The sequence below is a fragment of the Diadema antillarum genome, unplaced genomic scaffold, assembly GCF_040938485.1.
Source record: "Diadema antillarum isolate AM-2024a unplaced genomic scaffold, OU_Dant_1.0 seq00001698_RagTag, whole genome shotgun sequence".
Taxonomy (NCBI): domain Eukaryota; kingdom Metazoa; phylum Echinodermata; class Echinoidea; order Diadematoida; family Diadematidae; genus Diadema; species Diadema antillarum.
Genome location: NW_027272389.1, coordinates 812584 through 884672, shown reverse-complemented (window position 1 = coordinate 884672; position 72089 = coordinate 812584). Strand labels below are relative to the sequence as shown.

General features: G+C 38.2%; 1 protein-coding gene across 1 annotated transcript; it reads left to right on the top strand.

The window, feature by feature from the left end:
* The first annotated feature begins 42886 nt into the window (after positions 1-42886).
* Positions 42887-64447, top strand: LOC139711758 (aspartate--tRNA ligase, cytoplasmic-like). Its single transcript, XM_071623613.1, has 15 exons — positions 42887-42957; positions 44748-45226; positions 48742-48829; positions 49633-49720; positions 50220-50312; positions 51221-51323; positions 51868-51970; positions 52633-52776; positions 55098-55209; positions 56192-56326; positions 60275-60366; positions 61902-62104; positions 62843-62966; positions 63538-63649; positions 64263-64447. The coding sequence occupies exons 2-15, from the start codon at positions 44763-44765 to the stop codon at positions 64424-64426; spliced, it is 2025 nt and encodes a 674-aa protein (XP_071479714.1). The 5' UTR covers positions 42887-42957; positions 44748-44762; the 3' UTR covers positions 64427-64447.
* The last annotated feature ends 7642 nt before the right edge of the window (positions 64448-72089 follow it).

Genomic DNA, 72089 nt, shown 5'->3' with positions numbered 1-72089 from the left:
GTTCATACCTTCGATTAAAGACTACATTTACGTCATATCCGTTGGATTTTCCCCAAGGGAAGCGAATACATTACCGATACGTTACGGTCGATCCGTCATGATTTCTGTAAGGTCTGTATCTCTTTGTTTATATCGAGGTCGTTACGGCAGCTATTGTATACTGACCAAAGCACCAGAGAAAATTCAAGGAACAAGAGCAGTGGAACCCATCTCTGACAATGTATACGTTACGTAAGGCGTGCAAGAAGTAACCCTGTTTGTTTTCTGTGTTTACCTGTTGTTTTGTTGCGTTTTGTTTCTGTCCCAGTATAAGGTACTGTTTTCATTTGTGTGTGTGTTTGCGTGTGTATGTGTGTGTAACCATTCAAAAATTGTCAAACTACAGGTTAGTATTTTTAAATTGAATTTAACGAAGAAGTAACTCAAGTTAGAGGCATCATTTCATATTATAGATGTAATAACAAAAAGCACCAGTGGAGTCGGAGCAGATTAGTTGTAAAGTATATTATAGTTTATGGTATCAAAAGTAGGTAGTCGACTAGTAGTAGCTGGGACAGTCATTAGCAGTAATGGTCACCGTTGTTATTGTTTGTTGTTGTTGTTGTTTTTGTTGGTATTGTTATTTTTATTGTTATTATTGTTATTGTTATTATCATAGCCATGTGGCAGTGAAAGTATAGTGGGAAAAAGAAGTGGAGTCAAAAGGGGACAGGGGAAAAGAAAATAATGATGGTAAATAATTATGTTCACATACTAAAGTCGTTAAATAGTCAATCATAACTTGGAGACTGAACTGGTTATTTGGAGATTCTCTATCCATTATTCACTTTTAACGTGTTAACGAAAGCCTGATGTCGGCATAGCCCCATAAACTGGACAAATCCTGAACATCTCTGCGACTAATATCCTGACAAAATCGATGACAATGAAACAATTATTTTTCTGTCATGATAGTATAAACGGCCACAACAATAAGAGATTAGAGGGTATTATATTTCTCGTGAAATTTGTAACTCGTGTAGGTTGTTTCTTGTTTTTGTGAACGCCAAACGGAAAAAAAAGTTCCAATCAAATCATTTGAAATCATACAACTTTTGAAAGAAAGCGATAGAACGAACTTATTTTGTTGTTCTTTATGTTATGCATCCTCTGATAAAAAAAAGTTGTTTCTGACTGTTTTTTTTTTTACCTTAGGCTTAGGTCATTTTTACTGACTCTGATCAACATATCCAGCCTGTCATGATCTTTCTCTTTGCAGAAACAATTAAAGTCATATGTTCTTTGTTGTTGGTGAAGCTGTTAAAAAAAGCATTTTGAATGAACTCTGACGTAATGGTTATTGTTATGACCATGGCCTTCGCAATTTCAATGTTTTGCACAGAGGATGCTTTTCTAAGATTTGACGGATCCAAGCTTTGAGTACGTTCTCAACATCCTATGAATATCATATATTTTGATATTTCCATGTTAAAATTCATTGCAAATGAATATGTTGTGTGTTTTTGTGTCTTATTTGTGTGTTTTGTTTGTTGGTTGGTTGGTTGCGTGGTTTGCTTAGGATAAGATGTGAAAGGGGAATATTGCATCAGTGAACACAGATTTTTCACATGCGTAATTGTAAAAGGATTGTGTATATATATACTATATCGAAAGAAACAAAGGAAGAAAGAAAGAAAGAAAGAGGGACTGCAAGATATAATGGTATTCATTTCATCTTTCTTTCCCTGGAGAGCAGAGGTAAAATTTCTTGCAGTGATTCACAGCTTTGAACAGCGGGAGGACAAACACGATCATCAAACTTCATCGGGGTGTGACCGCCAGCGGAAAGTGGTGAATAAAACCTATATAGCAGTAAAAGTTATTCCGGTCCGGCAGCTCGTTACCAAACAAAATATACAAGAGCAATCACATTCTTTCACCTTTTTTATACGTTCGAATGAAAGAAATAGCCTACGAATTGTCCTTTGTTATAGTCTGTAAGGAATTCGGAATAAGAAGATTTCAGTATTTATCGGATTTAAACTTTCTAAATATAGTCGTTGCTCGTTCTTTGTACGTTAGTTGTGTTAAAGGTCGCTCACCTTGTATACTATATAGTATACTTTTAATTCCATAATAAATAAGCAACAGCTGTTGCCATTTTTCCAACCACGACATTTTGTCATTTCAATTTAGAATCAATTGCAATTCTATATGGACACCTCATGCAAGACAAAATTGGATCTGCCAACAAAATATTTCGCATAAACTCTGAGTTTAGTATATGCTGAGGAATGATCGTTTGTTTGTTTGTTTATTTGTTTGTTTGTTTGTTTGTTTGTTTTTTCATCTAGCTGTATACTGCACGTCTATGGAGACACATTAGGACGATAAAGTTGGGGATTGAGAGATACAAAAAACTATTGATTTTTGGTCTGTCATTTTTTAGAGTGGAAAACAGAAATTGTTTTCCTATGGAAATGACATGGAAGCTTCAAGCAATGTTAACATGACTGCGTGGACATCACTATATGAGTAAGGACATTAAGCACATGTAATCTAAACTATAGAAAATAACATTATTCATAATAAGGTAATCGGATAATACTTTGGATGAAAGCATCCAAAATTTGACAACTTATTTGTTTCTCGTTAACTGTCTTCTGACCGAAATCTGTTCAGTGGCGCTGCACAGCAGTGGAACATGGACAGGAACAATTACTACGACTCTTCTGATTAATTCTATCTTTTCTTGAGGCCCATAATTTCCTTAAACTGAATTTGAATCTGCTTAGAGCTGTACCGTCTACTACGGTGGAGGATATGACGTTCCATTCATTAATGTTTCTCCGTGAAAGGGAGCCATGTGTGAGTTATGGCTAAACCTGCTTCTTTGGCATTGTGCACCGATGACCACAGGGTCTGTTCTCAGTAAAATTGGACATGAAGTGTAATATCAATGGAGTGTGATACCTTAAGTTCATTTATAGTCCATTCATGAAAAGTGATCACAACACACAAACATGACAAAGAAGTTGTTACTCTTGATAATAATCATGGTATGATATGAACTCATTAGACTGAAGATTTCACTTGATATTGTTATCAAAGATTGATGAAAAAGTAAAGAATCATCACGAATCAAGTTTACAGTTTGTGTTCATGTACTTTATATATGTTTTAATCTTATTTTAGATCAATGTGGAAAATCATTGGAGAACCATTCTCGACTCGGACTGTCCTTGTATGCTGACCTTTGGTTTCCCTTTTAACAACGTTTTTCCTAAACAATCAATGTTAATGTGACATGCATGTAATGCGTTTATGTATACCTGTATCTAAACCTGTACATACAAATCTTTGTTTATAGTGTTCATATTCTCATACTCCCAAGTGAATGCAAAATATGTGCCATATCCAAATTCTGACGCAAACATGTTCAGTTATTCGTAAACTCAAACTCAAACAAACAAAGGTAACAGCTGTATGTGAGGGAGTAATGAGAGAGTCCGGGGAACAGCGCTTATATTTTGTTCACACGACAGACACTCCACAATCAATGCATAAATGCACGCAAACACACACGCACACACACACACACACACACACACACACACACACACACACACACACACACACATCTATAAAATTACGTTCGTATCACATGTACTCTGTCTATGATAATCATTATTCAATTTCCCACAAGTTTCTTGTTGTTATCAGGACCAAATTTTGCATTTTCAAGTAAAAGTATGATAGCACAAATTATATAATTTAACGTTTAGAAGTTGTCCTGTCGTGTTGTTTTTAGTTGCTATCGTCTTTTTCATTTACCATTGTGAAACAATTCACCTTTTTGAGAGGTCTCTTCGACAGATTATAAAGATGTATTCTTTGTTGTACCTCTTGAGTGCTTTAAGTTGTGATGATAACCTGCATGAGCTGATGAGCTGTCATTCGATGTTATACTGGACCACAACTGAGATTATGGTGTGAAGTATAGCAAGCATTTATAAGCTTCGTAATCAGGTAAATTATCAAAACCTATGTCACAATTATTGATAATTTTCAATTGAATTTGGGTTTTCTTTATTGAAAAAAAAATGTTATCAAATAAAATATTTGGTTGATGCTGGATCGGATGAGAATTTACAAAGCATGCACTTAGAGAGTGCTATTGAGGGGGGGGGGACCCTTGCTACGGAACTGTTATCTTTATTTTGTTCAACCACAACTTGAGAAAATACATGGCAAGTCACGACAATGTCCACGTGAGCTCTTTTGATACACAAAAATGGGGCTTATCATACTGTTTTAAAGCCTGCACACGCTCAATACATTGAATTCTCGGAGATTAACGTGGACACAAGAGAGGGAAAGAGGTGGAGAGACTCTATGGAGTTCAAACTCAAGCCTAGCAAAAGACCTAGGGCCTATACACGCCTGAATGGTGTACGGAACTGTTATATTTATTTTCTTCAACAACAACTTCAGAAACCACATGGCAAGTCATGACAATGTCCGCGTGAGCTCTTTTAACGCACAAAAAGGGGGCTTATAAAGCCTGCCATGCGTTTTACAATCCATAACCAGCCTTCACAGTTCAAATGAGCTTCCCATTCATCACACCTATACAAGCATGTAATGGATTATTACGCAACTCCAACGCAGCCCGGTTCTCTTGAACTTGATTGTCCCGGCTGCGCGTCCCGGCTACGTATAAGGAACACGCTGTCAACAAACGAAGAACTATAAGTTTGTGGTTCTGTTTCCGCACACACTCAATATATCGAATTCACGAAGATTAACATGGACACAAGAGAGGGAGAGAGGTTAAGAGAATGGAGTTCAAACTCAAGCCTTGAAGAAGACTTAGGGCATATACACCTGAATGGTAACTCTATGGGAAGAGGAGGTTCAAGTTCTTTGACTGAAAGTCGATGCTTAGACAACCCTCCCCCCCCAAAAAAAAAGCAACAACAACAACAATTGTTCCAATATTGTGTACTATACGAAGTCTTTTGTTAGAGCGAACTGAGAGACCAGGAGGTTCCGTTGTATGATTAAGCCTCCATATTTCCGTTGAACGAAAAAAACACCCCACCAAAAACAATATCTCACCAGAAAGCAAAAGAGGGGGAAAAAAACCAAGAAAGGAAAATAACGTAAGGTAATATACGCCATTACTTATTTCATCGTCAACAATCCTAATAGAGAGCTCTAGATCGGCAATGGGAACGCTAAGAAGACGCAGCCTCCCGGGTTGGACAATAGAAACAACTGTTTTGCGCACATCCAGAACACCATTTTTTGCCTAATAGCAATACCTCAATTTCACCTCAAGTTCACCTATAGTTCATCTATAGTCCAATTATGGAAAGTGATCAAAATACACAAACATGACAAAGAAGTTGTTACTCTTGATAATAATCATGGTATGATATGAACCCAATAGATTTAAGATTTCACTTATTGTTATCAAAGATTGATGATAGATTTAAACAAAATCATGAATCAAATTTACAGTTTGTGTTCATGTACTTCATGTATGTTTTGATTTTTTTCCAATTGAGAACCATTCTCGACTTGAACTGTATTTTGATAAATTTAGGTTTCCCTTTAAACAACGTTTTTCCTGAACAATCAAGGTAATTATGCATGTACTATGATTAATATGCATTTAGACCTGTACATACAAATCGTTGTTTATTGTGTTCATATTCGCATACTCCCAAACTCATGCAAAATATATTCCATATTCAAATTCAGGCGTAAATATATTTAGTTGTTAATAAACTCAAACTCAAACAAACAAAGGTAACAGCTGTGAGGGAGTCGAGAGAGTCCGGGGAACAGCGCTTACATTTTGTTCACACGATAAAAACTACACAATCATTAAAGGCATAATTTACCATTTGCTGAAGAAATAAACACCCAGCATTAGTGTTTTAAAATAGTTCTAAAATGTGAGTTAGGGATAGAAAAACCCACTGTTAAAATTTGAATCCATACAATCAATGTTAAGTATTGTTAAATTCATTAAATGTAAACAATCGTTATAATAAAATGTTTCCAGACTAAACCATCAACAGTTACGGTTTAACAAGCAAAATACTGATATCCCCTTATATTCTAGGCTTTATTGCAAAAAAAAAAATATATATATATATATATATGCATATGGTAGGATGTTTTGTGATACAACAGAGCTACACATTTCAACAAAATGTGATACATGTATCTTGAATTTTTTTTTAAAATCACTGCTCCCAAATGTGAACAGGAGATTTAGATGCACAGACAGACACACACACACACACACACACACACACACACACTCATCTATAAATTTACGTGCGTATCACATGTATATGATAATCGTTATTCAATTTTCCACAAGCTTCTGGTTGCCATCAGGACCAAATTTTGTATATTTTTAAGTAATAACACACTTAGAATTTTACGTTTGGAAATTGTCCTGTCGTTCTGTTATCTTAACAATCCGAAAGCTTCTTTCGTCTTATTCATTTACCATTGTGAAACGATTCACCTTTATGAAAGGTCTCTTCGACAGATTAGAAAGATATTTTCTCTGTTGTACCTCTTGAGTGTTATCACAGGCTATAATGATAACCTGCATGAGTAGATGAGCTGTCATTCCATGAACTGGACGACAACTGAGACTATGGTGTGAAGTATAGAAAGCATTTAGCTAAGCTTCATAATCAGGTAAATTATTAAAACCTCTGTCACAATCAATTTTATTGATAACTTTCAATTGAATTTGTGTTTTCTTTATTAAAAAAAATGTTACATCAAACAAAATATTTGGCTGATGCTGGATCGGACAAGAATTTACCAAGCGTGCACTGAGCGATCATTGTTTTGGGGCAACCCTTGCTACGGAACTGTTATATTTATTTTGTTCAACAACAACTTGAGAAAACACATGGCAAGGCACGACAATGTCCACGTGAGCTCTTTTAACGCACAAAAAGGGGGATTATAAAGCCTGCCATGCGTTTTACAATCCATAACCAGGCTTCACAGTTCAAATGAGCTTCCCATTCATCACACCTATACAAGCATGTAATGGATTACTACGCAACTCCAACGCATCCCGGTTCTCTTGAACTTGATTGTCCCGGCTACGAATAAGGAACACGCTGTCAATCAACAAACGAAGAACTATTAATTAAGTTTGTGGTTGCGTTTCCGCACACACTCAATATATTTAATTCACGAAGATTAGCATGGACACAAGAAAAAGAGAGACTGGAGTTCAAAGTCAAGCCTCGCAGAAGACTTAGGGCATATACACCTGAATGGTAACTCTATGGGAAGAGGAGGTTCAAGTTCTCTGACTGAAAGTCGATGCTTAGACACCCCCTCCCCCCCCCAAAAAAAAAAACACAATTGTTCCAATGTTGTGTACTATACGAAGTCTTTTGAGAGAGCGAACAGAGAGACCAGGAGGTTCCGTTATATGATTAAGCCTCCATATTTCCGTTGAACGAAAAAAAAAAAAAAAACCCACCAAAAACAATATCTCACCAGAAAGCAAAAGAGGGGGGGGGGGGGGGGGAATAAAGAAAAGATAACGTAAGGTAATATACGCCATTACTTATTTCATCGTCAACAATCCTAATAGAGAGCTCTAGATCGGCAATGGGAACGCTAAGAAGACGCAGCCTCCCGGGTTGGACAATAGAAACAACTGTTTTGCGCACATCCAGAACACCATTTTTTTGCCTAATAGCAATACCTCAATTTCACCTCAAGTTCACCTATAGTTCATCTATAGTCCAATTATGGAAAGTGATCAAAACACACAAACATGGCAAAGAAGTTGTTACTCTTGAAAATAATCATGGTATGATATGAACCCAATATAGATTTAAGATTTCACTTATTGTTATCAAAGATTGATGATAAATGTAAAAAAAAAGATCATGAATCAAATTTACAGTTTGTGTTCATGTACTTCATGTATGTTTTGATGTTTTTTCTTTATCTTATTGTAGAAAATCAATTGAGAACCATTCTCGACTTGGAATGTCTTCTCTTAACTTTAAGTTTCCCTTTAAACAACACTTTTCCTGAACAATCAAGGTAATTATGCATGTACTATGATTGATATGCATTTAGACCTGTACATACAAATCGTTGCTTATTGTGTTCATATTCGCATACTCCCAAACTCATGCAAAATATATTCCATATTCAAATTCAGGAGTAAATATATTTAGTTGTTAATAAACTCAAACTCAAACAAACAAAGGTAACAGCTGTGAGGGAGTCGAGAGAGTCCGGGGAACAGCGCTTACATTTTGTTCACACGATAAAAACTACACAATCATTAAAGGCATAATTTACCATTTGCTGAAGAAATAAACAACCAGCATTAGTGTTTTAAAATAGTTCTAAAATGTGAGTTAGGGATAGAAAAACCCACTGTTAAAATTTGAATCCATACAATCAATGTTAAGTTATTGTTAAATTCATTAAATGTAAACAATCGTTATAATAAAATGTTTCCAGACTAAACCATCAACAGTTACGGTTTAACAAGCAAAATACTGATATCCCCTTATATTCTAGGCTTTATTGCAAAAACAAATTTATATGGTAGGATGTTTTGTGATACAACAGAGCTACACATATGCAACAAAATGTGATATCTTGAAATTTATTTAAATCACTGCTCCCAAATGTAAACAGGAGATTTAGATGCACACACACACACACAGACACAGACACAGACACAGACACACACAGACACACAGACACAGACACACACACATCTATATATTTGTGGGAAATTAAATAACGATTATCACATGTATATGATAATCGTTATTCAATTTCCCACAAGCTTCTGGTTGCCATCAGGACCAAATTTTGTATATTTTTAAGTAATAGCACACTTAGAATTTAACGTTTGGAAATTGTCCTGTTGTTCTGTTACCATAACAATCCGATTATTATTATTATTATTTACCACTGTGAAACGATTCACCTTTTTGAGAGGTCTCTTCGACAGGATTAGAAAGATATTTTCTTTGTTGTACCTCTTGAGAGTTATCACAAGTTATAATGATAACCTGCATGAGTAGATGAGCTGTCATTCCATGAACTGGACGACAACTGAGACTATGGTGTGAAGCATAGAGAGCATTTAGCTAAGCTTCATAATCAGGTAAATTATTAAAACCTCTGTCACAATCAATTTTATTGATAATTTTCAATTGAATTTGTGTTTTCTTTATTTAAAAAAAACATGTTATATCAAACAAAATATTTGGCTGATGCTGGATCGGACAAGAATTTACCAAGCGTGCACTGAGCGATCATTGTTATGGGGTAACCCTTCATACGGAACTGTTATATTTATTTTGTTCAACAACAACTTGAGAAAACACATGGCGAGGCACGACAATGTCCACGTGAGCTCTTTTAACGCACAAAAAGGGGGATTATAAAGCCTGCCATGCGTTTTATAATCCATAACCAGGCTTCACAGTTCAAATGAGCTTCCCATTCATCACACCTATACAAGCATATAATGGATTAATGCGCAACTCCAACGCAACCCGGTTCTCTTGAACTTGATTGTCCCGGCTACGAATAAGGAACACGCTGTCAATTAACAAACGAAGAACTTAAAGTTTGTGGTTTTGTTTCCGCACACACTCAATATATTGAATTCACGAAGATTAACGTGGACACAAGAGAGGGAAAGAGGTAGAGAGACTGGAGTTCAAACTCAAGCCTTGCAGAAGACTTAGGGCATATACACCTGAATGACAACTCAATGGGAAGAGGAGGTTCAAGTTCTCTGACTGAAAGTCGATGCTTATAGACAACCCTCCCCCAAAAAAACCCCAACTTGTGTATATATATATATATATATATATATATATATATATATATATATACAAGGATACATACATACCAGGGCTTGACACTAACGGTGGTCCGGTGGCCCAGGGCCACCAAAAACGCACGTCGGGCCACCCAAAAAAAGAAGGATTTTGCCTTTCTTTTAGACATGGTACCTGCATCACTTCAGCAATACTTAGTTTTTATTTTTCTATGTTTAGTAGGACCGATTTAATTTTTTCTTATGTTTTTCTTTATTTTTTTTCGGGCCACCACATTTTACTTTCGGGCCACCAAAAATTAAAAATCAATGATTTTGGTGGCCTGATCGGGCCACCAAAAATAGAGCTAAGATGTTACATTTTAAGATCCTGAAGTAGCATTTAGACAGATTAATCATATTATTGGGTGTTATCAATGCAAAAATTTGATTTTGATTTTTTTCTTGCACATACTGTATAGTGTCGTGCTCGGGGGCTGTATGACTCATGGACTTTTTTTTTTAAAGGGAAAGAAAACCCAAAGAGAAATGTGGATTGAGTGAAAGCAGCAACATTAGTATAGAACACATAAATGAAAGTTTGAGCAAAATCGGACAATCGATGCAAAAGTTATGAATTTTTAAAGTTTTGGTGTTGGAACCGCTGGATGAGGAGACTAGAGGATATGACGTATGAGTGGACAACAATACAAAGAAAATATAAAGGAAATTCAACAAAAATTCACTTTTCTAGAATTATGAAAGAGCAGTTGACCAACCGCTTTCAGAAAGCAGGGGGAATAATTGCTACCCTTAACATATGTCAATATCAAATTGATGGAATTTGTATATACTTTTCATGAAAAATGGATTTTTGTAGTATTTTCTTTATATTTTCTTGGTATTGTTGTCCACTCATACGTCATAACCTCTAGTAGTCTCCTCATCCAGCGGTTCCAACACCAAAACTTTAAAAATTCATAACATTTGCATCGAGTGTCCGATTTTCTTCAAACTTTCACTGATGTGTTCTACTAATGTTGCTGCTTTCACTCAATCCACATTGTTCTTGGGGTTTATCTTCCCTTTAATGTCGAGCTCGTGGGCTGCACGAATTTTGGGTGTCGGCCTCTGGGATGATTTCGATTTGTTCTACTGAAAGCTGTGGACATTAGTGATATGAATTCATATATATATATATATATATATATATATATATATATATATATACATATATAAGAAGAATGAGTCTCAAATACGCCATCGGTAGATACAACAAGAAGGTTTTTATTCACAAAATTTTCAGCCTGACTCATTCTTCTTATTATAACATTCGAAGTCCAACACGTGGAAAATCCCAAAATGAACACACACACACACACACACACACACACACACACACACACACACACACACATTTATATACATGTAAATTATTTCCCATTCAAATGACTTATCGATGATCATGATTCGACAAAGAGCGTTCCAGAGACTCCAACCCCAAGCACCTTCCTTGCTGCCGGGGTCCAACTCTAGTGTCCTAGATGTTACCTCGTGCTATCTAAGGCATATTTTACAACATACGATGACACAGAGTAAGAAATCATTTCAAGCGGGAGAAATTAAATCTCAAGCGGGAGAACAGAAGATTTTGCCAAAATGGGCTTCGGCGGGAGATCTTCCGTTGAAAGAGGGAGAGTTGGAGTTTCTGGCGTTCGTCCAGTGACCCCCCCCCCCCTTCTTTACGAGCCCTGAGTATTGACCGATGGGCATCGACTGCGTTATGTCGATATCCGGAATTAAATCCTCGAATTTGCTCTGTTTGTGAGAAGACTTTTCCTTGAATCAGTGTGGCCAAATGAATGGCCATTATCATGCCTTGTTGCCCACCATTTTTACAAACCATATGGACCTATAGTATAGGTCCATTGACAAACCAAGAGTTTATATAGTACATCCCCCCCCCCCGATAAAAAAAAGAAAGTACAGCAGTTATAGATTCACTTGTTTACTTTCACACGATCAAAGCCAAAGGCTCATTCTCTATAATTGAATTGGTTGAAGTTGAAAAAGTACTTCTATTATGAAGCCGGCTTAGGTAGCCCCTCCCCCCCCCCCCCCACCCCCACCCCCCAAAAAAATACTAGCTACAACAAAACAAAACAGAGAAAGAAAAGGCAAAATAAGGCAAGAAAATGAAAAGTCATACACCTGAGGGTCTAATTAGTCAACAACACTGTGCAATCGGAAAATGGACGTATGACTAGAAATATCTACTTCATCTCTTTTTACTCTAACATACGATCATAATAATGTGGAAGATATGTTTTTGATGTATGTAGTAGACATGAACAAACATTAACCACCATTTTTGTATGTGTTTGCACCTGTGTGTGTGTGTGGAGGGGGGTGGGGTATTGAGGTGGGGCGGGGCTACTTTCACTCTTCTTTTTTTACGATGCAATGAAAGAGAAAGGGATGGCCCAGACACCTTAATCAGCTTGATCTGTCACGGGATGTTCCTCGTCTTTTAAACGCGAACTTGATTGGCACTATTGACAGGTATTGGTTTCTTGACAATGAACCTGAAGTCGGACGCTACCACAGGAGGGGTCTCCCATTGTTGGCTAATAGAAGAAAAATCAAGAAAGTTCCAGGGAAGCACACCACCAGGGACGCCAATCGACCGCGAATGATCCCCGCTGCTTTCATGACAGCCCAGAGTCTATTTTTAGTGGGGCTTACTGATGAACTTCAACTCGCAGAATTCGAAATAATTTCATTTGCGACGTCGAGTGCGATACTTCCAGACATGGAAAGACAAAGCTTACAAACATATTATACCACGATGTTGTCTCTAAAAAAACAAAACAAAAAAAAAAAACCAACAACAACACATAATTCATTTTTGTCTCAAAGTCCTCGCACCCCTTTTGCATCCCCTCTATCACTCTCATCTTCGTTCTTGAGGAGCCATTTTATAATCATATTTTATGATTCATTCCGACTGTCAAATTTGAATTATATCATTATTTTTTATAATGTACTTCATATGACTGTGCTTCAATCGGTAATGTTCTTTCGTAATATTAACATATACTTGTAGTCTCGCACGATACCTCGTTTCGCTTTGTTTGGTTTGTGTTTATCTATGCTTATTTGTTTTATGCCTGTTTTAGTATGTTTCATTCTCTCCATGTTCCTTTGATGTTATCTGTAACTTTTATCAATTTTAAGTGCCTGTTTAAGTACGTTTTATTCTCTCTGTGCTCCTTTCATATTGTCGGTAACTTTTATCAAGTTATCAAGTTATGCTAGTACCAGGCATAACTTGCATGTTCCCTCGCCATGTCTTTTATGTCGTTATGCTGAGACGAGAGGAAGGTGCATTCCGATGTCTTTTGTTAAACATTTCAGTGCTTTAGCAATGATTGACAGATGATGTCATCTTAAGAATATTGGTTTGGAAGGATTTTTTTTTTTTTGTGGGCGTTCCCAAGTAATCTGAAGAAAAATAGAAGAAAAAAAATCATTAAAAATATATGGAATACTTCTAGATAATTCGTTTTACCGCAAAAGTGATGTTGAGGGTACTTCAACGCAAATCTATATGCATTTGGATTTCAGGGTCCCTTTAAGATGTTAGCCATGTTCGAGCTGGAGGAAATTCAGATATGATTGACATGAAAATGATATCATCACGATAGATTATATTACAATAAATGACGATTGGAATAATAAGAAAATATTCAGGTACCATGCATGTACTTCAAAAAAGACCAAATAGGAGAAAAAACGGACGGGTTAGATTTACTCAGTAGTGAAGATTGATAAAGGCATCATCAGCTTTCATTTATGATCATAAATCTCTCACTCTGTCCGCAACTGACTGCCTACCTCTCCTTCTCTTTCTCTTCCATATACGTCCTTATAGATAGGCCTACACACGCATGCGCATACACACAAAAAACCAACAACATACATACACAAAAACACAAAAACTAACAACATACATACACGAAAACACAAGCACATATTCATACACAATGTGACGCTCGCCTGCTAAAAAGCGACGTAGGGATGACGTTGACTAAGTCTCATGGGAAAAGACATCTTGATAATAAACCACATGAACCGCGTCGGCTCCGCTTTCAACGATGGCGTCAAGTTTCCTTCGTAGTGCGTAAGTGGACGAACATCGATTCGAATCGCAGAGGAGCGTCGTCAAAATAAGTTCTCTTCTGTCGTTCCGCTAGCCTTACATGTCGGCGTATTTCATTTCTTTGCAAGAATGTTGTATTTTCCTTCCTCTCTTGACGAACCATATTGACCTAGGATTCACTATGAAAGTCTCACCCCCTCCCCCCGCCCACCTTCCTTCTCTTTCTCTTTCCATGATGTCTCTGTCCCTTCAAATCGGCTATTTTTAGCTAGGTAGCAGCTGGCAAATATTTGATTGAAACATGATTTGAGAGCAGCATTAGTGCGACACGACCTACATGACCTTTCACCCCACACGAAGCTCCCATGTTTTCTCCCTGTCAGGAGGTCTAGTACGAGAGGGCTAAACATGGAGGTAGAAAAGAAGAATAAGCTATGGGTAAATCGACGTACGAAAAGTACCCAAAGCCTCAACGGTATTTGCTCTCTGTATGTTTAATGTATATTTTCGATGTGTTTTTAAGAATAATTGATAAGACTTGCGATGGCTGTATTTTTTTTTTTTGATGATGAAGCAACCCAGATTCTACTATACTATAAAGTAATTGAGAAACTTGAGGACAAATTATGCACAAAACATGCCAAAAAACCCCACAAAAAACTGCTCGAATGTTTGAAAGGAATGAGGCATAAAAAATACGGTCCCGTGTAGGCAGCAATCTATTTTTATCTCATTTCATGTTAATTCAATTTTTTTATGTTCATCAATGGACCAATGCATCAGATAATAAGTGAAATGAATTATACATGATATCAAGTTCGGATGGGCTATCAAATAATCATTCCAGCCTATAGGTGGTCAATACATGAACATTTATATAATTATGTGTGAATATGTTGCAGAAAAGATGGAACCTGCTTCAAAAAGCCCAAACTTGTCAGTCGTAAGGGGTCCCAGAGGAAATTCAGAGTGAAGGAGATAAGGAGCACACACAGATATATACCACTTTGACTTTGAACAATCTATTACACACTCATATGGCGACGACTATGATCTGTGATAGTCGTCAGTCAGTTATGCCATCATCCAATTTTGAATCAAATCCAACAAACCCAAATGAAATTATCCTTTATTTTCGGCGTAGGCCTACATGAACGTACAACGTATTATGAACGGTTGATTAAACATTGGTAACCATTGTATATTGATCAAGTTTCTAGGTAGGTCCATAAATATCTTGTTACAATGACAGAATTTCAATAGAACTCAAAGTCAGTTTCTGGTAAGGCTATCCAGAGGTTGTACTCTTTGAGGAAACTTACAGAATTTCGCGTTGATTGTAGTATTCTCATCCTAATATCACTAGTCTCTCATATAGAGCCTGGTTACTTTCAGTTTGCTGTGTAGGCCTAATCATGACAACATTGCAGAAGATAACACACCGACGACATAATAGAAGAACTCCACAAAAATGGATTTTTCATGAAAATTACGCATTCCATCAACTTGTTACTGACATAAAGGATAATATCATCCCCCCTGCTTTCTGAAAGAGGTTAGTCAAGTGCTCTTTCATTAAGCTGGAAAAGTGAAAGTGTGATGAATTTTCGTATTTTCTTGATAATGTGGTCAACACATTATAAAAATGACATAGATGTCATAAACTGGAGTATAGTCTCCTTATCCAGTCATATCAACACAAAAACTTTTACAATTCTTAACTTTTGCATCGATAGTCCGATTTTTTAAACTTTCACTATGTGTTCTAGTAATGTTGCTGCTTTCACTCAATCCACATTTTGGTTTCCTTTAGTCTCTAGTATTTGTCTTTGCGCAGTCCACTAGCAATCGTTTCAGGTTGCCTTTTGTTCCAATTAAACACAACTCACTTTTTCAGTAATTTTGTCACTCACTATAGATATTAACTAGTTTTCACTTCCTCTGAGCGATATTCCTTGGACGATATACTCGTACACATGCCATATTAACCATGCATAGTTTTGCCCGAAATTGTCTTATTTGGTTTCTAAGTCCTCCTCTCCTGCGTTTTTGTGGTATCATAATTGCATGTCCTGTTCTTTTCTCTTTCCCTATTCTTACTAATTTATTCATGATTTCTCATTTCTCATTTTGATTGCTATGTAAGTGTCCCAGGAGTTGACATTTCGTTTGGAAGACTTAAATTGTAAACATTCAATGTAATCATGTAGCATGATGCACCTACTTTCTTATTCTAAACGTTTCACCTGTACATGTGTGGTATATTTTGTTTTCAATTATTCCCAGGAAGTGGACGCTATTTCTTTTTTGTAATAGACGAAAAAATGAATAATATATATATATATATATATATATATATATATATATATATATATACAGTCAAACCTGTCTATAGCGGCCACCCAAGGGATACGGAAAAAGTGGTCGTTATAGACAGGTGGCCGCTATAGACAGGTAATCCAACTTTGTGTGCATTGCCTACATGTACATGTATCATTGTTGTATATACATGTACATTTATGTGTGTACGTATGCACACGTGTGTATCATGCATAGAACAATGCCGGTGTTTATGAAATTGTTGCACAGTACACTATAGTAGCATGTGCACAGTCATGAATTAGTGCATTATTGTGACTGAATAAGTGATGAATGCAACGGTGGCGATCACTGAATGTTGCCCAGAAATGACTGGCACGGCTAAAAAGCAGAAAAACACCCTGAATTATCAGCTCGGCTACGGCTCCATCGGGTTTTTGGCCACTATAGACAGGTTAAAATCTACCGCGGGAAACAACATTTGTGGCCGCTGGCCGCGTTAGACAGGTGGCCGCTATAGACAGGGTCTTTAACATGGCTTTTCTCTCGGGGGATTTTTCAGTGGCCGCTATAGACAGGTGGCCGCTATAGAGAGGTGGCCGCTAGGTTTGACTGTATATATATGTAAGTATATATAATATATGTTTATATATATATATATATATATATATATATATATATATAATTCCTGTTCGTATGAGAGAAAAATACATCTTGTGAAAACTTGCTTCATATCGCCTCAGATGGTTCGAAATGCTGGGGTATTTCAAAGAGTACGACAGTTATACCGGAAACCAAATATTTCAGAGTTGAGTAAGAATCACTGAACTGGGTATTCTCCTTTATTTCCCAAGAAGAAGTCAAAAAAGTTACTGACTCGTAGGATTATAACGTTCCTCAAAAGGGGTCTAAGAAGAAGGGAAAAAAGAACACTTGCCCGGCATCGAAGGTAAAGAATCAGTATTTATAAGATTTCGGAGTTTATTGTGTTAGCAGTGACAGTAGGTGTTACTAGTTAGAAGTAGGCGTGTTTGCATACGCCCTCCCTTCACATGGAATGTCGGCTTCAACAAATGAAAATATGATGTAATTGCATGGTGGCATTCTATGCATTATTTCATGCATCGTGATTAAAGTGGTCAGCATGCTGAATTAATTCTTTAAACCCCTTTGCTATCAGTCAAGACATTGCAAGATAAAGCGTTATTATTGACTATTCCCATTTTTACCCAAATGCTCGTCTTCGTTAGATTGAAGTCATTAGTAGATCTTCAATTCCGCACACCGACCATTCAAGAAGCCACAGAACGAAGCCGGGCTACTTATTACAGCAAAATGATGACATTATTAATACATGTAGTTGAAAGAGAGGGATAGAAATAGATAGAGAGAGATAGATGAAGAGAGATAATTTATAGGGAGAGAGATTCGCATTATTATATAAGATCCTTTGATGGTATGTAAGAACGTTGTCAAGAAAATGATGCCACACCGACTCGATCTTTCCTATATAACCTGCAATCCCAAGCCTTGTCCAGCCTTCAAGGATTAGTAAGATCGATAAATCGTGACATAAAGGGTTTGCAGTGCAGGACTTCAGGGAGATAGATACCCAAGCAAAACCAGATTGAACTCCCCAATTAGACTTACAGACCAGACTTTTATTAACGATGAATGGCTATCAAATCGCTTCACAATATTACACATAAATATATTTGTCTCTGTTCAGCTACGGTTGGGCTACAATCAACAATTAGAAATCTTACACGTTACCAGGAGGGGGAATCGATTCTGATCACATTTCGGACTCTCGACTTTTTGATGCTTTGTTTTGATGTATTTTACGCAGTAACGCTAACGAGTAAACGACTCGCTGTGAGGCCATTCAGAGGCGAGTGCACTTCAGTTGAGCGTCGGAAGCGATTACGCATCACAACATATGCGAAACCTCGGTAGAGAAAGACGTGCTACCTGCATTCCGCTTGATTGACGCAATACTATGCAGTGACTTTACTTTTAAGACGCTTTTTGTGTGCAGCAGCGGACGGATAGAAGCTCCACTGCTTTTTGAATTATATTTGGTCTACGCTACTAACAATGATGTGATATTTTGTGCGTGAAACCAAAGTGCCTTCAATCGGAATTACACACTTCTCAACATTGTTCTCATGTAACTAAAGTGCTGACTCGAGAGGTGATAAGTGCGTCCGCTAAGTGCACATTAATTCATACGTAACATCGGGCGTTGGATCATTCTACGAATAGATGTGACACTTTCGTAGGATGCCTGGGGTTCGAGCCCCACAGCCGCCGTCGTCTGGCCCTCCAGCTAACTACAATCGTAGAAGGCGCCACTCACTGCCCGCTCTGTCGTCTGCTCAACTCAACAGACTCTCAGCGAATGCTTCCAAGAATGAGAACAACTTGAGTAAGTCGCTGCCTGAGAAAACAGCATCGCGAAAAGACGAAAAGAACGCTGAAGAGGGTAGCACGGTAAAAGGTGACAAAAGTGGGAAATCGGCGATCAAACCCACTAATTCAATCGATTCAAAATCATCAAGGGAAAGTAATAACAACGAAAAGGATGTTAAACTAAACAGTGACTCTATCGACATTGCAGACAATTTAAATCGTTTGTCTGTCTGCAATGGCTCCTCTACATTGCAGAGTAAAATTCAGTCGAGCAAATCTAATGCAGTCTTTGTATTTCGCTTCGAAGAGGAAGACGATAAGTCCCCATCGCCCGACTCGAAGACGGATGCACCCGAGAAGCCGTCGTCAGTGTTTGCATCCACTCCTTCCGTGCATCCGACATCGCGGAAGGACGAGTCCTGGTCGGCGGATGCAGTTGAATGCAGGAATGCTTATAACGTCCTGCTGCGCTCCTCCGAATTCGACGCGATGGGATTTTGCGGGGTCAAACACAAGCGATTTCGAGAGAGCGGAAAGTTGTACATGACAATGTCGCCAGTGTTGGAGCTCAAGACTCCCACGGACGAGACGGAATACGAGTCGGAAGATGAATGGTTGTCCGTTAGCAGCTCAGACTACTGGACGGATGCTCGCTCGTCGACGAGTACGAACTCCCCTAAGCTTTCTCGCGAGAAGGACCCGTCGGGGCGACTGAGGGTCACCGTTAACGGGCGACCTGCGGCAAGAGAGGTCGCAGATGGAAACTCTACTCACAGTCTACGAGCCGCGCTGTCCCTCTCGCCTCGTCGTAGCTCAGGTAGTCGAAACCCTCTCGTTGCTCTGAGACGAATGAACCAACGAAATCAGGAGAAACCTTCACCGCCGAGATCGCCGCTGCGAGGTCGGCGACAGATCCGAAGAGGCAGCTTGGACTCGGCTGTCGGACACATATTCCAAAGTTTGCAAAGTCCATCATCTCTCTCGCCATTATCTGCATCCACATCTAATGCAAAATTAGGATCATCATCATCATCATCAACATCATCGTCACATTCATCACTCTCTTCCTCATCGTCAATCTCATCCTCATCATCGACGTCGACAAGCGTCACACGTGGTGGCGTTCAAAATGTGTCATCCGATCCAGCGTTCTCTCGAAAGCCTCACATTTACGCGCGTCGCAGCAGTCTCGGCACCTTGCCCGACCTCGTCAACAAGGACATTGATCATGGTACGTCACGACGCAGGTCGCTCCTCGTACACAACCTCATTCACTGATTTGCTCTGGTCTGGTCATGGATTGTGCATCGGCACCATGTGTCGTCGTATATGATTATGAGGAATTTGAAGACCAGAGACATTTTTACAGCGACGATGACGATATATCAACTAGAAATGTCGCCTTTTCAGTTCTTTTCTCAGGATTCAAATAGAAATAAGTTAACTAGTGACCGGTGTCCTGTCCAGTTGTAAGGGTTTCTTTCATACTATTTTGTCCGTCTTACATCTTACATTGTTTTTATTTCAATTCATGTTTTCATAGTTTATGATTTTTTTTCTCACTTAATTTTAAGGAAAGTGTGCTTGACGTGAAAACAAGAGAAAACTATGATTTTATTGTTTGTTAAGATCTTTATCTTTTCCATTATACTCTTTATGTTGCAATGGGTCTTGACACTGGAACCGGTTCTTGTTTCATAATGGCAATGCAATCGAATATTTGATTAATGCAACTGTTACGAACTTGACTTCTCTCGTTTTTATTAACTCCTATGGATACTGTATCATGCACATTGGTCCACTTTATGATCACTCTGAAATATTTCATGATTGTGCTTAAATTGTCACTGTCTGTATGCAAAGTCTGTCGTGAACTACAATATTTTCTTTGATTCGGTACAACTCCCGATGTAACTCGAATCTTGCTCAGGTGCTATTATGATATTATGTGAATATCACGGTATACTATGTATAGTGCGTCAACCTGTACTTCCTAAACAGCGGTATGAGATGAAAACGCGGTATGTGATGTACATGTACCTAGATTTTTTTAACCGCAGCCGTCTCGAAAATTACATTATTACATTTGATTTCTACATCAATCATTTCAAACTGTAAAATATCATGCATTGTACAATCCCAACTGTAATTTCGTGCCATATGAGGAAGACAGTATTTTAATAGAACATAATCTTATTAGCAATGGCAAAGCCCCGCCATTGCTTTTTTAGGAGTGGAGGGATTTAAAGAATAAGTTGGCAAAACCACTGACAACTTCTCATCAAATTTCACAAAATCAAGTCTATGGAAGCTGTGATGTTTTGCCCCTCATGAAGGGTAGACTACAAGAAAGAGAGGATGCTAAGCGAGCTATAATCTAAACACAGTCGAATTGAAGGCGTAATTATTGCACTTGCTTATTATATTGAATATTACAATGATCATGTTGATGATGATGAATGTGTATGTGTGCGTGTACGTGTGATTAAACTACGCCATAGTTTACTAGCGAAAGTCCTTTCTTGCATAGCACTGGAAATCAAATGAGCCACCCGTTTCTTTTTCTTCTTTTTTTTTTGGAAGTATTTGTCAAAATACGTGCATGCGAGTATAAATAGATGCGTTAATCCGTGTTAATCGGAATTAATTCAGGTCTGAAATATTATGTCAATTCATCAAAACTGAATTGGTAATATATGTATATAAGGTGTACATGATATCTTTGTGCACTTATGTATGAGATGTGGGAAATTTTCTCACTGTGTACGTCATGGAATGATTTGCGACGTTTCCATTACATACTCTGATCTCTACTGATTACTGCAGTCATTGTTATCTTAGTTATTGAGTTATTTTCTGGATTTGATTTTTTTTCTCTCACTCAGAGTAAAGTGTACTCCTCTTCAGGAAAAAAAAAATCGTATTTTTCACACAATGTTCTCATCGGTCACGGACTATGGAAGAACATCACTAGATATTAAAGGACAAGTCCACCTTCATATACATAAGAATTGAGAGAATGCAGCAATATTAGTATAACACATCAGTGAAAGTTTGAGGAAAATTGGACAATCCGTTCAAAAGTTACGAATATTTGAAGTATCTGCGCAGTCACTGCTGGAAGAGAAGACTACTACAGTGTATGATGTCACATGCGTACAACTATTTATAAGGAAAATAAAAAGAGAATTTCACAAAACTTCACTTTTTGAATAAAGTGCACATTTCTTCGACTTGCTACTGACGTATGTTAAGGGTAATATTATTCCCCCTGCCTTCTGAAAGAGAGAAGTCGAGTGTTCTTTTGTTATGGGAGAAAAATGGAAATATGTTGAATTTTCTTTATTCTTTCTATATATCGTTGTACTCATGTGACATCACAAGCTATAGTAGTCTTTTCATCCAGCCGTGAATGAGTAGAAACTTAAAAAATTCATAACTTTTTAACGGATTGTCCGATTTTGCTCAAACTCTCACTGATGTGTTCTACTAATATTGCTGCATTCACTCAACCCACATGTCTATGAGGGTGAACTTGTCCTTTAACAATACAATCAATATCGTGCCGGGCTCTTTCCTCTTTGTATATGTTTTGAGTGTCGATTGACATGTGAAAAACTCCATAGCGTTGTATACACTGACATAAGTCCCCGGTACAAAAAGGGTTAAAGAAGATCGTGTGTTGGGGGTCCTGTCTGATGCTTACATCAAAGGAGTTTTTTCCCTCTCTGAATTCATTGCCGTTTTTTTTTTATACAGGTGCATATTTTGGGAACCTGAAAATATTTGGCTTTGATCTGGCATACTCCTTACTTACTATATAGGATGAACAGTTCCTAAGGCCGTAGCGTAAATAGATTATCATCGATTATCATCGATATCATCATCATCATTATCATCATAATCATCAATATCATCATCATCATTATTACTGTTGTTGCTATGAAGGCGTAGTGTGCTTGATTTCACCGTGACTCCCTTAAGACATGACAAAATCACGTGCTTAGACCATGGAAAAGTACACTTCATGACCGAATGACCTGTGGAATTAATGTTATATACGATTTCTGCGATGATTAAAAGTGTGATCCTCATCATATTGAACGACTGTTAGTTGGCTCTCATGTTGATTTGACATGTATGTGGAAGAACTTTTCGCTCTTTTTATTCCAAATATATAGGCCTGTAGCCATTTTTGTTTTGTTTTAAAACCACCATACATGTAACATTTTTTGTGATGTAAAAAACGCGTGAATGAAGTTATAAAACAATCATCTGGACATGAATGTCAGTAGGTTTCATTTAAACCATGATGCTAAAAATGATGTAATGACAAGATGGTGTTTATCAACGAAAAATGAGCTTCTTCAGGAACACGTGCCATTTTTCGGTTTCAGAATGAATACATAACCCGTTTACTTATTTTTATCAGAGTGGCAATAAACTGGGAAATCGGAGAACTACTAGTATACTCGAAATGTAACGAATGAAAGCCGATTCGACACCGGTATAATCAATTTGGGTGAGGTATGGAACACAGCGTAATCAATTATTGTCACTGTGAAGTGATGTCATTGGGTGTCTTTAGGCGTTTTCACATCAGCCCTATAAAAATCCAAGCTCGAAACATTTTTCGCAGAAAATAGCAAAATAACGCGCTATTTCGAAACATTGGGCTGATGTGAAAACGCCTTTTGAGGCAGTACGACCATGCGTTAGCGGGATTTGTCACAGACGTTGTCTGTGAGTTGAAAGCTTGACATGTCTTATTTTGTTTATTCCGTCCCCCACCCCCAAAAAAGAAACAATTTAAGTATGATTCACTTTAATATTTAGGCCTACTACTCTTTGTGCATGCAATTATAATTATGTATATGTGTTACATAATAATTGCACTATATGCTCGTGTGAGCCGCAGGAATTCATAATTTCTGAAGGTGTGTGTAGGGGGGGGGGGGGGTCGACGAAAACGAGTACTAGTATGCCGTGAGTGCGTCCCATATTCACGGGGGTGCCGGGGAGGGGACGCTTTCAAATCAGCTCGCAAATAATTATGTTCAATCAAAATTACGATAGAAGAAATTGTTACTACATGGGTGGTCTTTTTCATTATATTTTTAATCTTACAGTGATATCTCGTTTAATAATCATAATTTATACATGTGGTATATGCGTGACTGACAGGACTTATTTCTATTTATTTTTGTCGCTTGTTTTTCTATCTGTCACCAGTGGCATGTGGAGGGAATCTTGTGGGTAAAGAAGACTCTCGTGAGATGTTTGAAGTTTATTAAATTTGTCTATCGACGGGCGATGCGAACAATCGCCTGCCACCTCTCTGGGTCTGTCTCTCGCACGTTTGATTCACCGTGAAAAAAGTGCAAGCAAATAACGTACATTGTACATGTTATATATACGTATATGAATAAACACCTACAATCGCTCATATTGGAGGTATAGTTAGTTTGTCTTCTTTGGTGTATGTACGTGTTCCTGTTTTGGGGTCTGTTTGAGGTGTGGTGACATGCACGTTTGAAGACAATTAGTATTGTCGAAACCGCTATAAGGTATAGGCCTTATAAACACAGTATAGTTAGAATGTGTGCTTTGATGTGTGTGTCTGTGTGTGTGTGTTTGTGCGAGTGTGTGTGTTTGTGTGTGTGTGTGTGTGTGTGCGAGTGTGTGTGTTTGTATGTGTGTGTGTGTGTACGTATGTGTGCGTTATTCAAGAATGACCGTTTGTGTGTGCTTCCGTGAATACATAATGAAAGGGAGCAGAGACTATAACGATAGTTGTTGCCATGGTTACAAAACCACGGAAAACGCTTTAACCCAATTAAAATTCAGCTTTTAAAACCAAGTTTGGCAAACTCTATCAATATTCGGATCCCTGTTGAATAGACGGCCACGATATCAATACTGTGAGTTCTTAATGGTCAATTCAAATGAATGATCAAAACGTGAAAAATATTTTTATTATTGTTATAATTTTCATAGCTATGATTGATATCAAACTCCAATTCTTTACTACTGGCTTGCCATGTAGAACCAAAGATTGTCGTGACATTAGCTGTGGCAGGCTGGATAAATTTAGGGCAGAATTCACCAGAGATAGAGAGGATGAGTCGTATATGCATGCTGCCTGTGACCCGAAATTAGCTACATTTAGTGAAAATTCGAGCAAGAATCTAATAAATTCTAAGCAGTTTGATTTCATTTTGAACGTGATAACGTCCATAGCGTCTATTTTAGCATATTTATATTTTAGTAATCACACAACTGACGTGCATAGTATTTATAGTACCCACTTTTTTTACACATAACCACACTCCCAATGGGCGAACGACACTTTCAGTATAGTATTCACTGCAGTTTTATGTCCACATCTCTTTCCCTCTTTTAGGTCTTGAAAGTCCACCGATCAATGACGTTTGTAAATGATATATACGTCCAACAAGAACAAGCTAAATGTGGCTAGAAGGATCTAGAGTATTGTTTCACTCAGTGTGAATGTAATCATTCAGTGTTAATAATGCGAACAATTTCTCTTAGATTTTAGTATTAGGTGGAAGATTTTTCGTAACTGTGCGTATCGACTTCAAGCTTGGTCTTCATTGTTGCAACCATTGACAACCCCAAGTCCAATACCCAGGTCCACTCAGTGCAGGATTGAACAAAAAGCGTGTTGTATAGTGACGCACCCGTGTGAACTGTATTCGTGCTCTTGTGTGTACACTAAATATTTGTCTTGGGCACGCATGTTGCCATTGTTTATACCAGGCTTGTTTTGATGTTGATTCGCCAGCGTATTGATTGACGTATTACATACACAACTCTAGGGGGACTGCGCATCACGTGACTTTTGCCGTGAAATACATTCGACACTCCCCCGGCAGCCATCTTTTCTTTCCACACCTTTGTGATATCTGCAAAATTGATCACTTCATACATCAGTGATGAATAAGGAAACCTTGAAGATAACAACCTTTCAGATATAAAAATGAATCACTTCAGTATTTTCATCTCTGTGTCAAAGAATATCGCGCCGAGACTAAAATCATTATCTTTAAATTGCCTCACTATTATACCCTATCAGCACAGCCATATCTAGGGTACCCCTTATTGTCTCGAATTTCGTAAATACCTTTTTTTTTTTACATAAAGATAACAACCACTATGTCTCAGTCCAAAATTGCCAGAGCAAATTGCTCTATTTGATTTGGTGTGAAAATTTCCATCAAAATGATATGAAAATAATTCGGTTGCATATGCATGGGTTCTTGACACAGCTTTGGCCAGCACACTACATACAGAGGCATTCGTGAATCATGGATTACGGAAAAAAAAAAAGCTACAAAAGAAGATCATCTCGGGGATTTCCTATGTCCTCTCACAACTATATGATTGCCACATACATTAGCCGTGCGTGACTCAGAACATGTGCTTGCAAGCGATTTGCTGGCATCGGTCCTTATTGGCGGGGGGAAGATGGGGGTCTCTGGGGGCAAAACACGCCCTTGAGTCATTGTCGAATGGCACAAAGGCCTGTAACCAAACAACGCCCTTCTCCCAGATGGGGAAGATGGAATTAAACGTGGCGTTCCTCGTGAGCTCACGTAGTGAGACGTCCATTGCTTCCTTCTGCTTTGCACAAGGTTCAAGATTGTAGGTATGGATAATGAAAAGGAGGAAACAGACAGGGTATTGATCGTTGTTTGAAAAGAACAAAAACAAAATATGGAACAAAAGCAGTTGTACGGGCATGACGGTCAAGAAAATACGTGGCGGAGTACGTGTTGCCGAGGGCACAGCGGACATTTCGTTTCACAGAGATAGTTGTAGATCCTTCAAGAATAGGAACGACTGCTTCATGATCAAGCACGTGACCAGACTACACACGTCATAATCATCATCAGATTGCTGAAGCTTGAGAAGAGATGATTGCTTCTGAAGGAAGGGCCGAGTAAGAAATCTCGATATTGAGAGAGGTGAGGGGAAGTTTTTGGTAAAATCAGGAAGTATATACCTGACCCTGAAGAAGAAAGGGAGGACAGTCTATGAGAATGGTGAAGTGAGGAGGCAGAAACATAATGACAAATTCTGCGTAAAGTCGAGATAGAAATAAGATAATAATGAGAAGGTTCGGCAAAACAAACAAATAAAATGGGACAAAAACAAAACAAAACAAAAACAAGGCGGAATGAGCAGCTGCTTTGAGAAATAGGAGTGAAACTAGAAGATGCGGAAAGGTGTCGATGAATTTTAAAACTAAATATTTTAATATTCCTGAGTCCTTCATTCTCTTGGTAAGCCAACCTCCCCTCTCTCCTTCCTTCCCCTGTGTTTCCTTGCCTATTTTACGCTCGAGCCTCTTGATTAAGACCCTCGATTTATATCTTATATCACTCTGGCTTAACTGCCTCACAGAGAAAACGCAATTAGCTAATACTTTGAAGAATAGGCTTCCAAAGAAAACGGCTCATCTACGTGAGGGAAATGATATCGATTAGGTCGGGGCGATCGATAGCATCTGAAATGGATATACTCCAGTCATCGCACATCGAAGTATACCACTCCATGCCATGCCCCTTGTGTTCATTGTCTAGACGCACCAGTCCGTTAGTTACGTGCTGTCGTCAGCGGAGAAGAAAGGGAACATTTCGTGACGAAGAACTGTCGGTGCGGATCGAGAGAGAGAGGGAATAAAACAAATACAGACATCATAATAGAGTAGGTTACATCGTACTTCCGTATGAGTCATGTGTGTGTGTGTGTGGGCGTGTGCGTGTGTGCGTGTGTAGGGGGAACTTGCCATGTTTATGCATTATATAAATCAAATTATGCAGTTTCGGCTTTCTGTAGCACCAAAATGGCTCTTTGCTGAAATTCAAAAGATTTGTTTTGATTTTATTTGGAAAGTAAATGATCTGTTGATAGAGCTTATAATGTATCAAGATTATAAAGATAGATGGTGGTTTGAGGATGGTGAATGTTGAATTGTTTGTAAAAACTCAGCGTATAATGTGGGTGAAAAAAAAAACCCTCCTGTATGGAGAGCGAAATATGAGTGGGAAAGTGTCATTTTGAATATAGTTTCAGGTCAGTACCAATAGGGGTAGAAGTATTTTCCTTCGCAATTATGATGCCCAAAATAAATTATCTAGTAAGACATCTTTGTTTTATTTACAAATGCCACAGGCTTGGCAGGATCTCCCCAATATTGCCGATATTTTGAAGAGGGGAAAATAAACCCAATTAGATTGAACGATTTTTTTTTTAATTGAAGGGAAAAGGCATTTGATGCAGCCTTACGATTGAAGGGAAAAGATTTATCATCTGGAATATTTGATTTAAGAGCAAGTTGCCATAAGACCGGTTGTTTATTTTCAAAGCTTGGGTTTAACCAAGGAGTTTGTTTCAGTCTACTTTAAAAAATGGAAAATATGATGGTATTTTGCATGATTGGTATGAAGTAGTTATGTGTGATTACAGTAATATATCTTTCAAAATTTGTTAGCAAATTATTACTCTAAAAGATGTACATTCAAGGAATATTCATGTACATTTTGTGTCTGGTTTAAATGGAAAAAAACAACATTATATTGCTCAGAAAAATAGAGACGGCCATCAGAAAATTGATATTTCCGAAAAAAAAAGTTTAAGAGCTGTTTCTATAAGGCCTAGAATTTCAATGCTTATCGGAGATCTTATTAGAATTTCAATTTAAATTACTTAATGGAGCGATTTAATACTAAGGAGCGCGCACTTCAATTTGAATTTTGATTGGTTGCTGATAACTTAAATGTTTTGCTTTTTTTTGTAGTCAAATTTCAGAAACTTACTCGCATTTATTTTTGAATTGCGTTGAAATTAAAGAATTTTGGCAGGATATGGTTGCAGCATAATTAAGAAGTGCAGATTGGCAAGATATACAAGTGGGCATAGAAAGGAATTTTCATAGAGTAAAATGGTGCAATATTGTTATTTTGATAACAAAAAATGCCTATAAAAGGCAAGGTTACCATCAAGATTACCGTCATTGGCAGAATTGAAGAATATATTAGGTACATATTGTGAGGAAGAAAATAAAATCTCCATTAAAGAAATAAATTGGATTTAAATTATCAAAAAGAGAGTGTTTTAAACATTACAAACAACAATTTTCATCTCCCACGTGTTTTTTGTCTTTGTGTCCCTCCTGTTTTTATCATAACATTGTCGATACCTAATATCTATTTCTGACAGGTATAGGTTTTTAAGTAGTTTTATAATATCTCTTTATTTTTTATTATAACAAAGGTGATTTTGAGAGGCAAAATAGAAATGTTATCGTAATGGTATAGGGGTTGGAAGGAAAGGATGGGTAATTGTGTATATTGGCGGAGTGGGGTTTCCTTTTAACCCCCCCCCCCCCTTTTTTTGAGGGGGAGGGGGGTTATATGCCTATAATTATTATATGGTTGGAAGGGTAAGTGAGGTTAGCTATGGGGTGTCTTTTTTAGTTACATATGATATACTACCGTTTTTTCTTCGGTCATTGCTGTACGATTGCCATTATTCTGAAAATGTATATCATTCCATCTGTTATCTCTGTCTTAAAGAGAATTATCCCTTTATGTTTGTACGGCAATATTAAAGAGAATTTATGTATTTTATATTGGTTCTTTTTTCGCGAGGGAATGAATATTATTAGGAAAAAATTGTGTGTGTTTGAGTAATGTGTGCTTCCGTTACTTTACTTTTTTTTTCCTTTTGAAAGTCGATATTATTGAGCGGCTCACATATCTACCAACTTGTCCCTTACGTGGGCCTCTCTTTTCGAAATACAGGTATACAGTGATTTCGAACAAAATGATTTTATGTATGTTTACATGTTTTTGTATTTTTTCGCAATTGTATCGGGAACGTGTGATATTGGAAATAAAGTCTGATTAAAATTGAATTGAAATGATTCACTGGTCAATCACCCCACCCCCCCCCCCCCCCCCAAAAAAAAGGAAGAAAGAAAACAAAGAGAGAAGAAAAATATAAAATGTAGCCTTGTCGTAGATGGCGCTACACCACTCTGCCCAGAGCGCGGGTTGATAGATCTATCAACACCTAGATGCCAATCAACACCTAGATGCACGTTCAGCTCTTCAGCATAGAGATTGTCCTCACTCTCCATACATAAGCTCTTTGCTTTTAAATCACGTTTTTGGAAATTATTACAGTTATCTTGCGCTTATACATGGTACTTCATTTTTCTGTTTATTTGGCGGAAATGAAAATAAATTTGAATCTTGAATATTTATTACGCAAATTTCAACGTTATTGACGAGAAGGTCAACAAATGGCTATTGGGAACATCACTTAACAAAGTAGGCCTACATGTGAAAATGAGTAACAAATGAAAAAAAAAACACAATTGTACTTTTTAAATATGTATACATATGCATATAGTACAAAGTAATTAAGGATGGGAGGGAAATGGAGGGTCCCACTAAGGAGCAAAGCTTGACAAGTACGATATGGAACCCTCAGGAAATACATAAGAGAGCGAAAGATGAATTAAGTTACAAAACGATATAAAACAAAATAAAACGAACCAATGTCAACTGGCGTGAAATCAAATTTGGAAAAGAAAAAAAAACGAAGAAAGAAAAAGAAACAAATAACGTGATACAAATTGCCGGTCAGAATGAAATATGGTGACAGAATAAATGCGGTATATTCGGGGAAGGAGTTTGACTCTTATAGGTGGAACTCTCATTTCCTCAAAGATTATAAATGAATTATTTGAAAACTCAGAGCATATATACTTAATACGCAATAGCATATGAGAAGGTATAGATTGTATCATTATACAAGTAAAGAGAGAAGAGCTAAAAATCATCTGAATTAAACGTTAAAAATAATGGAAGGATTTACATTTTAAAATTCATTCCGCAGTTTTAGTACTTGCATGTCAATTGAACTCATCCAATATGGCACCTTGCAAAGATCCGCCTAAAATATGTAGATAATTTGTGATACACTGTGATAGCCGGGAGCCTTCGATTATTGTTTACAGATGAATTTTAGATAGCCTCCCAGGCAAAATAACATTTGATACTACTCCTTTAGAAGAAGTTTCTTCTTTTAAATTTCTTGGTGTTTGCGTCGATAACAAGCTTTCATGGAGGAATCATATTGATAACATATGTAAAATTATATCACGTAACATCGGCGTAATGAATAGATTAAAATATTATCTTCCTTCATCTACATTATTAACTCTTTATTCTAGTTTGATACTATACCTTATTTAAACTACGGGATTCTTGCTTGGGGTAATACATATCAGATGTTACTTGATAAACTTCTTTTATTGCAAAAGAAAGCGCTTAGAATTGTTTTTAATTTACATACCCGAGAACATACAGATGCTTTGTTTTCTGACCACAAAATATTAAAAGTAAATGATTTGTATGTGTTTTAACTTGGCCAGTTCATGTTTAATTACAACAGTAACTCTTTACCTAAAATATTCCACGATTCATTTCATCGAAACAGTCATGTTCATAACTATCCCACGCGACGATCCGACGAATTTCATCTTCCATTAATGAGAACCGCACATGCCCAAAATACATTTCTTTATACCGGACCCAGACTTTGGAATAATTTAGATAATAGTTTAAAAGAGTCCCCCAAATTTGTTACATTTAAATACAAACTCAGAAAACATTTACTTTCTACTTATAATCTTAGATAATTTAAATTGTTTTAATTCATGCTTGAGCTTTCACCTGTCCTGATGTCGCAGCACTTGGCGTGTTCTGTGTGCAGACTTCTCTTCTTTCTTCTCTCCTCTTCCTTTCCTGTCTTTTGTTCTTCGTAGACTTGTATTGTTACCGTCTTCTCTCCTCTCGGTACTGTCTCGCGTCTTACAGTGTATATACGTGTGGGTAATCGAATGTGTGTGCGAACGTGTTGTCCTTGTCATATTTTCCCGGTACACGTGGTTCAGTGAGCAGTGTCCGGGCACTAGCATTGGTATTCTATATTTTTTCCCAACCGGTGTATCTCAAAATAATTACATGTATATTGTTATAGAATAGTATATCATTTACTCATTATTTATCTAGCGATCCACGTCCGACAAGCTTTGCTTTTTAGTGGATCACTTTTTTCCATAATCGAATTCATTTTCCGCTCGCCCACGAAGTATTTATACAGTGTTTTTCCTAAATATTGTACATGTTATATGTTGTTCTATAATTTGTCTCGTATATATATTACATGAACCTTTTGCAAACGTTTGAACAATATTATTTCATCACATGTATACTTTGTACTATGTTTTTTTTTTCGATGATTGGAAATAAACTATGATTGAATTGAATTGAATTGAATTGATGAATGACACTATGTACTGCTGTTTTGTTTGTCATCGTAATCATCATCGTCATCGTCGTCGTCATCTTCATCATCACCATCGTCATCATTATAATCATCATCAAAATGACCAATTTTGCCACTTGATTAAAGGGAATGGCTAGTAACTGATCAGTGGGAATCAGTGGGAATGTTGGGGAATGATTGTTCTAATTCTTGTGGGATTCATTTAAGAGTATACATTATATATCTATTGTTGTGTGAAAATTATTTGCTTCAGAACGGTCTCATATATTAAAGTAATGTGCAGTTCAATGGCTCCAGGTTAGCATGCCTGTACAGTGACGGGTCATTAAACTGCACATTTATACTTGAATATGAGACCGTTCTGAAGCAAATTATTTTCACAGAACAATAGATATATAATGTACTCTTAAATGAATCCCAGAAGAATTGGAACAATCATCTCCACCATTCCCACTGATTCCCACTGATCAGTTACTAGCCATCCCCTTTAACAATCCGTGTGGCTATCACTTAATATCAAGACAACTATAGGCACTGTGAAATGTCTCTGACTGGTAACACAATTTCCTTGAAGAACAACTTAATTCCTAAAGTTTCATCCACTAACTTCGGTGGCATTATAAGGCCTATACTTGTTATCATGCACGACAAATTCATGCTGGGGTATAAGAGAATATCGGGGAATCAATAAAAAATATTTTGTAATGATATTGGCATATATATACATAGAAGTGACTGCACTTTGCAAAGTGAACGCAAAAGCTTGTTTGAGGAACGCATGGCACGCTTTTACACTAACATATTCTAAATAAAAACTAAAACTTTGGCCAGAATTTGCACCAAGGTTTCTCCTCAAGTACTCCGTTTAGTCGGTCCCTTTAAGGGTTTTGAATGTCTCCTACATGCATGGTAGATTGTGAATATAGACCGAACTTCCAAGAACTGCAGCTAGTATTAAGTCTGCGATATTACCAAAAGACCAACGTCTTTTTTGAAACAAAGAGTTTACCATCGATTACAGGATCACCCAGCATCATGATCATTTTTTTTTTAAGGTAACTCGAAGAAATTTCTAGAATGGGTAATAGTGTGAAAGATTACACACGTTCGCTTTTCCTAATTTGCTTGTAGAATATGATACATTGTAGTACATGGGGATCAAAGTAGATTATGAAAAAAGCTGACATTACTGTTTGATCTTATTGCCGCAACTGTCTTATAGGGGGATTCCATCCTAATAATATTATGTTACTTTGTATGAAAACAGAAAAATCAGAAAAGTAGATCAATGAAAATCTATAGGAAAAGATTAGACACACACACACAAATAAAGTTATGAACCGTGTAAGTTTTTCAAGATAAACACAAACTGGCAACTCTTTGTGATATATGTTGATCAGCTTTCCATTCTATTCGTACACAAAAAGTTAAACAGGTACCATAATTATTTTCATTTCTGTTACAAAAGGAATTTTCTTCAGATATTTCCTTACTAATAATATGATAAGAGTACAATGTAAGACGTTTCATGCCATCCTTATCAGCGGATAAGTTCTGTTGTTCAAGAAAAATGTTTTTTTTTAAAGTGAAAATTAGTGAAATTTTGTGTACAAAACAAATGGAGAACTGCTCAACACTTACGTTACACTATGGACCTCGTTATCAACTGAGCGTCCGGATACCCCACCCTAATCACCACACATTGACAATGTACAAAACAAGAGTGAAAGGAAAGGTCCATCCCCTCTGCCACACCCACCCGATTGAGCACGTTTATGTCAAATGATGGCGCTACAAGCACTACAACTTCGGCAGCCACGTGCCTAGCTAGCTGGCTGCGGCAGCTGGCGCTGGGCATCAATGTGCGTGGGCAATGCGAGAATCGCATCAATGCTTTGCTTTTTGGCTGATGCAACGTAGATCCCACAACCTCGCCTCCCGGCGATCCCGTAGCTAGCTTACGGCTGGACGTTGGACCGGACCTAGTACCTGCACACAGGCGGTAGCATGCAGCAGTCGAGTCCTCGTTGTCACAGCTCTGGAGGCCGGTGTGTTGTACGTTCGATTCGACACATAACGCATATATCTTGCCAGCCAGCTGGCTGGGCGAGTGACTCTACATCCTATATTATACTGTAACGTTAGGCAGTGAGCTTGTCTGTGCTCATTGACATAGATATCAAGAAAACTGTCCACACCACCATGTCAGAAGTTGCCGGCAAAGAACAAGGGTAAGTAAACTGCTGCCCCTTCCACCCCACGAAGGCAAGGGAAACCCTGTGTTATTCATTATAGACAACCGGAGCTATTTTACCTATGTAAAATATGTCATGAATTTATATGTGTGTAGGGCCTAGGCCTAGTCCGTATAGAGGCTAGACTAGTGTAGTACTGCACTGGCGCGGCAGTATTGAAACCAAATGGGCAATTTAGTAGACAACAAGACGGCATCAAATATACATGTACACTGACTGTATTTATTTTGTTTGTACTGTAGAATTCGCTCGTGCTAACACTTACCACCAGTAGTTCGTGGTGTATTATGGGTTGTCTTTCACGGTTATTCATAGTTCATAACTTTACTGAAACATTATTTTGAGAGACCAGTGCCAGTGGCAGTGCAGTGGCAGTGCACCACGCTGTATCTGTATCACTAACATTTCTACACTCTGAAGTTACACTACAGGTACTATAACGTGTACTAGAAACATAATTATGTAAATTTATAAAATGGGTTCAAGAATGTAGCCAATTGGAAGCGCTGAAATGAGTCACGTGTGCGTGCATTAATTTCTTCAGGTATGCACTAAGAAGAGTCTCTCTTCCACCTCCCTGGCCTGACGTACGTCACAATGTTTTACACTAGCAGTGCGCACTCAATCAGTTGTTACAAGTGTGTCACGCGCTACTATACGCGCTGTCAATCCTGTAAACAACTTCTAGTTCGGGCCGCGGGCTGCCACAACAGCCGGCGGCCTTTCTTGTGCATAACAGTACGTGGCGTACGTATACTCTTATACGTACGTACAGGACTTATGTGCGGGATTTCCGAGTGCGACGTGCGTAAATGTTTGGGACGAACATCTTCGGACATCTTGACTTTTGAGCGAGTGCTACATGTAGCTGACTGGTATTGACCCACAAAGGTACGTGAATAATGCTGTTAGTTTTCGACCCATTTTATAAAACAAATGACGCACAGGATTATTTCGAGGCGTTAGTGAAGGTGCGGCTCACTCTCGAGTATTGACAACGGTTGCAAACATGCACTCGGCTGCGCCTCGTGCATGTCGCACCATTGTCAATACTCTCGAGCGCGCCGCACCTTCACTCACTAACACACTCTATCCTGTGCATCATTAGTATATTAATACCCGGTAGTCTAAACTTTTTGATAGTGTGGTGAAACATCATGATCACAGATAATATTTATGGAAGTGATGATTTATGCAAGTGTTCTTGCACTTTGCAGGATGTTTCATCATTGTGCGCTGTCTAACAATGAGTAATATGACATCCAAAATAAGAACTTTCCATGTTTTATTAAACTGGTAACTGTTAGATAGTTTATTCTGCAGCAGGGCAGCTAGCGCTAAGAAGGATGCTTTGAAGGATACTTTGTCACCCGGAGTCTGGACTGGATCGTGATCCTGGATGTGACACTGAAATGTAAATGACACTCTGTTGTCATTGGCAGATTCAGAGCTCAACCCAGCATTGATCATAACGTTTAAGAATTCATTCTTGTCTTCTTCTTCTGTTTATTCTGTCTTCTTCATTCCTAGTAGTAGAAGGTTATTAAATGCAGATGAGATGACCTGTGTGTGTGTGTTTGTGCGCATCAAATTGCAAGGGCACCCTGGTGTACAAGTGCTTGGATGCATGGAGGGTGCATACTTAAAGGGACTGTACCTTACTGGTTGAGGTAGGGATTCATGTTTTGAACATTCCTAAGTGAGATAATGAAAAGCCTCTTATGAAATATGAAAGAGCATAATTTTGAGAAGGATTCAACGTTTAGTATTTGATGAAAATTGGTTTTCAAATGGCTGAGATATCCAAAAAAGTGCTAATAATAAAAGGCGACATGCCCCAACTTTATTAGTATCTCTTTGTTTCGCCTTGTTTTTGGATATCTCAGCCATTTCAAAACTGATTTTCATCGAATAAACTTTTGATACCCCTTAGAACCGCATGCTCTTTGACATCTCATAGAGTGGTTTCTGAATATCTCACAAAACGTTAAAAGCTAAATCTTCACCTCGACCAGAACTGTACACACCCTAGCGCAAGTAAAAAAACCAAAAAAAAAACAAAAACAAAACACTAATCTCATGCTCTAATTTACTCCTTCCAACAGATGACAACAGAAGGCTCCCACCGTGGGTAGAAGTACTGCCTCGTGGGGTTGTTCCGTATTGCAGGACAGTTGGGGGGGGGGGGGAGAGAAGGACTGCTTGTGTTGTTTTGTTCTAGAGTGGCGTGTACGTGTCTGTCTTGTGAAGGGTTGGATGTAGTGGTTCAGGTTGAAGTCCACCAGTGAGTTTTGCATTTTGTATGTACATGTACAGCAGACCTTATGAATGTCTTCTCTCCTCTGCTGAAGCGATGTCCAACCAAGTTGCTAGAGCATTTCAGATACACTTTTCTAGTACCTAGTGATTTAGCACAAACCTTGCTGCTCTTCTTCAAATCATTTCTAGCTGACGTATGCATCCATCCAGCTGTGTTAGGATCCCGCTCCATATAGGCCTATCCACCTAGTGTGTCTCTTGCTCACCTTTCAACCGATGACCGTGGTCCAGATAAGATAGAAGAAACAAAAGACTCCCCAAACAAGGATAACGAGGAGGATGAAGCAAAGGAGGATGGAAAGACGGATGCGTATAGTACTCTACGAGAGGGTGAACAAGCATCTCTTGTCTTGAGTGTTGTATGTAATTGCAGATTCCATTGTATTTGTAAGAAGGCCAGGGTGTTATTTGCCTTTTGACAGATCTAATGTCTGATATGTGGACCATTCTCAGAAAAAGTGTTCAAATACGGAATTTTGGTGTCGCCGACATTCCATAATAACATGATCAACCATATACATTACCACAGATACGTTACCACAGATACGTGACCGAATTTTGCTGATTGGTCTTGTGCTTTCAGGGGATCAAATCTGGTCAAAATTCATCCCTACACATTACATGCTTCGTTTTGTTGGACCTCAGGATTATATTCTTATACCAAAAGAACAGGGACTCGAAAAAGAGCAACACTTCCTCATGATTTTTCTTTCTGCGTCAGTGTCTCACAACTTACTGCCAAATTTTCCGACAGATACGTTACCACGTAATCAAAATGCTGAAAAAAAAATTGTAAATGTTTTGACAAACAAATCGTTGTGTGCTCACAAACTCCAAAGTTCTATATTATAAGACCCAGGCACTTTCATATTCTATGCAACAATTTTTAACATTCATTTTACAAGACGAAGCTATGATTCAGCATATCAGTTTTTTGCTTTTCAGAATTAGCAGATACGTTACGTATAATTCAGGGCACCCACGGTGACAAATAATGTTATGTAAAACAAGGTGTTCATAAAACAATTCTGCATAGAATGACGCTTCCATAAAAAATTAAAGTTATGTTCAAATGAAGAATATTCAGTAGAAATTGCTCAGTAACTTCACCGACAGATTCATGTATGGTACGCCAGATACGTTAGCTAACTTTGAAAGAGTAAAAAGTAGTTTATGAAAAGCTTCCGAGAAAAGTTTCAGTGTTCTGTTGCATATTTATTCTAGTGTTTTTTAACATATGAAGAACTACTCAAGATTCATTGATAAGTTGAACAATTATTTATTCATTTTCATTAAAAGGGGTGAGCCAGATACGTTACCATACGTCAAACAACATTTTTAGTACATCAAGTTCATAGAGACTGTACCTACTTCCTTCTAAGTGCCTGCAAAAATATATTTTTTTTATCCTTGTTTGCATTATCCATCAAAACTTAATGAATATTTAGAGTCAGATGGATAAATACATTCAGACGTAAAATGAGAATATTCTGTGAATGAAGAACTCAGCTTTCACATTTAGGGCTCTTTTCCACTACATTTCATAGTTTAAATATTACGTACAGTGTTTAAAATGGTTAATTTGGGCTTACATCATTCATTTTTACATCATTTCACAGGGTAAATAATTAAACAGGTGATATTTATTAATTCATACACAACTAAAATTATTAGTTATATTTTACCAGATACGTTACCAAAGGCGATTCGATGTTTTCAATAGTTATTTTTCAGGAAAGCAATTCATATTTGTTTCCTGTGAAAATTTCAGATCGGATTGTTCCCTTTGCATGATTTGTGGGATTCGAAACTTTATTTGTAAGCGAAATTTGTTGAAAATACAAAGTGAATTTTAAGGTTATATTTCTTTTCAGCAAAAAACATATTTCAACCTACCACACAGAAATAATTTCTACCAATTAGCAAGAGATTACAACATCTTTACCTCTTGAAAAACCCCAATATCTTTAGGGGGACAGATGTCTTTTCCTGAACAGAAATTGGATCAAAACAATAAATTTAATTCAAAGTTAGGAGTCCATTACAACATGTAAATTTGCGGTAACGTATCTGATTGGTGATCAAAAATCATATATGATGCTCTATTTCAATTCATTTTTACTCAATGAATGGCAATCATTTAGAATGTTCCACTTTTTGTTTCGTATTTGACCGGTTTTGGAGTTACCGAAAACACATCTTTGAATGTATTACTTTGTGGTTAATTTTTCAGTTTTACTCACTTGAAATTGAACACTTAATCTGAGAATGGCCCATGTGTAGATTCCACTTGAGGACAGTCGTGATGGTGATGCCCAGGTATTTGGCAAATGGACGCGAGTCCAGAACTGTATCATTCAGGGTGTATTGATGGTGGAAACTGTTCCTCTGACAGATGTTGAGTGACATTTTTTTTTTTTCTTTTGCATTGAGATCCAAGCCATCTGTTTGACCAGCTGCTGAGTACATAATTTATCTAGGTCTTGTTGCAGGAGCTTCGCATCCTCCGAAGACTGGATAGTCGTGCACATGATGGTGAAATATGATCTGCAAATAGTCTGACTGAGGTGTCTGTCTAACTTATATTTTTAACCCTATTCTAACTGGGAGGGGGGGGGGGGTATCAAATTGACCCCCCTCAACATTTTGTGCCATGATTCTGCAACGCACAAAATGTTTTGGCGCATCGTTTCATGACTTTTTAATTGAAGTCTCCCGCATATTTAGAGATCAAATTTGTGACATCCGGGTACCATACACAGTTCTGAAGTTAAGTAATGTTTTGCATATATGCATGTCAACCTGAAAACCGCTCAAATTCATGATATCGTGTGCAAATCCAATACATTTGTGTGTGTGTGTGTATGTGTGTGTGGGTTAAATTGATATAAATTTGATTATTTCACTTTTGACCATTGAAAGTAATCAATTCTAATGTATAATTTAGATAAGCTTGAAAAAAAAAATGCCTGCAACAAATTTTTGCAAAAAAACAAAAAACTAATGGAAAATAAAAGGTAAAAAACCCAATAAAACCCATGATATTAAAGGACAAGTTCACCTTCATAAACATAAGGATTGAGAAAATGTAGCAATATTAGTAAAACACATTATTGAAAGTTTGAGGAAAATCGGACAATCCGTTCAAAAGTTATAAATTTTTGAACTTTTTGTGCAGTAACCGCTGGATGAGAAGACTACTGTACTGCAGTGTGTGAATAACTTAGATGTCACATGCGTACAACAATATAAGGAAAATATAAAGAGAATTTCACAAAGTTTTATCTTTTGAAAAAAGTACACATTCGTCCGACTTGTTACCGACAAATGTTATGGGTAATATTATTCCCCCTTGCCTTTAGAAAGAGGCAAGTCAAGTGCTTTTTTATTATGCGAAAAAAGTGAAAATATGTTGAATTTTCTTTACATTTTCTTTATACGTACTGTTGTACGCATATGATGTTGTTGTTGTTTGTTGTTGTTTTGTGTTTAGTGGCGTTTTCCATTCTCTTTAGAATATTTACGCCAAACACTTATCTATAAATTTCTTTTCCTTTTATCATTTTTTTTTTTTTTCAAAAAGAATATTGTAATGAGTATCCTTGGTCAGCTGTCGGTACGTCTATTTGCCTGCTTAAAATATCATATCTTCTGGCCAATCCGGCTCATTGTCTCGAGCAGACTTCTCAGCCGTTAAAACGGCCTAGGCCCCTCCGATATGCAGGCAGTAGAGTCCGATGCTTACCAGCACAGGAACCTCAATTGGTCCGATACAGAGCCAAACAAAACAAACAAGCAATACAATATTAATAAATTACAAATATATATAATAATCACATATACATTCTTTAATAAAGTAAGCAATCTCTGGGCTGTGGTGCGCATGAAAAGCCTCTTCAGGGTACCTCGAGGCAGAGTTAGTGCAAACTATGTACATTCATAACATGTATGAAAGTTTATCTATCAGAAAAATCGTTGTGATCTTTTAACATATAACACGAGAGCTTTTTGGTATACTGGGTTAGTTGAAATTAGTAAGCTTTGAATGCTGTTCTCATGAATTTTTGTTTCAACTAACATCATAGCTCTGGGTATAATATATCTGGGGCAGAACATAAGAAAATGATCAACTGTTTCTGGGACGTTACAATATTCACACATACCCGACACATGTTGGTTTATATGAAACAAATTGTCATTTAAACCTAAGTTCCCCATCCTAAGGCAATGTAGGATTGTCTCACAAGCTGTAGTAGTCTCCTCATCCAGCGGTTCCAACACAAAAATTTTAAAAATTCATAACTTTTGCATCGATTGTCCAATTTTCCTCAAACTTGCACTGATGTGTTCTACTAATATTGTTGCATTCTCTCAATCTTTATGTTTATGAAGGTGAACTTGTCCTTTAACAAAACAATAAAAATCAAGATAAACTGATTTTGATCATACTATTTTTTTTTTTTTTTACAAGAAAATTGTTTGATGTGTCTTGAGGAACTCTTACACCAAAATTTAGCAATCCTTCAGTCTTTTTAATGGGGTTGTAGGGGTCATTCCATGGGGTTGGGTCTTCTCTAGATATTCATGTTGTGCAGGGAATAAAAGTCATATTCTGACAGATTTATCAAATAGTTGTAAATGATGTGGTTTGTGGTTATTCTTGGAGAGAAATGTGTGAAAAAATATTTGATGAATAAAAAACAAGCCTGTGTACAAATTTATTTTGTCTGTGACTATTTCACTTTTGATGTCTCATGGTTTTTCTAGGTCCAAGTTGTGACATAAATGTATGCCATTTTCATGGCAATGTACTACAGAAATATACAACCTTATTTAGCTTTCAGCATTATGCATTATACCTATGATAATAAAGAGAGGCCAGTGACTTCAACAAAGTCTCTAAGGCACATAGATAAAACACCAGAGCATCTTATTCAGAGACTCCAACCCCAAGCACCTTCTGATCTGGAGATTCTCCCGCCGGAAACCCCTAGCAAACGGGAGACTCCAAGTTGATGTGTGCGGAGCACGGAGTTCCTAGGATTCTAGATGTTCTCTGTTGCTATCTAAGGTTTATTTTTTCAACATACGATAGAAATAAGTTAGAAATCCTTTCCACCGGGAGACACAGAGCCAGGGCGGGAAAAATCAAATCTCAAACGGGAGAACGGGAGATTGTGCAAAAATAGGCTGTCGGCGGGAGATCTCCAGTCGAAAACGGGAGAGTTGGAGTATCTGCTTATTAAAGGACAAGTTCACCTTCATAAACATAAGGATTGAGAGAATGCAACAATATTAGTAGAACACATTAGTGAAAGTTTGAGGAAAATTGGATAATCGATGCAAAAGTTATGAATTTTTAAAATTTTTGTGTTGGAACCGCTGGATGAGGAGACTACTACAGCTTGTGAGTCATATGCGTACAACAGTATAAAGAAAATGTAAAAGAAAATTCAACATATTTTCACTTTTTTCGCATAATAAAAGAGCACTTGACTTGCCTCTTTCTAAAGGCAGGGGGAATAATATTACTCATAACATTTGTCGGTAACGAGTCAGGGGAATGTGTACTTTTCTCAAAAGATGGAATTTTGTGAAATTCTCTTTATATTTTCCTTATATTGTTGTACGCATGTGACATCTAAGTTATTCATACACTGCAGTAGTCTTCTCATCCAGCGGTTACTGCACAAAAACTTCAAAAATTCATAACTTTTGAACGGAATGTCTGAATTTCCTCAAACTTTCAATGATGTGTTCTACTAATATTGCTACATTCTCTCAATCCTTATGTTTATGAAGGTGAACTTGTCCTTTAAAGCCACCTAGCCCGGTACCTCATACCAATCGGTATTGCATGGTTTCACATACACTCTTCCGATCATATTAAAATGATCAGAAACCTTATTTCTATAAATGAGAATTATATTTCAGGAGTATTCTTATCCAAAAATTAGCATCAAAATCCTCCAAATAAACGAAAAGTCCGGCCTCTTCGCGTAACACCGGCCAAGTCGCGTATCGCGGCAAAAAAAAAAAAAAAAAAAAAAGAAGAAGAAGAAGAAGAAAAAGAAGAGCTACTAACTTCAGCAATCGTACAGTATTCATGTACGTCACTAGCAGTTCTTCCCCCAATACCAACCTAACGGCGGGAAAACCACTCACAACCCGTTGCGTTATCCTGGACGGCACAAGATCTGTTTTTTTCTGCCGAAGTCCGTGTAACACTGTGACGGGAGTTTTGATATTTCCGCTGTCAGTCGGTAAGCTTTTGCGCTATGTTACGTAATAAATAACGTAGGTTGTACTCTGTAGTTCTAAAAACTGTATTGGAGGAAAAAATAAAACACATCTAAACCTCTGAACTGGCCAAAAATACCGTGGACGATGATACTGTAGTCCCACATACCGAGATATTTGTTGCGGGTTCATGATCGTAATTTTGATCGCCAAATTTTACCTTCCATGCACGTCTCTGCGAAAGAAGCATATGTTCCTCTCTTAGAAAACCGTACAAAAGTATATCTAGTGTATCTTCACGGCAATATAACATTATTTTACCTCCCGATTATTGTGAATTTTGGACCTTTTGTCATTGGTATCTACCGAGGTTGACAGGGCAAGTGCCCGTACATGTATGTGTAATTCCGCGAAAAATTTATCATTTATAATACTGTAATGACATTTGCTGGGTCAGTTTACCCAGCAAATGTCATTATTATAAATGAGAAGTTTTTCGCGGAATTAGACTTACTTGTCCGGTCAACTACCAAGGTAGACGTGCATGCTAGAGTACCCGGGTAGTAAACTAGTAGTAACATAACATTATTAGACCTACCACTGTACTATAGTTGGGGGGGGGGGGGGGGGGGGGGGGGGGTAGCCTGACCAGACCGCTGCAAAGCACAGCAGTCTGACATGTAGCCGGGTTGGACCTACTTGTAGTACTACTCATCGACAGCCTAATGTTTATTTGCTTGATAAGAATATTTAACACTGAAATTCACGTAACGACCTACGTCATTGAAAAAATCCAGCTCTATCAAATGCCGTTGTTCCCTTTTCGATTCGAAGTTTCAGTGCAAAAATATCGCTGACGAACTTGCGTGGCCTCGTTTCAGCTCCCCGCGGTAACGCTCATTATTACTAAGCTACTCATTTGGAAATGCTAACAAAATGACACCAAAAAGGTTGTGCCACCTCGGATGGTACCAACAACCCATTTTTGGGGTCTTGGCCCATGGACTAATACGCGTCCGGTCCCACAACGCTTGGTCATACTAGTCGGAAATCGTAGACGTTGAGAAATAGACTCAGTTTGCCTTATTGTGCTGGTGATATTTCGGGAACTAGGAGCTGTGGAATTCTTTCTCTCGAACAGATTTACTTCGAAAATGTCAATGTTTTCCTACCAAGATTTCACTGACCCGGTAGATGCTCTGATGAAGTGACAATTTTGATGGGGGTTGAATAAAAAAATGGGGCCTAGTATTTTGTATGGCATGGGGTCTATTTAGGGGTCAATTGACCGTCGTAACTGCAACCCTGACCCTAACCCTAGCTAAGACACCGAGATCTGCTTCACTCTAGGACACCGGGGGCTGTGCCCTGCCCTTGCTACACTTTGTAGCTTACATCTGAAAACAAGTTTTTAGCTTATAGTATGAAAATGATATGTTCCCGTGTTTTACATGCTATATTAGTATTTACATCATTCTGAGTGTAACCTATATTTTTTGTTTCAATTTTGATGGTGGGGGGGGGGGGGTACACTTGAAACTCTAGCTAATGGGTATGCCAAGAGGTAGAAATGTAAGCAAAATTGTTCAAATTGTTTACAATGTAATTCCATTCACAAACACAGACACATCAACAGGAATTAATAGGAATATAAAGTCATCCACGGCATTCAAATTATTTAATTTCATTCGTAAATACACACAGACACATCAACAAGAATATATTTTTAAGTCAACCACAATAATTTAAATTTTTATTTAAAATTTTGATTTTGATTTTGATTTTTATATTTTTCTTTACACCTTTTGTCCAGTTTGTCGAATCTGCCATGGCCCCTCCTCTGCCCCAGCTACGTGTTAAACTACGTGTTAAACTACGTGAAAGAGTGAAAAGGACACTTCCACAGCACTTCACATATACTTATGAAGTAGTAAAGCCATCCAGCTGGAGACAGAAAATGAAGGCAAGAGATCCACATGGGTATGAAGATGTCAAAACACGAGATGCACTTTACAGCAAGAGGAGGAGTGCTGCTATGACTGAAGAAGAAAAGCAAAGACAAAGAGACCTCACAAGGGAAAGAGTGCGGCTTTGGAGACTGAGGAAAAAACAGAGAGAGGAAGCCGAAAAAGCAACACTCAAGAGCGAATGTAAAAAACTGGACAAGAAGAAGTTAGCTGCACAGAGGAAAAAATGGGTAGAAGAAAAACAAAAACAGAGGGCTAATTGGACAGCGGAGAAAAGAGCAGAAGTCAACCTCAAACAAAGAGCACAGAGAAGACGAAAAAAATTGTATGATTTCTCTTTAATAGTTTTTTTAGTTGAGTTGACAGTTGATGATGTTGTTGTTTGCATAAGGTCAAATTGTGTAAGGCTTGACTTTCATACCAGAGTTACAAAGAATTGAAGTCTGTGTAACAAGTATTGTTGTTGGAGAGTACTCACAAACACAGCTTGTTTTGAGGAAATGTTTACTGAGGTAGTAAGAGTAATGACCTACGTAACGTAGGTACTGCTGTATGGAAAGGCTCACTACAAGCTTACTTTGAGGAAGATGCTTAAGTATGACTGTTGGCACAAGAGAGCATGATTCAGTGTTTAGAATTTCAATGACTAGATTGTTTGGACAGAAGTTTTGCTGCATGTTTTTTATGTGTGTAGTAACAATATTAGTGTCTTATTGCTTTCTCTAGATGAAACAGGCAAAATAATTTGAGGTTGGATTAAGTTTCATGAAGGTATAGCATAATCTCTTTTTAATAGATTATCCTAATTTTCATGATTTTGTTGACCTACTAGTACTACAACATACTGTTTCCTTGTAAATATATTTTTAAGCAAAACTATGACTTGCACTCTTCCTCACCTATGTTACACAGATGTGATGTCCGTGTAACAAAGGTGCTGATACTTTTGTAGGCTGCCATTTTATATTGTCGACGTCCGACACTTCACTCTTGAGATGATCTTTACAATTAAGGATGCAGCTTGCCAGTAATGATTGACAAAATGGGGATTGGTTCATTACCCTTGAAGTATGCAAATTTTCAGAAAAACAATTTCCCTTTACTAAGAGAAATATTTTCCAAGGCCCTAAAATTGGCTAAAAATCACAAAGTACAGTAGCTCATTGCCTCCTGCTTGATATGCGTAATTCCAAAGAACTGTTACGTTGTATTTGTGGGAACATACATAAAGTCTACGTGTGTAGAGTTTTAACATCACAGACCACAACAAAGGAAATCAGTTGATATGTCGTAGTGTACCTGTGTTGCAAAGACATACTGTCTGTGTAACATAGTAGTACACTGTGGGTGAGGTTGTTGTACAAAAACCCCTAATGATAACAATAAAATCAAATTTTCACTTTGATATCCATACAACTCACTTGCTTCAAGTGTAGTATTTTTAATGATATATTGTTATTGTGTCACTCTTGAGGAAAAAGTTCAACTGTTGGTTAAAATTGTAATTGGCTTTTTAGACATGTTTAATAATAAAAGTGTCTTGCAGTTGATATCAGAACATACAATCTTACTAATGTTGATCTCATGTGCCAGTTAGATAACATTTTGATGTGTTATGGTGGAAAAAACAACAAAAAAAACTTGGATGTGTTCATTATTATAATTTCAGAACACAAAATTATCGAGGATGTCAAAAAAATGTGTAACATAGGTATTTTTGTCATACCGGTACCTGTTTAGCCATGGTAACTGAAAGTGTGCAAAGTAATAAACAGATTTCTAGTGGAATAAGTGGAAGAATGGGAGTAACAAATCAGGGGGAAAAGGAAATTTAATTTACATAACTTGAATTTTCAATTTGTATGTCGCAATTTCAGTTTCAACCCCATGGAATTATGCCCATAGGTGAAAATATGATTTCACGCGTAAATTTGCGTAATCAATTTATTAAAAATAGAAAGCCAATATTTTCTATTGTATAGCCATGTAATCTTATAGTTGACATCCGGCTCTATCTTCAGGCCAAATTTTGCGACATCTCCAGGCCAAATTTTGCGACGATCATCGGCGGCCGAGATCTGAAGGGGGGGGGGGGGGGGGGTCAAATCGACTCCGACCCCCAGGTAAAACCTTGAAAACAAACAGAAAACAAAAGGGACTCACTTGAACACTTCAGTTGCCGAGGAATCAACATCGTATCTGATTGTCCCCGCCGAACGAGTTCGAGCAGGGGACTATGAAACGAGCTCCGTACGTGTGTGTGTCCGTGTGTGTGTCCGTCCGTGTGTCCGTGTGTGCGTCCGTGTGTGATCAAAATCTTCAATTTGCTACTTCTCTGTCATTTATGAGCCAATTTTGATTCTGTTTGCTTTATATGATAGCACTATGTGGGAGCTTTGAAACTTCTACACAGAATTTCAGTTGTGACCTTTGACCTTGACCTTTGACCTATGTTGTACATTTTGCTACAAAATGCTACTCCTTCGCCATTTCTAACCCGATTTCGATCCCGTTTGCTTTATGTGATGGCACTAGTAAAGGGCTTCAAAACTTCTACACAGAATTTTGACCTTTGACTTCTTTGACCTTTGACCTTGATTTTTTTACCTTTATTGTACATTTTGCTACAAAATGCTACTCCTTCGCCATTTCTAACCCGATTTCGATTCCGTTTGCTTTATGTGATGGCACTAGGTAAGGGCTTCAAAACTTCTACACAGAATTTTGACCTTTGACTTCTTTGACCTTTGACCTTGATTTTTGACCTATATTGTACATTGGCTACAAAATGCTACTCCTTCACCATTTCTAACCCGATTTCGATTCTGTTTGCTTTATGTGATGGCACTAGGTAAGGGCTTCAAAAGTTCTACACAGAATTTTGACCTTTGACTTCTTTGACCTTTGACCTTGATTTTTGACTTGTATTGTACATTTTGCTACAAAATGCTACTCCGCCATTTCTAACCCGATTTCGATTCCGTTTGCTTTATGTGATGGCACTAGGTGAGGGCTTCAAAACTTTCTACACAGAATTTTGACCTTTGACTTCTTTGACCTTTGACCTTGATTTTTTACCTATATTGTACAATGGCTACAAAATGCTACTTCTTCGCCATTTCTAACCCGATTTCAATTCCGTTTGCTTTATGTGACGGCAGCAGGTGAGGGCTTCAAAACTTTCTCACAGAATTTTGACCTTTGACTTCTTTGACCTTTGACCTTGATTTGTGACCTGTATTGTACATTTTGCTACAAAATGCTACTTCCGGCGGGGACATATATTACGCACCGCGTAATTTCTACTTTTCCTTGTTGAAATAGATGTAAGCCTACAAAGGCTGTTTGTCACTGCAAATTTTGCCTTAGTCCCATCAATGTTGACTTTTTCTAACATGTTTAAGATAATATTGTAGTTAGAAGCCTAGAATTCCAGTAAAAAATATATATGTAAGAGGAAACTCAATGGCTAAGGATTGCCTTTGGTTATAAGGATAGGAAAAGGCAAAGAAAAACCAGTTAGAAAAGGATCAATGATTTGGAATAGGACAGAAGTCTTGCTTGATGTTTATCTTCGAAGCTCAATCTTTTGAGGTGCTTGTAAGTTGTGAGGTGTTGAGTTCAAGTCCTCTGTTGTGCCTGTCTGTAGTCAAGCACCTTATCCCTATTGCTTTGTCTTTCGCAGATGACTTGAAGCTGTTGGTTCCATGATAAGTTGCTCTTAAGCTCTGAAGTGGTTCCTGAGTGGTCAAATAAATTGAAGTGCACAGAAATTTATGATAATTTAAAAAAAAACGGAATTTTTATGATTGTGACAGATCTTTCATTTTTTCCTCACAGGGAAGGGCAGCTGTCCAAGAATGCCTTGAAGAAACAGCAGAAGGAGGCAGAAAAGGCTGCAAAGAAAGCTGAGAGAAAAGCACAGCAGGTGTGTTACTAAATTTCAATTGGACATTGCCAAAAATGTATGCTCCACTTGCCCAAATGGGTACGTTGGCAAGCATCCAGCATGTTATGTTACACCCAAGCCCAAGGACCCATTTATTTGACTTTTCCACATCAACAAGCTCTGTATTCGAATTGCCGACAGCAAACAGCCACTTTGGCTTGTAGCACCCTTGTGGCCTTGTCTCCTTTGTTGTCTTCAACACATGAGAGTCTTATTTTTGGTGCCATGTTACCCTAGATGATGGTGTGATTATCCGACTGGACACCTTGGCCAAGAAAGTTTGAACTAACTTGCTCCTCTTCCCTCTTGACAACAGCATTATGAATGACTCTGTGTATGATAATAGTGTAGTCAAATGAATGCATTGCAGGGTATGTGTTTGACAACAAATCGTATATTGGACATAATTTTTTTTTTTTAAGTTGACTTCTTGAAAGCCTTCTCTCATGTGATGTAATATCATGAAGGTACTTTTAAAGTAACCCTTTGGTCATTGTTGTAGTTGTGGTATTTCTTGTATTTGACTTCTTGATGATATGTATCATGGTACACAAACTGGCCTTTCAAAAATATGATTTTTGAACACCTTGCCAGATTGTTAAAATATGAAATACAGTGTACTCAAACTCTGTGGAATATTAGTTCAACATTTATCAAATTCAGAGTCACTGGCATTTCTTTCCTTTTTTTGTCGCAACGATGGTAGTGTGAAGAATTTACTGTTGATTCGAGGAAATGGTCATCTTCAAGTAATTCATCTAAATGATCTTTCCTTGCTCCAGGCTGCTGCAGCAGATGCTGCAGAGGGGGATGACTTTGCCAAGGATCGCTATGGCAACCTACCGCTAATTCAGTCGCAACACAAGATAGGCATGTATAACTGCATTTTGTAGTTTTCACACTCGCCTGTAAAATGTAGTTGAAGCAACCTCTTCATAGCGAGCCATATCAATTTCATAAAGTGATATCATCGCATTATTCATCACTTGCGGATTATGTAAACATGTCAGGTTGAGTCCAAGCCGATTTAAAGTTTGTGAGTGCCAAAGCAGTGCCTTCCTTTGAATAAACTGTTCGTTTTGAATCCTCAAGAGGCCCTCAGACATAGTGGAATAATTTTTTTTTTTTCTGAGTGTGATGCTACATTTGGACCCAGAATGAAATTTTGCACATTCACTTCTGTATTCCTGTGTGTCAATTTAGTGAATTAGTACATTCTTGTCATGAAAAGGTGAGTTTTATTTTTTTACCTTATCTGCACTGTTTTCAAGTGGTGTAACCAAACTGATGGCACAAGATTGCAACAGATTTTTGTGCTTTGTTTCTCTAATAGCGTCACATGACCCATCTGCCATTTTTGTGCTTTCAGAGCGAGAGATCACCCGTGTTGAGGGGTTGACGGCCGACAGAGTGGACCAGAAGGTGTGGGTGAGAGCCAGGCTACACACCAGCAGGAGCAAAGGTAGACACAAAATCCGTCAATCTCTACCCTGGAAAAAGTGTGAAATGATAATTACTATCTCGTGATGCAGAAAGCTATCTAGTCAAATACAAAAATGCCAGTTGTTACTTTTATGCAGTATTTTGTACTACTATATTTGTACATTGTGTGTATTATTGTATTATTTTTCTGCCAAAACACTGCAGGTTTCACTCTGTATGTGTATTGCAGGAAACATAATTGCACTATTTCTTCCCTCCAAAATGAGCCTTTAAAGCAGCCCTTGCTGCAATGTCATTTACAAGGTTGGCATCCCTGCAAATATAAAAGTTGGTTGAAACTCTAATGTATGTTGTGAAATATTTCATGCTTTTAAAGAATTCATGGAGTTAGAGTGCCCTTTGATAGAGATGACTTTAATAGTTTGTTTCTTGGTCACTTCAGGGTATCTATCGATGCAGTCGTGAACAACAGTCATACCATGAACAGCTCTGGCATGTACCCAATATTGTTGCTCCAATGAGGATTTATGGTTATTGATCAACATTGTACAGTATTGACCTTGAAGTTCTAATTCCTGCATTTATGCAGTAGATGTTTCTGTGAAATGTTTGTTGCGATCTAAAATTCTTATGATATGATTGCAGTGGATGGATGGTAGAGGTAGATAATATAAATAACCCCCAATCCTGTCTAAAAATGAACCCAAAATTAATGCTGTTACCATTTGAAACACCTCAGATTTAATAGGTATCACATTGAAGCAAACAAACACACACAAAAAAAAAAGAACCAAGAAAGGAAAAAGCTGAAGCATAACACAAATAATGCCATGGTGCAAAATGATGCAAAACACCAACTCACAAATGAACAATGTTTAAGATTTAGTGTTATGCCAACAACCCCCCCCCCCCCATCTTTTGTTGCAGGCAAACAGTGCTTTATCGTCCTCAGACAGCAGCAGTTCAATGCCCAGGGTCTTCTGTGTGTCAGTGACAAGGTCAGCAAACAGATGGTCAAGTTTGCTTCCAAGTGAGTCACAGAAATGAACCATAATTTACATCTTTTTAATTATTTACCTAGTTTTCTGCAATATATTTTCGGAATTTGTGTAAATTTGTGTTAACAATATTCCAGCTTCTGCCTCGAATGGATTTTCATTCTATGTATTTTAAGCATATAATTTGATATTAGTTGGACTCTTTTTTTTTTTTTCCTTTTTCAAGAAATGTATACATCTTACCCCTCAGATTATGTCTGAAGAGCATGAATGGCATCTTTATTTATTCATTCATTCTGTGTTCTTTATACAGGGTAGAATCTTCAGAGCAATTTCGGAACATTTACAATTCATGACAATACAGTACTAAAGTAAGAATAGATTAACTTGGTCAACTTTAACAGTTAGCTTAGATGAAGATATTAGTATGGTAAAGGTACAAATATATTTCTGCCACAGTATTTTTCCCTTCTTTTTTTATCCACCCGTCCTTGGAAGAGAATGGCCATGGGTCTATTGTAATGGCAGAATAATGTTACTTTAATACTAATTATGTGATTTTTATTTTCCATGTAGCATCACAAAAGAATCAATTGTGGACGTTGAGGGAGTGATTGCCCGCGTACCTCAACCTATTGAGAGCTGTACACAGAAAGATGTGGAACTCCACATTGAACAGGTAAAATTATCATGGTGCTTCAAAAGCTGTATCCACAGTCATGATAATTAAACAGTGGCCAGAAGACCAGATTCTTTTTTTTTTTTTTTCCCTGAAGCTGTTACGCGATCACATCATCATCAGTGTTTATCATAAAACTGCAATTCAGCTATCTTTGAGAAGAAGTTTTACGAACATAGACAAAAGATCTTGATGGGATTAGACAATTCTAAATTGATTAGAATCCTTTGTGCATTGTATGCATACTCGTCTATTCGTTACAAATTCAATTCAATCGCAATTTGTTTTCAGATTTCTTGAGTATATAGCTGCCGGGGAATGGCCTTTGTACCATATTTGTGTGTGTGTCTGTGTGTGTGTGTGTCTGTCTGTCTGTCTGTCTGTCTGTCTGTCGGCATTCCTACTGATAACACTGCTGTTGAATGAGAGCTGACCTATTCACTACCTCACTATGATGTTCAGATATACATAATATTGAGTAGTCAGCTGCAAATCTTATCTTCGAATGTCAGGTTTTGCTTTCCCTGAAAGCTGGCAATAAAAGGCTATGATCTGTAATGTTCTCAGTGACATTCACGGGTTGACTAATCCGAATGTAGAAATTCTGTTGAGAACTCAACAGGAACCATGAGGTAATACTGACTTACATTTGATGCTGGCAGATCTTTGTTGTGAGTGCGGCGGAGCCCAGGCTGCCCCTACAGATCGAAGATGCCTCCAGACCAGAGGCACATGGCGATGATGAGGTTGCCCTGGCAACAGTGGGCCAAGACGTCCGCCTCGACAATCGGGTTCTTGACCTTAGGGTGAGTTACCATCGGGGGCGTTTCATCAACAAGTTCGTCAGAGGTTTTCACCGACGAATTTGCTATCAGCCAGTCAGACACAAGGATTTCAGTAGCTTTTAACAGTTGTCAGTGTAAATCACTGACAAAAAGTTTCATGAAACGGTCCCCAGGTCCTCAGGGATATCTATGTGCCTGTGGGTAATGCAATTTTGATTTTGTCGTAATTTAAGGAGACATTGACTCTCAATCTTGGGGTCCCTGGTTAAGTCTAAGCGAAGCAGCGGTTGTGTCCATAGGAATGGCACTTTGCCCTTATTGTCTCTAAAGTCCTTTGGAGAGCACTTGGGGTCTGTTCGAGTGCTCTCCTATAAGGCAAACTGAACCGTAGTGAACCTGTACCAGAGGAGTGCTTGAACTGTTCCGAACCGAACCGAACCAAAAGTGGACCACTTCCTGATATGTGTATCAAGCACATACATCATAATGCAAAGAGTTCATTCTCTTTGTTCAGGACATATGTAAGTGGTTTAGACGTGCCAGGTGAATGACCCTGTCACTACAAAATGCTTGACCCGATCTAAAAATAACTCATGAGGAATGCTTTCTCAATAGAGCGCTCGAACACTCCAAATCTGGCACAATACAGTTTGGTTTGCTTTGGTTCGGTTTACTTCGGTTTGCTTTTGAGCACTCAAAGGCACCCTTAGAGACATTGGTCCATGGCTTGTTGTTTACAGGCATTCACTTGCCTTCATTATAGCAGCCATATAAAATGAATCCAAAACTCAGCCCAACTCATCAGTACAGTCAAAGAGTAATCAAAAGTTGAAGGATTAAAGTACTCTCTACACCATATATTCAGGTAGTCTAATTTGTTAAAGGGGCTTTCCGGACGATTTTCATAATTTCACATCATGTAGTACATAAATCAACAGCTCCATGTATAGATCCGTGGAATTTATTGTGGTCCTTGAGCAGAGAAACCAATAAATCGAAAATCTGAAACAAATTACACTGAACAGTGATGATGACATCAGAGCCTCATATATTTCAGAATTGTAGCAGTGTAATTCCATTACAATACCGCTTGCTCAACAAGTTCACCTGTGAAAAATCCATGCATACCTTCTTTTGTTCTGCTTCCTTGAGCCCCTACTCATGCATTCTTATGGTGAGGCTGTCATGTCATCATCCTTGTTCATTGCAATTCATTATAAATTTTGAAAACATTCTCATTACTTATCCCAATCACTATAAATTCTGAAACTTTGTACTCAGTTTGACTAATTTATAGTTGTTCAAATGTAAAAGTCTGAAAATCATCCGGAGGTCCCCTTTAAGACTGGGATTTTCTGACTCCCAGATCTCGGCCGTCGATGGCGCAATCGCGACGAAAATTGGCACACACATTGCCTATGATGTAATCTAAAGTACCATGAAGTTAATTTTTTCAAAAATTATCATTTACACTAAATTATGCTAATTTATGCATAATGATGCATGAAATCAGACAATTTGGTATAAATCGCGAAATAAAGCTCAAAACAGGCACATTTTTTTGTGTAAATATTCTTTTTAGTGTCCTTAGCAAATGTAAGAGAAAAAAATTGCGCAATCAGAAAAAATTTCCTAAGTATTTTATTGTTTTTTGAATTTCTTATGTATTTCTCTGTTTTTTCGACTTTATGTTTTTCATTGTTTTTTCGCTGAAATTTGTCCGCGACATTGTTCCGAACAAGGAAATATGTTATTAATTGATTGTAATCAATAAAACCCCAAAATGATAATGCTTTTATGAAATTTGCCTGTAAACACAGTTTGCATTAAATTTATACACAAATTCACGTTTTTGAGCAATTTTGGGTCTGACATGCACGTGCATATTTATGTGCAACTTCGGAACCGCGCGCCCAGGCATCGCAAATTTGGTGTCAAAAGATGCGGGAGACTCAAAAGAAAAAAGTCATGAAACGTCGTGCCGATAGCTTCTCGCGATAGCGATACATCGCGCGAAACGTTGAGGGGGGGGGGGCGCCTCGGAGGCCCCCCGGCCTAGTTCGGGTTAAAATACAAGTAGCATGCATGATATGAATAATGACTAATATATCAAATTTTATTTCTATTACCAACTACTAACCCTATTTTCATCATTTTGGTGAATGACTATACTTAAATCATAATTGATGATAATGACCAATTTTGAAGAAAGTTACCGTTACATGTTTACAGAATATGGCACAACATTTATTTGTAGGAGTGTAAATCCTGACCAAAGCATACATCAAACAAATCCAGTTGTTTTAATTAATCTCTTCCTTTTGTCTTGTGAATGTATGTAGACTACCACGAACCAAGCAATCTTCCGCTTCGAGGCTGGTGTTGTCGCAGAGTTCCGCAGAGCGATGCAGAAGCGAGACTTTGTAGAGCTGCAAATGCCCAAAATCATCTCAGGTATGCATGAAGAGTGTTTGTCTTCTGGTACCCCATTCATACAAGGCATATAGAGCATACCAGAACAACTGATGTGATTAAAATGCTATGAATGGACAAAATGGCTCTAAAGTGCTCTTAAGTCTTGCCCTTTTCAAGGATGAGTTGTGGACTGCCATTGCAGCACTCCAACTCCTGTATAAATGGTTATACCAATGTTCAGAGCACTCCAGAAGTGTTATGGGGTGCATATTGTGTTCGAAGTTCCTGTAAGCTCCAATTTTACTTTGACAGTTGTACTTCTCTCAGCTACTTTGTGTGTTGTCTTAGGCTCTGTGGACTCTAGGCTCTGTGTGTGAACAGACTCAAAGGGATACAAGTTGATACATTACAGGAACGCTCCTGTGCCTGCATTTGTGTCTAATGGGGTATCATACTGAAGTACATAGGTTGATCCAGTTTGTTTCTTACTGGTATTTTCCTGGTGACAAAATTCCACATGAAATCAGGCATTGTACAGTTCTATATTGGTTCTTTGAAGGCAAGAGTAGGGAAGGAACAGTGTGTATTTGTGATGCTCTTTGAATCACATCACTTGCATGGAAATCCTCACCGTATTTTATGACATAGTTCAAGGATGTTTGTTTAAGTTTAGGAAGGAAAGATTTTCTTTCTTTTGGAGGATGCCTATGAAACTGATGTTTGCTATATATCTTGGGGACAGTTATGAAGAAAAAATATGTGAAATTTATTCTGAAGAAAGATATTATTGCACAATATGAATGACAAGTTATTACTTGTGCATGGACATACTCATGTGACTACTGTAACAGTGACTGTAAGAGGGACCTACATGCCATAGTCAATGATGCACCAACAGTCAAATGGAAACAAAGTTCCCCAGTATGTCTGTTGTTAACTGACCAATCTCTTTTTAAAGGCATTGTATATAACTTTTTGATTTGCATGCTTCTTTCAACGACCTTTTCTTTGACCTCTGCAGCTGCCAGTGAGGGCGGGGCCAATGTGTTCACTGTGTCCTATTTCAAGAACAATGCCTACCTGGCCCAGAGTCCCCAGCTCTACAAGCAGATGGGGATTGCAGCTGACTTTGAGAGAGTCTTCACTATTGGAGCAGGTATGTCTTTCAACCACTGATCTCTATCGGAAGTGTCTGGATGTTTCATTGGCCCATTCACGTTGTAGAAACAATTGAAGGCGCTGCACTGCCATCTTACCTGGCGCACTCTTATGGGTACTTGCATGCATTTTTCAGCAGAGTCTGTCACCAAGATCATTGTGGTGTCTTGGGCTCTATACATAAGTTTATGGGCCATATGCATGGTAAAATGGTGGCGTGGTAGCTTCAAAACAATTGACCAATGAGATATCCAGATACTTTCCATAGCAGTCAGTGGTTAAAATCCATTGAGCCCCATAACAACATTTCTCTGGTTATGTAAGTGTAACTTTTTTTTTTCTTATAATGTTCATTGTTTTTTGCAAATATTTCATTAAGGTAGAATACTCCTCTTCTCAAATCTTCACCCACACTCGATCATTTCAAACAAAACTTGAAGACTTATTTATTTTGATGTCCCTCTATGTGCACTGGACTTATACTGTCACTGCCTGGTATTTTGTATATATTTATACCCCCGCCAAACAAAGTTTGAAGGGGGTATATAGGAATCAGCGGACGGTCGGGCGGTCGGTCGGGCGGTCGGTCGGTCGGGCGGTCGGTCGGGCGGTCGGTCGGTCGGGCGGTCGGTCCGTTGCAAATCTTGCGTCGCGAACTACTTCCTCAGTTTTCAACCGATTCCCATAAAACTTGGCACAGATGTATGCCTTTGGTTGTAGATGTGCAAGACATATTTTTTGACAGTACCCAAAAGTACGTTGCCATGGTAACGGCATATTATGGGCAAAAATGGGTACAAATCTTGCGTCGCGAACTCCTCCCACAGTTTTTGATCAATTTTTATGAAATTAGGTACAGATGTTCATCTGAATATGTTAATGTGCAAGACACATATTTCTGCAGTGGCAAAAAGTGCGTTGCCATGGTAACGGCATGTTATTGATATTAGGGCAAAATGCTTCATGGCAAAACTGCTTCATCAGTGTTCTTCCAATTCTCATGGAATTCATATTGAATGTTTGTCTTAGGATATAGGTCAGCATGACACATTTCTTGACAGTGACAAAAAGTATGTTGCCATGGTAACAGCTCACATATTATGAGCCAAAATGATGGAAAATTTTGTGTTGCAAACTACTTCCTCAGTTTTTGCCCAATTTCCATGAAACTTGGTACAGATGTGTGCCTTTGGTTGTAGATGTGCAAGACGCATTTTTTGACAGTACCCGAAAGTACGTTGCCATGGTAACGGCATATTAATGGCAGAAGATCAAGGAAAGATCTTGCGGATTTAACTACTTCCTCAGTTTTTTGACCAAAGCTTATGAAATGTGGCACACACCTTGATCTTGGTGGGAAGATGTGGAAGACATATTTTTCGGACGTGTCGGAAGCTGCGTTGCCATGGTAACGGCATATAAATGGCAGAAGATCAAGGAAAGATCTTCCGGATTGAACTACTTCCTCTGTATTCGACTGAAGCTCATGAAATGTGGCACACACATTGGTCTTGGTGGGAAGATGTGCAGACATATTTTTTGGACGTGTTGGAAGCTGCGTTGCCATGGTAATGGCATATTAATGGCGGAAGATCAAGGAAAGATTTTGTGGATTGAACTACTTCCTCAGTTTTTGACAAAAGCTTATGAAATGTGGCACACACAATAGTCTTGGTGGGAAGATGTGCAAGACATATTTTTCGGACGTGTCGGAAGCTGCGTTGCCATGGTAACGGCATTTAAATGGCAGAAGATCAAGGAAAGATCATTCCTTGGGTAAGACTGTCGTCACGGGGCGGGGGTATTAATCACCTTCAGTGATATTTCTAGTTTATCTCCTATGGCGACCAGGGATGACATGTCATAGCGCTTTGCATCCAGTGGAAAAGGCGCTCTATAAATGTCTACCATTATTATTATTATACCATGCAACAACAGCTTTCCATTCATGTGAGCCCTGTTTTGGCCATATACCAAAGATTACTTTAGTGTAGAAGCATTGAAATCCCTATAGAAATTGCTAAGTTGATAACTGATCCTGAAATTGGCAAACATTTCAGGAGATACAAGTTGATAGCCATCTTTGAAGTTGGCAGACTCTTGTGATTTTTATATATCTGATATTGTGTATAGATTGAATGCATTCACCCCGAACGATCTAGTCATTCTTCAGTATAGCATACACAGTATTCTTCAGACCTCCCAATCTAATGATACACAGATTGATTATGCACAATCCACAGTTTTTATCTGTTTGTCTTAAATGGGCATCTGTCACATATGCCATTCAGAGTACTGTAGAATGAGGAATGTTCGCATGCATTTTAATTTCGCGAGAGCCAAGATTAGCGAAATTAAAATGCACGCGAAAGTTCTTGTTTACACTATATGCATGGGATGCTAGAGGCAACTTGCAAAAATGTCATGCCGCGAAAATATCGTGTTGTACAGTGTTTCTTCCTGCTAACAGTAAATTGTTATTGTCCCCGCCGAACGAGTTCGAGCAGGGGACTATGAAATGGGCTCCGTACGTGTGTGTGTCTGTGTGTCCGTCCGTCTGTCTGTGCGTCCGTGTGTGATCAAAATGTTCAAAATGCTACTCCTTCGCCATTTCTAACTCGATTTTGATTCTGTTTGCTTTATATGATAGCACTACCTGGGAGCTTTGAAACTTCTACACAGAATTTCAGTTGTAACCTTTGACCTATGTTGTACATTTTGCTTCAAAATGCTACTCCTTCGCCATTTCTAACCCGATTTTGATTCCGTTTGCTTTATATGATGGCACTAGGTGAGAGCTTCAAAACTTCTACACAGAATTTTGACCTTTGTCTTCTTTGACCTTTGACCTTGATTTTTGACCTATATTGTACATTGCCTACAAAATGCTACTCCGCCATTTCTAACCCAATTTCGATTCCGTTTGCTTTATGTGATGGCACTAGGTTAGGGCTTCAAAACTTCTGCACAGAATTTTGACCTTTCACTTCTTTGACCTTTGACCTTGATTTTTGACCTATATTGTACATTTTGCTACAAAATGCTACTCCTTCGCCATTTGTAACCCGATTTCAATTCCGTTTGCTTTAAGTGATGGCACAAGGTGATGGGCTTCAAAACTTCTACACAGAATTTTGACCTTTGACTTCTTTGACCTCTGACCTTGATTTTTGACCTGTATTGTACATTTTGCTATCAAATGCTACTCCTTCGCCATTTCTAACCCGATTTCGATTCCGTTTGCTTGATGTGATGGCACTAGGTGAGGGCTTCAAAACTTCTACACAGAATTTTGACCTTTGACTTCTTTGACCTTTGACCTTGATTTTTGACCTATATTGTACATTGGCTACAAAATGCTACTCCTTCACTATTTCTAACCCGATTTCGATTCCGTGTGCTTTATGTGATGGCACTAGGTGAGGGTTTCAAAACTTCTACATAGAATTTTGACCTTTGACTTCTTTGACCTTTGACCTTGATCTTTTTACCTATATTGTACATTTTGCTACTAAATGCTACTTCCGGCGGGGACATATATTACGCACCGCGTAATTTCTACTTTTCCTTGTTTTTACTTGTGTTTTTACTGGGAAATCTAATTGAGAAATATTTCTTAAAATATGGCATGATGTATTTTTTGCTACTTGATGTAGGAATACTTTTCATGTCATCATGTTTGCGACTTGCTAAAGAAAAGTAAAGGTGGTTTTGGGTGTTTTAAATCGCTGATAGTCCACATATGTGTAACAACTAATCTGAACAGAATTGAAATGCAAACCCAACAGCACTTTGAACTCAGCAGATGAGGTTTCATCAATCTCTGAGTTGGTGGATGCATTTTGTTTCACATGATGTAATTTCTGCATGGATCATGAAGTGACGCATACTGCAGTACATTGCAATGTGTGAAGCTTTTTAAATTTCTTTCAATCCCGCCGTACAGTTTTCAGAGCCGAGGACTCCAACACTCATCGACATCTGTGTGAATTTGTCGGCCTGGATTGTGAGATGGCCTTCAAGTATCACTACCATGAGGTGAGGAAGGCTGAGCACTCTCATATCTCTTGAGTAAATCTTTGGTTCCATGACATTTGCTCCTGCGACATTTGCTCCCATGAAAATATCTGCACGCTATGCCAAGCATAAATTTTACTACTCACAAACATGACTCTAACCTTAATCCGAATCCTCATATCAAACAAGGCATGAAACCTAAATCACAACCCTAACCCTTACCCTAAGTCCTTGGAGCAGATAAGACTGGAGGTGTTGTCGCAGGAGCAAATGTTGTGTCACCAAATCTTTTTAAATGATTTGTTCTTCAAGCTGGCCATCCCGTAACTGGTAGGTTTTCTCCTGCAAATTAATTGGATGCAGCACATTACTTCACAGATAATGCATTCTTGTTTTTATCACATGAGACAGAGAAAGAAATAATCATGCAAAGTCTGGATTTCTGAGTATTACTTTCACACTATCACCCTATGTTTGCACAGTGTATTCCTGAATCAGCTAGAGAGTGTGCAAAATTTATCCACACACACAAAAAAAGAGAATTTTAACAATTGCTCATTGAATCTGGGATTATCCGGGATAAAACCTGTCCAGGGAATGGCTGTATCACAGGGACTTTGATTTGATAAAAGCTGTGACATAGCAGTGGGCCGGGCGTTGTGGCGTGTGGCTGTAATCCAGCTACTTTGGAGGCAAGGGCGGGGATATAGCTCAGTCGGTTGCACATCTACCTTCACATCCAAGAGTACCCGGCTGAGTCCCCGAGTCTCACGGAGCAATGTTGTGTGTAAGCATTCTGTCCCCTCTATAGTAAGAGGCAAAAACACTTTGTCCCTCGGATAGGACATTAAATAGAGGTCCCGTGTGTGTGCTGGCCACGACACACGCACGTAAAAGAACCAACTTCATTCATTCATCACAAAGAGCAGGAAGCCAACTCAGTGAAGTGGTCCCCATACCCATCCACACAAGAAAACAGGTGAATGATGCCAACCCCTTGTGGTTTGCCCCAGGTGACTAGCAATAGTCAGCAACTGGTATCTACCAGGCACACACTACCATACGCATGAATGAACATTATAGCAGTGGATTTAGGTGTAAGTGTTTAGATTTTGGTGAGTGATCTAATGTTGCTGCACAAGTGCATCATACAAAGCCCTCTCTGTTCCGTAACTGTGAATTCCTTCCTGTAGTATTTGTCTGCTCTGTTTTAAACATTCACCAAATATGATTTTCAATCATTTGCATGATAAACTTGATTTTTGTTGTCTTGGTATATGTGGTTGCTTGTCATATAACTCTACGGTGAAAACTTGCAAAATGTTCAGCCACAAATTTCAGATCCTATATTTTCATCATATCTCTACCATTTTTCCATCTGATTTTACTCTATTTGTTCATGGAATTGCACCAGAAATTTGTTCTTGTCACTACCACCTGCACTTTGTAAAATGCTAATGGTATTTGATAAGACTATTGTTCGTGATAGAGGTCAATGACTGTCACTGTCTCTGGAACCCTGCTCTCAATTTTGTGATTTATCCGCTTCTTGGCAGGCCCTAGACACTATCGGCAACATCTTCAACGACATCTTCCGGGGTCTCCGCGACAACTACCAGACGGAGATCAACACCATCCGCCGCCAGTTCCCGTCGGAGGACTTCAAGTTCCTGGACCCGCCCCTGCGCCTGGAGTGGCCCGAGGCCATCAAGATGCTGCGAGAGGCGGGAGTGGAGATCGACGACTTGGAGGATCTCAGGTGAGATGTGCTCCCTAGGCACTTTCCATTATGGGCTTCATGAGTGATATGGTGATGGTAATTGGGGTTATAAGTTCTCAGAGTAATTATGTGAGTGTTTTCACTGCTCTTCCGTAGGGACACGGCATTACTGCAAAGCAAGATATTTTTTGGCGGTATGAAATTATCGTGAATCGGAGCTGACGGCCCTTTCTTGCGGCATAAATTTTTTTTTTTTTTAGTGAATTGTCACTGGCATTCCGTGCATATTGTGTAAAGGAGAACTTTTGTTTGCATTTTTATTTTGCGAATCTTGGCTCTCACAAAATTTGTGAAATTAAAGTGCATGTGAAACATTCCTCATTTTATAGTACTGTAAAACATGATGTATTCGCGGCATGAATTTTTCGCGAATTGGAGCTGACGGCCTTTTTTGCAGCATGAAATTTTCGCGAACTTCCACTGGCATTCAATGCATATAGTGTAGACAAGAACTTTCGCATGCATTTTTATTTCGCGAATCTTGGTGCTCGCGAAATTTGTGAATTTAAAATGCACACGAACACTCCTCGTTTTACAGTATTATTATTACCCCAGGAATTGTTTGCTCACACAAAATGTACGTAGACGAACTGGGAAGTAGATGAATTGGCACTGAAACAGATCCTTATCAACCCAGCCATTCTGTACTGCCCTCTGAATTCAGGATTAAGTGGAATTTCAAGAAAAGAAAACTAATCTTCTGTATTTTCTCATCAGCACACCAAACGAAAAGTTCTTGGGCCGGCTAGTGAGGGAGAAGTATGATACTGACTTCTACATCCTGGACAAATTTCCCCTGTGCATCAGACCATTCTACACAATGCCTGACCCCAACAATCCAGTAAGTAAAAGGACACAAAGTGTATGTATTATATCACATTTCCTTGTTTTATAGTTACATACAATTATGATATCTGTTTGTGAGTGTTATGATTTTTCCCCTCCTACAGCATTGTAGTTCTCAGTTTCAGTCTCAAACTTACATTGCGGAGTTATTCCACTGGAATCTCTTCAGTTTTCGTGAATACCCCTCACATTTTCAGTCACCTCATGATGATAGTTTGCTATGAAAAGAATTATTACATTGTGACCTTGAATCAAATGTTTTGATATGTCTGTTATGTTTTTAGTCATCCAGAACCCCCTGCACAGTCCCTGAATCTGTGTGTTGATTTCTTGATACCAGGTTCTATCAAAAAGAGTCACACGAACTCAACCTCCTTGATGCATATATTTGATGTGTAAGGGAATACTCCCTGTATTAGCATAAACACTGCCTATTAGCTTTCTGTGGTAACACTCTATGATTGAAAATATCACAAATCTTTTTGTCTGGATGTCATTGCACCCTAATACTGTATCTTCTGTCCCCTCCCCCCCCCCCCCCAAAAAAAAAAAAATCCCCTTTGCAGGAGTACTCCAATTCCTATGACTGCTTCATGCGGGGAGAGGAAATCATGTCCGGGGCTCAGCGAATCCACGACCCGACCTTCTTGATGGAGAGGGCTAAGCATCACGATGTTGGTAAGAATCCCCCGCCCAAAAAAAAACAAAAACAAAACAAAACAAAACAAAACAAAACAACAACAACAAAACATACAAAGATGAAATCATATATCTTGTGGGTAGCATTTATAGAGGACTCATTGATAATCAAATTTTCTTCGTGACAGAGGAATTTTGTGTGGTCCAGAATTTATTTGAATGACATTGTTTTTCTAACCCTAATATAAAAGTACTTGTTATCGTAGACCTATTTGGAGAAAATTTTTATGTGGTCTATTTGTTTTAAACACTAATTAGAAATTCCAAGTATCTGACCAAGACAGCTATTTCAACATTCAACATAAATAAATTTAATTACTTAATGCCAGTTTCAGTATCTTATGGTATTCTTTAACCATGTCTAAATTTTGTATGCTATTGAATATATGATGACAGATATAACAACAGATGTAGTATTTTCTGATACATCCAAACTGTATTGAACAGTATCTAACTATATTCAACAAGCAAAAATGAATTTAAAAGGTCACCACTAGGTCCTCAAGAAAGAAAAGTTCATTGAGTTGAGCACACTTCTAGATAGACCTGTTGATTGTAACATATGTTGCAATATTTTTTTTTTCATCTTCAGACACCTCAAAGATCAAGGCCTACATCGACGCCTTCCGCTACGGAGTGGCCCCCCACGCTGGGGGTGGCATCGGCTTGGAAAGGGTGACCATGCTCTACCTCGGGCTCGACAACATCCGGAAAACATCACTCTTCCCCCGTGACCCCAAGCGCCTCACGCCATAGTGATGCAGAAAAGAAATAAAGAAAGAAAGCAAATACCAGAACAGGGAGTCCCTCGTTAATGAGATAGGCCACTTTTCGACATCCCAAGACCATTCCCTGCACTTGGAACAGACGTTTTTTGCTGATGTCATGTTCAGAGTTAAGAAGATTGCATGGTGCATAGGTTCTCTAATAGTATTGATGGCTATTGTGAAGGAGGCAGTGTTATACCCCTTTCCCGCTGCCCGTCTCGGTGAACCACCGAGAGGTTCCCCGGTGAATTCACCGGGGAACCTCTCGGTGAAAGTTTCAGTGCTGTCGTTTCACACTGCTCTCGGTGAAACTTTCCCCTAGACGGGTTTTCTGCTCGCAACGTGGGTGATCTTATGTACTTGAGTTTGTTGTGCATCTGCGATTTGGTTTTTTCGATCCCATGTTCGGCAAGTTTTCGGAGGAGGGACTTGTACGCGGCAGCGTCAGCCGACGTCCCGCTCAGTTCTTCGTTCACTGCTGCCTCGCTACGTAATTGAAGTAACAATCTCTCTTCGTCTTTGGTCCACGCTCCAGCCATTTGCAAAATTCCCTCAAATTTCAACAGCACAAAACGTCAACGGATTTCTCCTGCACACTGTAAACCCAGCACTTGACGAGAAAAGCACAAAATACGAAAAAATCAAGCAAGAGGCGGACTGTATCAGACTTTACTGGAAGAGTTAAGAGCTAGACACTAGAGGAAGACGAAGAAGGAGGAAGTATCAAATCGATCAAGTACACTGTAAACCTATATCAGCTTTGTATACACGGCGTGCTAATTACTCAGTAAACAATACAATGCACAACACGATGCAAAACAATGCCGTCGCACTGTGAACGCCACATTGCACACGAAACGACATACTATGTAGTGTCGTGTGTATGTTTACAAACACGAATTACTAGTACCCTGTACTTGGGAGGTCGAGTGCGCGCTAGCTAGCTGAAAACGTGTGCATGACCAGAAACAAAACATGACCTTTGACATAATCTGCATATTTTCCCCGGTGTTTCACCGAGACAACCTTTCACGCTGGGCGCTCTCGGTGAACCACCGGGTGATTTCCCGTTGAACTATCGGTGTTTACCCAGGACGCTTCTCGGGTAAAAATTGCCCAAAATTTCATCGGTGTTTCACCTAGGCTTCCCCTAGGTTTCAACCGAGAGACCTTTCACACTGCGGGGTTCCCCGGGTGCCCCCAGGTGCCCCCGGGGAAGATTTTCTTCAGCGGGAAAGGGGTATCAGTTCCCTGTGACATGGAGAGGAAATAACCAAACTGACCAGTCACATTAGACTGTTAGAATTATAGGAGAAAAAGGGGATTCCCAAAGAGATAGGATGGCATATATTTGTGTGCAAAGTGCATGCCTTAGTACTAATTTTCTTCTCTTTCTTTTCGATAGCGTTATTTTCCCCTGAATTTAAGATTTTAGAGGAAACCTCATATGTAGAAGTTAGTTCAAATTTTCTTCAACTATCAGCTTGCGGAAAGTGGTTATTTTGATCATTTTAAGTAGATATAGGGGAAGTTCTAAATATTATGAGGACATTTATAGGAGAGAAATATTACTTTGTTGGAGGACTAACTTGTCTCTAGGATGCACTTTATAGTAGCTGACCAAATTTGGAAGCTGCAAAGCAGCTGGTCCAAATGATGCCATTGTATAAAAGGAAATGCTCTCAGAGCCAATCATATACTAGTAAAAAAATTGCATTTATTTTCTGCCATAGAATAGGTATTGCCAAATTGATGAACCTTCTGAGAGACTGAATGAGGTGGAAGAAAAGTACTGAGCAGATTCAGAAGCTCAAAAGTCTCATGTTTTATAATATAGAGCAGTCATTGTCAATGAGAAGTAGAGATCCTTTTGCAAGTGGTTACCTTTTTCAGATTTGCCATTACATGAAAATTCCGAAGGGGAAAAAAATATGTTCGTTTCATGCAGAATGAAATACAACTTACTATCACCATGCCTACATCTCCATTTACATTTATATATCACATTGCAATATTTTATATGTACGTTGTTATTGAACTATTTTTTTTTTTTTTTTGGTGATGGTGGATGAATCAATACATATTACCATTTCAAAGCTTCCATTGGGCTTTTTTGTTATTGTTTGTAGAATTAAAACGTATAATACAATGTATCTTATCGCTGTGGTTTCTTTAGAGGCTGCTATTAAATCATGTGGAATATGTGGCAATTTTCTGAATTAGATTCCCTCCCCTCCCCCAGCACACACACACACACACACACACACACACACCCATGCAGTGTGTCAGTTGTCAGCTGCTATCAAGAGACAGAGAAGAAGCCGTGCATGGGTTAATTGTGACTTAACCCTTTCTGTGCCGGAGTACTTTGGACAGTGTGTACACAACACTATGGGGTTTTCTGTGCCGGCAGGCACTCCCTAAGGAGAGCAGGCAAGGCATGTTCTTGAGGGAGAGTGTGCCCTAATTTTGAGACTTGCACAATGTACCCACTACCGAGTTGTCTGATAGTTGTTAGAGGTGTTAGAGGTGACCAAAGGCTTTAGTCACAGACTTTGTATTTGTTAGAACTAGAAGGGCCTCTCAAAACCAGCATCACAAAATGGGCATTGTGCATTTAATACATTGCCAGTGGCACTGGCATGGTTTATACTAGACTATATGTGAGGTCTTTGCTCTTCTGGGTCTTATTTCATAAAACTTATCAGTAACAACTGCCACACTTCTATGACAAATTTGCTCACAGCCAATCATATGCAAAGATTTCCGTAGCTTATAACAACTATCGTCACTTTAAAAAAAAAACTATACCATTTTTAAAAATTTATATAGTTTATTGATTTAAGTTTGTATGCTAACTATCATAACTTGTTATTGATAACAAGTTTTATGAAATGGGGCCCCAGTCTCTGCTTTGTGCTTATTAAAATTGGATATGTACCACAGTCACTGCATTGGTATTCTTTGCTTTGAATGGAATGAGTTTGTAGAAACTTTAGAAGCTAAGTTCTCACAAAAGTGCCTTCAGCTTTGGATCAAATGATGTAATTATCACCCAATGATACATGATATCATGTATTATCGTGGATATCAGGAATTGTAGACATAATATACAAGTGTACATTTTGCCACAATGGCTTGTCTGTGTCCCATTTTTAAGCAAGACCAATGTCGCTGGTTTATTGATCATCAGTGCCAACTCCCCCCCCCCCCCCCCCCCCCCATAGCATGGTGAGCTGCCATGATGTAGGTGCAATATCAGAACATGTTTGCCTGGTTTTAGGTCACATGGGCAGAAGTAACCAATTTGTCAGGTAGATCACATTGCAGCTATCACTGCTTTTTGCACAGGAAAAATCTTGTGAAAGCTCATGTAAAGCATGCAAACTAACAGCATGACCCGAGTTGGTGCTACATGTACTGTGTGTGTCCAGTGTGGATACAGACCCACCATATAAATACATTGTATTCAGACTACACTGGAATGGGGCTCAAACCGCATGCAGGCCAAGTACATGTACTGCCAGATCTGAGCATTTGAGTGAAATATTGTGCATTTGTGTGAGCTAGAGCTTGTTTTGAAGGTCACAAAAAATAACTGCAACCAATGCTTTTTTTTCTTTTCTTTAAATTGGGGGAATTGAGTAAATAACAACAACATCATCAGAAAGAAGGAGGAATCTGTCAATGCAGAGGAACGTCATTATGATGAACTGCTTGGGACCACTGAAATTCCCTCATAGTAGGTATCTTGTTATATCAGTGATAAAAACAAAAGAATATAAAAAGGAATGCAATTACCTGCAAAATGACATGATTATTATCAGGTATCCTATTGTATCAGGGATGAAAACAAGAGAATATTAAAGGAATGAGACTTGCAAAATTACCTTGTTAAATCATGTATCTTGTTATATCAGGGATAAAAACAAAAGATTGTAATAAAGGAATGCGACCTGCAAAATTACTTTGTAATATCAGGTATCTCGCTCTTTCCAACCTTGTTACAATGGACTCCCTTTATATCGAAGTCCTCGGGACTGGCAGCTTTCTTTCCTTACTGTATGTCGAAATTTTGTTATAACCGAACAAATAATAAAAATACATGGAGCGGATAATGTTGCGACCTGAATTTTTACTTCGTTGTAACAGAAGTTTCATTATAACCGTGTTTGTTATTACGGGAGTGCACTGTATAATGCTTTTCCACTACACTCATGTGGATCATCACTTTCATTATCACAGATAAACCTGCTAACTTCTAAAAGGAGTATCTTTGAGCAATGCAAAAATTTTATTAATACATGTATTTGCTCATTAACCCGTTGAAGACTAGTCCAGAGAATACTCGGGCAGGTGTCTATGATAAATGTGTTTTGTAGCAAAATCAGTCCGTCCTCAACGGGTTGAGTGATTCCATCAGTGAATGAAGTAGGCATTCTTTGGAATAAAAATAAATATATACATGTATAATTCATTCATGGAAAGAAGAACGACTTTTAAGTACAGTAGATAAATCTCTCTCTTTTCACGCACATTTCCAAAGAGTTTTGTCAAGCGCATACCGGATGTAACACGACATATTAAAGTGATGCATATTTTTTCCTCCTGGAATTCTCAACATGAGATGGTAGAGTGCGATTCTGTTTTCAAGTGAGCAAAATGAAATTGTCTTTTTGTGCATGATGTGTTGAATGCTGAATTGCGGGAGAGAAATCATGTATAAAATGTCGACAGCAATTGCCACTAGCCAACATGCTGTCTTTTGGTAACACACTTTAGTTGAGGTACCTAACATTTGCGCTACTTCTTTGGTCCTTACTATATAGCTTTGTTTTTTCGTGTGTTTTTCCCCCTTTCATTGATGCTTGCATTATGCTTTGAAAATGGACCCTTCTCTTGTATGTGTTTTAGAGAATTTCAGTTTATTTGTACAGACTTGCCAGTCTCAATATGTTGTACATGTATTTTCTTTATCAAACTTTGGTCCTTTGTTACTCATTCTCTATCTTCCATCCATGATTATGGATTTTCTAGAGCAGATTGGTAGGATGTGACTCCACAGGTATACGATCTGTAGTTTTAAATCTGTTATTTTGCACAAAAGTGTGATTTTTTTTTTCTTTTTTTTTTTGACATATGCATTAAATGATATATGGGATAAGCAAACAGCAGGCATGTTACATCCAGATGCACTGACGGAGAGGTACATAATACAATGTTAATCTCCATATGTGATGTAACTCAGGGAAGGAAATAAACCGCTTCTTTTCTAGAAGTACATTCCCACATTCCTTTTGTTGATTTTGTGTGTCATAATTCTCTCTTTTTTTTTTCCTGCCCATAGCACCTCCCCCACCCCCACCCCCCAGCTGATCAGTGGGATGATGCCGTTGGTGAAGAGTGTGCGAAAATCTAATGTGATGGGGATCTTTCTTCCTCCCCCACCCCCTTTGAAACTGTATCTTGTGGATGCCCATTTAGCCCTAGGTAACAAACTTCAACCTTGGTTTTGTTTGAAAGTGGAAATGTTTTGTTTTGTTTTGTTTTGTTTTTAGAAATGACATGTCAGACAACTTATGCAGGATCAAAAGAAGAAGAAGAAAAAAAAAAAAAGCATTGCAGCAATGTGATTGTGAAACCTGGTTAACTACCAGTGTTGTCTACCTTTTCCCTAAGAGATTAATTCTATGAGGAATATAAAGTACAGTATTGGCAGTTACAAGAATTGTATTGTTTGTTATTATGCCTCCGCCACGAAGTGGTGCCGGAGGCATTATGTTTTCGGGTTGTCCGTCCGCTTTCGTTTACGCGATAACTTGAGTAATATTTACTGGAATTTTACCAAACTTGGTCCAAGTATGAAGTATGATGGGGCAATTATTTGATTAGATTTTGGGTGAAATCGGCTAAAGGTCAAAGGTCAAGGTCAAATCATGAAATTGTATCCGTTTACGCGATAACTCAAGACTGGATGGAGCAAATTCACCATACTTTGTTGGAGGATGATGTATGATGGGACAATTACTTGATTAGTTTTTCAGTGAAATCGGACAGAGGTCAAAGGTCAAAGATCAAGGTCAAATCCTAAAATTTATCTGTTTACGAGATAACTCAAAACTGGATGAAGCAGCTTTCACCAAACTTGGTCCAAGGATGATGTATGATGCGGCAATTAGTTGAGTAGATTTTAGTGACATTGGCAAGAGGTCAAAAGGTCAAGGTCAAATGCTACAAGTGTTGCAATTTCCCCCATATCTATGCAATGCCCAAAGGTATTTTCTTGAAACTTGGTGTGGACATGTACTACTGCGTAAAGATTCTCCAGAGAGAGTTTCATGTCATAAGGTCAAAGGTCAAAAGGTCAAAGGTTAGGTGAAAATGTTGCAATATCACTTTTCTCGCAAATGGTTCAATGTATCTTTGTGGAACTTGTTACATACGCATGTACTGTCTGGCAGGGATTATCTAGGGAATTTAGGGGTCATGGGTCAATAGTCAGGGGTCAAAGGTCAAGGTCAACTCCTCAAAATTTTACTATTTCCCTCATATACTTATGTGCCATGGTTGCATTATTAGTTTCAAAACTTAATACATGCATTACCTAATAGAGATTCTCCGGGAAATTTCCAGCCAGAAGGTCAAAGGTCAAAGGTTAAGGGTCAAAGGCCAGGTTTCAATACCCCCCCCCAAAAAAAAAAAAAAAATCTATTTTGTACCGTCATCACACTCTTTCTTCATAATTTGGAAATTACTCAATGCATAAACTTCCCCAAAATTCCCCAAATATAAGCAAACCCAGTTCAAGACATTTCTGACAAACCTGTCATTTCAATATTTTGCCAGTTATGTGAAACTGTCATGGATCACACATTGTGAAGACATTGTACTACGCGCCTATTGGGAGAATCATGCATTATGGCGGAGGCATCAGTCGCCATAGCGACATTTCTAGTTTCTTATAGGCTTTTCACAAGCACTTTGTAACTCTTTAATAGTGCCGTCATCTAGAATCATTGTTGCCAGCGTTATGCACACTATACAGGACAGAATGTGCTTGTACTTGATATAATGTATTATCTGTGTGTGTGTGTGTGTGTGTGTGTGTGTGTGTGTGTGTGTGTGTCATGATGATACATTTATTTCTTTGTGTAAGCATATACACTGAATTTATAATTTGCAATGATTTATCTCAAAACATGTCTGAGGCGTTTTTGTTTGATTGTTGGTTTGCTTTAAAACTATCGGATCGTAAGAAGTGATTATTGACCACTCAAAAACTAATCATGCATATTAAGATATCTAAAAGTGATTGAAGGTATGATAACTGTACGTTTAAATTTCAGGTTAACCTACTGTATTTCCAGTTGAAGCAATGGTGTCGGATAAAAGCCCACTCTGTTCATCCTGTCATGTAAACTTGTGATTCTTCCCTACTAACTTTTCAGGTTCCCACGAAATGATATCTGTGTAAAACAGTCGGCACAATTTCAAATTCCTTCCCCACCTGTTGGTGATCGGAAATGAGAAGTAGCATTCCTTGATGGTGCTATGAATAATTCTGTTGAATACACTGATATATTTACCACGTCTTCCAATCGTCTTGAGATGACAGTGGCAATTCTTGTTTTGTTTTTGTACTGACATCTTAG

Coding starts and splice junctions, on each gene's coding strand:
- LOC139711758 (XM_071623613.1), top strand. CDS start 44,763: ATGGCCCCTCCTCTGCCCCAGCTACGTGTTAAACTACGTGTTAAACTA. Junction 51,324..51,867: donor ATGGTCAAGTTTGCTTCCAA/GTGAGTCACAGA, acceptor TTTTCCATGTAG/CATCACAAAAGAATCAATTG. Junction 62,967..63,537: donor TGCCTGACCCCAACAATCCA/GTAAGTAAAAGG, acceptor TCCCCTTTGCAG/GAGTACTCCAATTCCTATGA.